Genomic DNA, 70,732 nt, shown 5'->3' with positions numbered 1-70,732 from the left:
CCGTGCGCCTGCCCCTGGTGGAATGTGTGCAGATGGTGAGCTCGGGCCTGGTGTGGGCACGGGCGGGCGGGGACAGATGGCGTGTGTCTGCCGCGCAGTCCATGCACGCCTTTCTGAAGCCAGGATGAGCTGGCCTTTGCTTGCCGACAGAACTTTCTTGCCTGCTGTCACTGCCAACCATGTAAAGCCGATGTCATCGATGTCCTTGCTTTCCTGGCTTCCATCATGGGTAGTGACCTCTCCGATAGACAAGTCAAAGAGGATTTACCTAGGCCTCAGATACTGCACAACAGTGGTGCAGGGATTGTAATGTAGCCTTCATTCCACAGGGAGAAGGAGCGATGGCCTGGTTTTATTAGAAACTGTTAGTATCTTATAATTTTTCCAAAATGCATTTGTATCTGTGACTTTACCTGCTCTCTGTAATGGCCCTGCCGTGCATGCTGTTTGTAAGGGATAGGGAGAAGTGGAGAAGTAATTTAAGTCAATGGATTCGTTGAGAGTAACCTGTAGAAATCCCAGTTGCACCACACGTACCGAGTGAAGAATGTCTGCCTTGTGTGCTGTTTGTGTTGTATGCGTGTTTGTGTGTGTGTGTGTGTGTGTGTGTGTGTGTACGCGCACGCGCGCATGCGCTTGGGCCTGTGTCATGCATCCACATCTCTGTGTGTGTGTGTGTGTGTGTGTGTGTGTGTGTGTGTGTGGTCTCCTCAGGGACAGGAAGACAGGAAGCAAAGGAACTGTGTGAGAGGTGGCAGGGGCTCACAGTGCTGAACTGAGCGCAGTTCACTTATTTCAAGTCTGTTTCTCATGCCTGATTTCTCTCTCCACCCGGAGACGATTTAGGGTAGCTTGTTCTGCATGCAGCCCCTTCGAGGTTTCATTGCGAAAAGTCCACAGTGAGCTAATGATTGGTCACCTATAGTTCATCAGATGTTTTCCTAAAGATCTCACATCTTGAAGCTGGAAATTGGGGTATTTTCCTTTGCTTAGATTGGAGAGACAGGTCACTTGCCTGAGATCCTGAAGTTAGCTGGGGTTAACAAGGGCATGTTGGCCCCGAGCCCTTTGGTCTTGGGGTGGCTCCCTTCTTCTTCCTTCACCTTCTGGGAGCACCCAGAGAGGCAGTGGTCTGTGTTTGGTTAATTTTACCAGAGTTAGATTGAGAGCTTTTCACAAACCCTTCCCTGACAGACCCATTTCCCCTAGCTTTGCCTTTGTGGAGAAATCCTTATAATTTCATGGCCATGATTGGCAAGGACTCCTTCCTTTTCCTTGCAAGCAAGAACTGGGTGGAGCCTGGGACTCCAGCCTCACAGCTGGACTGTGATAGGCTGGCTGCCAACCAGCGTTCCGAGCAGAGGGCAGCCAGGGGTCTTCGTGCTATGCCGTGGGGCTCCACGCCAGCCAAGGGCCAGACCGTGAGGGAGGTCCGGCCACGGCCAGTCTGATGGGGTTTCCCATCCACGGTCCACCCGTGGACATAACAAGCCCTGATGCTTTCTTTGCTCTCTTGGTTTTATTTTAAAGACCCAGGACGTGCAGAAAGCAATGGATGAGAGAAGATTCAAAGATGCGGTGCAGCTCCGGGGGAGGTGAGTTCTTTGGAATCAAACAAAGAACAAACGTCTCTTCCTTGGGCCTGTGATGGCTGTGATTCTTCTTTTCTCTCTCAAGAGCCAAAACAGAAAAACTCAAGGAATAGGTCAAATAATATTTGTGCAGTGAGGCTGAAGGCTTAGGAGTTAGACAAGGAGAAATGGAGCTTTCTACTTCTCCCTTGATTTTTGCTGGATGAAGGAGGGCTGTTCAGAGCTTACTAAAATTAAGGTACAAGGTGACACACAGCCAACATTTAAAAAGAGACTTAAGAAGAGCAAGAAAATTCCATATTTCTTAAGTCTGATAACAGATTAGAAAGATACCAGTGAGGGCTCTTGGGATGTCTGTAATGGGAGGGTCTCTTCCACAGTAGCCAAAGGCTCCTTTAGCATCTGCAGAAACTGTTAGATCTGTCTCCTGCCCCCAGATGAAATGAGTTTTCTCCTGTGGCCCACTAGTTTAACATTGGACAACCCCCCCACCCCCTTTTCTTTAGGAGCTTTGAGGGCAACCTGAAAACTTACAAGCGACTGGCCATCAAGTTGCCAGATGACCAGATCACCAAGGTAAGTAGCCGGCATCCATGCCTCTGCCCACAGGGACCGAGGTTCTAGGCCCCCAACCTCTCTAACTGACCCTTTTCCATCTTGACCTCCATGCCAGTGTCAGATGAGGTCATGGTGCAGGCCACCGACAGGGCGTGCAGCAGGCAACGGTGGTGCATACCTGGTAACCCAAAGCCTCCCTACTTCCTGTTTTCAGAGCAATTGCAACGTGGCTATCATCAACGTCGGGGCGCCTGCAGCTGGGATGAATGCAGCCGTGCGCTCCGCGGTACGCGTGGGGATCTCAGACGGCCACAAGATGTTCGCCATCTACGATGGCTTTGATGGCTTTGCCAAAGGCCAGGTGAGGCTCCCAGGAGGGCGGGAACATCACCACACATGCTCAGGCCAGCCGCCCCATTCCTCTCAGTACTTCAGATTCACTCGTCTGTGTGATTGTGACCACAGCGGTTCAGGGCTAGCATCCTGCCCTCGGTTAGACTCTGAGCCTTGAAGGTGTCTGAGGTTTTTTTTTTTTTTTTAAGTTTTTCTAAGAAGGCACCAGCATACAGTGATGCGTGATGTCCTCAAGCCTCACGCACTGTGGTTATGCGTGAAGGGGACTTGCATGCAAAGTACAAAGCATCTGACAAATGCAAGACTCACTGGATTTAAAACCCTACTGTGCTTGTCTACCCTGCTCAAGGCCCTGAGTTCTGTCCATAGTACCACAAAAATGAGACAGTAACAACCGTTGTGTGCTTATTATATCTCATTACTCTGTGGAATTTACGTCTATTAACCTATTTATAGCTTACACTAGATGTAATATTATGTCCAAGTCCTTCCTTCCTTCCTTCCTCCTTCCTTCCTTCCTTCTGATTCCCTCCTTCCCTGCCTCCTTCCTTCCTTTTTTTTTTTTATTGTGTGTGCAACTTGAATTCATAGTTTGGGTGCTGCCTCTTACTGGTGCTCTGACTCTTAAGCCACAGCTCCCCTTCTAGCTTTTTTCTGGTTAATCAGAGATAAAGAGTCTGCAGACTTTGCTGCCAGGGCTTGCTTTGAATCCCGATTCTCAGATCTCAGTCTCTTGAATAGCTGGAATTACAAGCAAGAGCCACGAGCTCATGGTTTTATTCCCGGTTCTCTGATGAGACCCAGTGACATTAACTTGATCCTATTCACATGATGCACTGTCTGAAACAGAATTGTGGGGCTGTGAATCCTGTGCTTGACTGTGTTGAGCTACGAGATTCATTCATTCATCCATGCTCTCGTCCATTTAAATAGTCAGCAGCTAATTTATTTTGTGAAGTTCTTATGCCTGTCATTCGATGTGTGGGGCCTCGGTGAGATGTCAGTAGGAAGAGTAGGAGTGGGTCATGTAAGTTATTACACAGGCGAGTGGAGGAGAGACAGAGGAACTATGCTCATGCCCGAGGGACACAGGTCTCGGAGTACATGGCTCTTTGTGGACATGGGTGATATTAGTTCTGGGTAGAGGAAAGGCCACTGTAAAGGCCCTCAGGTAGGTATTGCTTATGGTCCAGAATGGTGAGGACTAGGCTACTGTGGTAGGGGAGGAAGAAAGAGGAAGGAAAGGAGGTGATAGAGGGGAAAGGTCGTCTGTAGTCAGCAGTAAGGAGTTTGGTCTTGAGCAGGGATGTGACACCTAGTCTGGCTTTTTGCAAGGACCTTCTGGTGTCCATCAGTGGCAGAACTTGGAGGGTGGCACTTGGTCAGCTCACCTGTCAGCTGAGACAGTTGGGGGGGGTCTTACAGGTAAAAGTAAAAGTAAGGACTACAGTGTTCATTCGCTAAATGGTCATAGGTATGAGTCAGGCGTCAGTCCCGGTCTAGCCTGAGTCAGTGGAGGGACTAGAATTACAAGTGCCAGATGTGGGAAAGGTGAGGCGCTGTGTTGAGGTTGTTTGTTGGATGTCTGAGGAAAGATGTTCCAGGCAGTTGGATACTGTAGCCTGGCCTCTTCAAGGAGGATCGGGAGAATCGTGGAGCTTGGGAAGCTCTTCAGAGGACTCCAGTGGAGACTGTAGAGAAAAAAGTGTCTGACTCTGAGCCCTCAGGGCTTCCTGTGAAGAATGGGACCCAGAAGAGGTGATTGCATCTAGACGGATGTACCGTACCTGTGGTCCCAAGCTACAGGGGAAGCATGCGTAGGGGCTGGGTATGATGGCACATGCCTGTCATCCAAGCCATGAGTGGAAGCACAAGCCGGAGGGTCATGGCCCAGGCTGGCCCCTGCATTAAGAGGTGACCACATCTGAAAAATAATCAATGCGAAGACAGGCTGGCAGAGTGACTCTAGTGGTAGATTACTTTCCTAAGCAGTGTGAGGCCTGGAGTTCACAAGCCAGTCCTGCCACAAAAAGTGTGTGGATGGATGAATAAATGAACACACTAACAAACAAAATGGCCAGAACCATGGTTCAGATGTTCTGGGCTCAATTCAAGGAAGGAAGGAAGGAAGGAAGGACTAAAAACAAAACACCCCAAAGTATAAACTTATTTTTTTCTTTCCCAGGGACAGAACTTGGCCAGCTGAAGTGTCTTTCTAGAACACCTGTCTGGTGGTAGGGTACAGAGGTCCCTGGACTGAGAGAGAATTGTTTTATTGAGGATTCTTACAAATAGCTTATCTCAGGAGTACATTCCATATCCCTACCCCATTCAACGTCGCTATGAATGAACAGTCCAGTAAAGTTTCCCAGATCTTAAGTGCTGACTGGGCCAGATGAAATCCAAAAATTTGGAACAATCAGTTTAGAGTTTTCTAATTCTCCTTTCTCCCTCATTTGAGCTATTTCTCGGTGTGTTTCCACATTAGATAAAAAAAATCGGCTGGTCAGATGTCGGAGGTTGGACTGGCCAAGGAGGGTCCATTCTCGGGACAAAACGGTAATTTCAAAAGTCTTCTAATTCTTTGACCTAACTTACGGAAGGACAAAAGGCTATATTCTAGAAGAGAGTAGCCAAGGGTAGATGCCTTCTGTAATCCAGAAGGAATTGCTAAAGGAAGAGGTGAATAGACACAGACCTATCGTCACCCCAGAACCCCAGCCATGTTTTAGGACATTAAGGATAATTCCTAGAGCTTTTTTTGCCAAGAGAAGACCCTTTTCTCCAATAATTCCTCAGTGTATTTGAAAGCAAAACAGTGTGCATAAAGCTTCTGTCTTGTTTTGGTCTAAAGATGAGTGGTGCTTTCTGGACCCTAGTTACCGTGTTACGCACAGAAGCACACGGACGGAGCTTGAAGTTGGTGAGAGCACCAGCAGCTAGCGTACACGTATTGGGTGTGTCCCTCGAGTAGTCGGGGGGGGGGGGAAGACTTGACAACCTTGGACGCATTCTGAAGCCAAGCAGGGTGTTGCACACCTATAAACTCAGCACTCCAGATATGGAGGCAGGATGGTTCTGAGGTCTTGGGCAGTCTGTCCCGTATAGCAAGAGGCTGTCTCAAAACCAGCCCTCCTTAAAGACAAAATTATGCTGTTAGAAATATCCTCTTGTTTGATCCGATTAGCTATATGATTGAGCATTTTTCTCCTGTAACTACTTACTAATCTTATCAGGAGTGAAAGTACCATTTTCTCCTGTTTAGGCAAACAAAAAGTGAAGGGTGGCTGTTGGATGGAATTTTGAGAAAGGACACAAGCACATCCCATTCACTTCCGGTAGTGCTGGTTGACCTAGTCATTTGAAACACTGGAGAGACAGCACTGGAGAGAGCTAGCCAATTTGGGTTTTCAATGAAGTTGATTTGAATAATGCAAATGAGCTGGAACACTTCTAGCTACTACTTACTTTTGAAAAATGTCTTCTTTTGAGCTGTGGCTCCTGGCCGCTCCAGGGTGCTCTCTGCTCACTACGAAGGCACTGCCCACCGCTCCTACATGCCACTGAGTTTGGCCGTGGACAGGAGGTAGAAGAGGAGGCCTGGGAGCAGCGGGGGTCTCCTAAGGGGTTTGCTTAGGAGGTGGGGTGATGGTTCCTGGAACTTGAAAAGCTCGTCCCTGTCTGACTTGGTTTCTTGGTCTGTCTTGTTTCCAGTATCCTGCCCGGAAAGTATTTGGAACAGATCGCCAAACAGATGAAGAACCACAATATCAACGCCCTCCTGGTCATTGGGGGGTTTGAGGTACATTGTCGATTCTCTATTTAATGTGTTTATTTAGTCTTGAGCCACAAGTGGCAACTCGTGCTAGCTTCACACGAGCCGAGTAGCTGTTGGCTACTCTTCAGGAGCTGGGATTTTAGATTTTCCAGTCCCAAGGCCCTGGCTCATTGTAATGCAGAACAGCACAGGGTGGCAAGAGATGGCTAAAACTGACCCAGTTCTGATTAAGTAAATGACTAGGGAAGCGACCACTGGAGTCCTTAGGTGAGACTCAACTCTTGACAGCCCTGATTCGTTTCTACACCCACAGAAATAATTCCATCTCTTGGGTTCTTGAAATTAGGTACTTAGATTTTCTTTTTAGATGTAAAACAAAATCAGATGTTGGACTGTCGTTCTTTATTATGCCCTCTTTAGTATTTTATATCTAATAATAAACATCTTACATTTCATAAATACCAGTCCTATGAATACCTCTCATCATTCTGAAAGCTGTAAGGACCTCCAGGAGCTAGCTTCTGGCCCTGAAAAGAACACAGTCTTCCTTCTTCTAAATGATCATGCCCCATACTATTTTCTCCTTTGTCTTAAGGAACTGCTTCTCCTTGTCTGTGGTCTTAATGCATCTCTGTGTTGATTTTTTTAGTGGTCCCCGGTTCCCACTGTTTACCCCGTGCGCTGTGGTACAAGTGGCACCCCGAGGCCCTCCTGTGCACCCTCACTCCCAGCGACACCTCTCCGTGCCCCTCCTGCCCCCTCCCCGGCCCACAATCACACACACTTATCTGACAGGCCTACCTGGGACTCCTAGAGCTGGCAGCTGCCCGGGAGCACTACGAGGAGTTCTGTGTCCCTATGGTCATGGTTCCTGCTACTGTCTCCAACAATGTGCCGGGTTCTGATTTCAGCATCGGGGCAGACACGGCCCTGAACACTATCACAGACGTAAGTGCGCGTGCGCCAGCAAAGCAAGCGCGACCCACGCTAACCTGACGCCCGGCCCCTTTTATCTACCAGTGTGCTAGAAAGAGGTCTCTGCCAGCCGCTCGCAAATACGTACATGACATCCTTATATTCATTCTCTCTTTTATTGTTCTTCTTGTTGTTGTTTCTCATTCCCCCCACCTAAGAAAAGTATATTAAAAAGACCTCCAGTCTCAGGAGACCTTTCATTTAGTCCCCCCCCCCAATATTTTTCCCCATCTCTTTCCTGTGATGTGTCACACTGCCAAGACCTGAGAAGTGGCAGTGGCTTCCATAGCTCCAACAGAATGACATCATGCGTTTGTTTGTTTGTTTAGTCAGCCTTTGGCTGCATCTGTTTATTGCAGTCTTAGCCTGGGTCCAAGTTTCTCCACTTAATGTTTTAGGGTAGAATTTAAAGTCAGTATTTTGTAGTTTCACTTGTTAATCCAAATCCACTGTGCACATTAATTACAGTTTTGGCAATGGCCGCTAATATTATTTCTCCCTTTGTATTTGGTGATACTGATTACATCTAAAAATATTGAAGATTGTGGGTTTGTGTGTGTGTGTATGCACCAATACTTGGGCTTAAATCTAGGGCCTCTTGGCTTGGCAGTTTGGTTTTTTTTTTTTTTTGCTCATGGCTGATACTTTACTACTTTGTTAACTGGAGATAAGAGACTCAGATTTATCAACCCAGGCTGGCTCTCAATCCTCAGATCTCAGCCTCCTGAGTAGCTAGGGTTATAGGTGTGACCTGGCAGGTTTCCATTCTGTGTTGGTGTTTGCCAAAAGGCAATAACATAACGTAGACATGTAGTAACACTTTATAGATTACACTTGCTAATTTCTATGAGAGTTTGGACACCGGTATCTAAGACTGCATTCCACTGTTACTTCAAAAATGTTCAAGTCATTTTCCCCTGGACACCTAGTACTTGCATTTTCTCTAAGATTTTTGTTTCCCCTGAACTGTTGGCACCTCAAGTTTCTTTCTCGCACTGGTAAATAAAAGCCCAAACGCTTTCTCACAGTAAAACACGAATGGTAAGTAAAGCTTTGCACTGACTCACGGCTTTTCCAGGCTGCTTACGCTTCCTCCAGTTTCTCTAGCAAAGTCACACGCTGTTCGCTGTCGCTCTCACGCACATCTTCCTCTTGCATGGAGACTGCTGTTGCTGCCTTGGCTGCTGCTGGGGACTCTTTCAGGCACTTGATGGGTTTTCGTTTTGTGGACTTAAACATCAGAGCCTACTTCAAGATAGCTTACAATGTTTGTTTTCTTCCTCTTACCTGCCTCAGCAATCAGAGCTTGTGTTTGATTCACTGTCAGTAATTAGAACACACGTTTAGGGAAAGAAAGGTGGGCGGGAAAGGCCTGGAACTCATTTCCAGTTCGTGGAAGCTTTTGCAGGAGCTAGCCAAAGGGTGGTGCTTACTGGTGGATAATTTCCATGGTCATAGAGGAAAGAGTCTTCTGTGTTACAATTCCAAGCTCATCTGCTATAAAGGATGATTGTCTTTCAAGTTTTAAGTTCATAAATACCTGCATACATATATAATGTGTGTATATATATCATATAGAGTATATATGATATATAAATTAAATATATGTAAGTATATATGCATATATACATTGATGCCTACATGTACATACATATGTATGTGTGTATATATACAGGTATATAGTTACATATGTGTATATAAATATATATATATATATGTGTGTGTGTGTGTGTGTGTGTGTATGTGTTTGTGTAGTTGAAGATTTGAAGACCAAAATAGGAGAGGACCCAAGCTGTCAATCCCCTCTCCCCTTTAACTTCTCTTCCCAGGATCTTGTGAGTTCTCTTAAATCTGGTCTGTTACTCATTTGAGTTTCAAAGAGTGGTCGTGCAGTGGTGGTGTGGAGCAGGCGGCCTGCCGCTCCCACAGGCAGTGGGCACACTGGTACGAGGTACGTGCAGGTGTGCACGTGCCCTCCCCTACCACACTGCGCTCCCGAGGCTCTCTGAGAAGCGGGTCTCCTTTGCCTCTGCCGTCTCAAGGTGGGTAAGGAAGCTCAGCCCACGGCCTAGCCTCAGTGAATGCTGCGATTTCTCTGCATATGTGTCCTGAACATAACAGGACCAAATGATGACTAAGGTATATCCATTGTGTCCATGGTTCTCTTTTATCTCAAGCGATGCATGCGAAGTGATGTCTCTTTAGTAGTTTGAGCTTGTGTCTGAACGAAGCTGGCATGGACTGGAGGAGATGAGGCATGAGGCAACTCTGCAGGCCAGGCTGGATCGCCTGTGTTGTCCTGGAGGTCACCAAAGCCTTCTGAGTGACGCTGGCAGGGCGGTGGTATCGGTCGCTTAGAGCAGTCCTGAGCCGGTCACCCGCGCCCTGCCTGCTCTCATGGCCAGATGCTCTGGGTGTGGTGATGGGCAGCTCCCTGCATGGTCCTGGATAGAATCTGTTACATTTACAGCCCCTGGGCTTCTTGCAGTACCCAGTGGCTTCTTTGATGCTTCTTAACGGGGGGCAATTGTACGACTAAGGCACATTGACAATGTTGAGGGACATTTTTTGGGGTGCTCCTGGCATTGCGTAGGATGCAGATCCATGGCCTGCCACATACCAGGTCTGTTTCCACCATGAGGAATTCCTCTGGCTCAGAATATCAACACTGTTGAGGTTGAGAAACCTTGAACTAGTCTAACCAGTCATCAGCATTTGCCTGTTTATTCATTGTCTGCACTACCCATTTTCTTCTTGCCAGGTGCACCCTTCTGACAGGTGCACCCCCAAAGTTGGCCCCAATAGAAGCACAGTATAGAGGAAGTGAGTCAGATGAAAACCAATACCGTTTCTCTGAGCTGGAGTTTAGTAAAGTCTTGTGATGTACCTGTAGGACTTTGGCTTCTTTTGGCAACAGTACTTGATTCTAGCCAAAACCATAACCAAGGCGCGCTGAGTAGGATGAGCTGCCAGTGAAATCCACATTCACCAGAATGATCTGAGCTCTGAATTAGCTGCCATTATCTCTCTAATAGCCTGTGCCATTGCTTTTCTCAGCGTGGACAGCAACGAGTGCCCAGGTAACTTAGTGGTGCGTGCATTCGATGTCCACCACAGGAGCCAAGAGCAGGTCAAGTGATTGTCCCCCTGCAGGACTTGAGGCAGGATGTGTGGAGTCTTCATCATTGTCTTCCCCCTTTCCTGGGCAGTGCTCATCACCCAGACTTTCCTTCCTATTTGCTTAGAAATGGAAGGAAACGAAAGAGAAACATCCAGAAGGTAGACAGTTCTTGCAGCAAAGCAACTTTCACCAGAGATGTCAGAGTAGAGTTAGGGCACTAACCATCCCTCCCGACTTCCACCTGCCCTCCTCCACGTGCCCCCTCCATGCTCCAACCGGCAAAGGCAGCACCCTCTGGTCCCCACGGCTCATCTCCTGTGCCCCCAAACTCCCAGCAGGAGCTCCGCCAAAGACAGCCGATTTCCAGAGAGGTATCTGTCACAGTGCTGAGCTCAGCCTTTCCCTTGAGAGTAGCCAGTGCTGAGACGCCCAGAGAACGGTGTAGATTCATTCCCAGCCTGGGATTTGGCCTTTGGAAGAAAGATCTTCAAGAAAAGCCACAATCTGAGTTCACAAGGCAGAACCGGATGACCCCAGCCAAGGGGCCGGGTGCCAAGCTCATGTGGAGTCAGGGAGCTGGCTGCGGTGCGTGTGGGGGGGATACCCCATGACAGTGCACCTTACCATCACCCAGTGCTGACTGCCTTTTCTGACCTGACTAACCCCACCCCAGCACCCATGGACTAACTCCCACAAGTCCACGATCTACTGTCCCCGCCCGTGCGACTCCTGTCCACCGGGCGGCGCTAATGTTTCCATTGAGAGAAGCTGATGCATAGGTCATTGGGCCACCACGCTCTGTGGTTACCTGCGTGGATTCAGGAATGGTGGATGAGTGGACCTGTGTAGCCTATCACTAACCCGGCTAACACCCGAGGTGGTTCAAAACCTCTCGCCTCTTTTGGACGGCGGAGCCCAAGTCATGTTCATTGGAGCCCCAAAGCAATCGGCCTGGTTCTTGGCGATCTTTCGCATGAGCATTGCCAAGTGCCCGGAGAGGGCAGCAGGTTCTCTTTCTGGGGACCTGAGAGACATGGAAGTCACGAGTCCTCGGGACGAGTGGGCCTGCGGGTAACGTATTTGCATGCCTCCTTCCATACCTGTCCTGGGCAGCCGTGTGGTCCTGCCCGCAGGCAGCCCTGCCCAGTACTGGTGATGCCAGTCATGGGATGCCGTCTTTACGGCCGTGTGCTCTCCCCACCCCTCCTGCAGAACGTACAGGTGTGGCAGGGCACTTAAACTTCCCAACCGAATTGGCTATGCCTACCCTCCCCCTCCGAGATGCCAAGAAATGAGCACCTGTTCCTCCTGATGACTAATGCATTCATACCGCCTCTGTCCCTTCTGCCTGACGCCTGCTTCACAGCCTGCTTCGTACCCACTGCTTGTGGCTTCCTCCTGAGGGACCAGGATGAGGGGGACAAGGGCTTCCCATTATGCATTAGGCTGGCACATGAGACAGCTGCCCACTGGAGGAGACTCAGTTCCCTCCCTGTCCGGCCCCCCCACCCTTCATAGCCACAGCCCACACAGGCCCAGTGACGGGCAGGTGGTATGCCTGTAACCCCCTCACTGCCGTGGCCCTGCTGACACTTGAGGCAGCCACAAGGAGGTTTGCACCCCGGTCTGCATCCTGCCTGCCTCTATTAGCAACAATGTCCCAGGCACAGAGCTAAGTATTGGTTGTGATACTTCCACCAATGTGATTGCTGAGGTAAGAGAAATGTGTCTTACGCTCGCTTGGTTTTGTTTTCCGATCTGCTGGTTCTACCCCCAACAGCTGCGTGCTGGCATGACAGCCTCTCTCCTGGCCTCTGGATCCTGTACCTGGCCAATGCCAAGTAGAACTCAAAATGGGCAGTCCACTCAGTCTTTGAGATTGAGTGAGCCACATCCCCTCCCCCGCCCCTTTCTTATTTCCTGTTAGCTTAACTTTGTCCCATGCTTGGGAAAACAGGATAATGTGTCCTAGTTTTCTCCTGGGAGAGCCTGTCCTTACTGACTGAAAATAAAGTCTTGTATACAGATGTCTGCCTACTATTTCCACACCACTGGGGCAAGGTGAGCTGTGGGCGTGACCTCTGTCAGACCTGCTGCAGCAGTCCCAGGTAGAATAGCCAAAGGTAGGAAGTTAGGTCGAGGAGCCAGTCTTGGGCATTACCAGGATTGAGATGCCTGGTGAGTATGGACACCTCCAAGAGCAGTACCCATCTGTTCCATGTGAAGAGCCTGGGGCCTGTGCTTGGAAGTGCATCCTTCCTGAGAGATGAGAGACAAGGACGGAGGCAAGGAGGACTCAGGAACTTGAGCCAAGCTCCTCAGGCTCGGGCCCTGCGCCCTGAGCCAGGGTCGGGCCTTGGCAGGCTGAGAACCCCACATCCTCTGGATAGAGGCTGTGCAGCGGTCGTGGGCCAAGTCATCAATACAGGAAAGGTGATAAGACGGTGGTGGAGTAGATGGGGTGATGTCTCACTACACCCAGCACCCCCTAGAGGGGCAGCCACTGGTCTCTTTAGTCCTTCATGTGTGGGGTGCCACCAGTGTTTGTGATGGAAACTCATACCTGATGGAGCTTTCTTGTTTCATGCTGGCACAGAGCCTCAGAAAGTAAGCAGGTTCTTTCTTTTGAGTTGAATTTCTAAGGCAGGAAAAAGAGAACAGAGGGTCTCCAATTAGGCCCAGCATCTTACCTCTCCATTAGACTCTCAGCATGTGACACATATACCTCTCTATTAGATTCTCAGCATGTGACGCGTAACCCGATGCACAGGTGCCCCGGTGATCTTGCAGTTCATATGTTAAATGAGACCCACTGAGGAGCCTGAGCAACAGCTCCCAGCCCCCTGCAGGCTGGCTGTTTGTATGTAGATCCTTTCCTTGGCCCTCCTCTCTTCTGTCACTTCCTAGATGCACCTGCTTGCTTGAATGTCCCATAGGACAGTCTCACTGTCCCTGACCAGGGCAAAGGTTCCCTCGGGTTCCCCTGGAAGACCCTGTTAAGCAACTGCTTGCCTACTGCCCCAGGTCCTGCTCCATCTGGTCACCTGAATTCTGCAGTCGTTGATGGAACAAGAGTCAGGAAAATCCCACCCTCCTGAACCGTTCAGGTTCGTTGGTATTGTTTGTTCATATCAGTTATGGGGCTTGAACTCAGGGCCTGGGTGTGTCTCTGAGTTTTTCTACTCAAGACCAATGCTCTACCTCTGAGCCACAGCTCCACTTCCAATTTTCTGGTGGTTCATTGGAGATAAGAGTCTCTCAAAGTTTGCTGCCCACACTGGCATCGAATCTCGATCCTCATCTCTCAGCCTCCTACGTAACTAGGATTATTAGAGATGTGAGCCACCCAGTGCCCAGCTTTTTTGTTTCTCTTAATACCATTTTACTGATTCCACGTTTGAGTTTGGTTTTGACCAGGCGAAGTGGTTCCTTCAGTGTGAGTCTTCCAAGAATCTTTGGGGATGATCAGCCTGCTAAAGGGCACCACCGCCCAACGAGCAGGGAGAGTGGGTGGCTTTGGGCACCGGGCCCAGCTCATGGCTCCTCTTCTCTCCATACTGCACAGGAGTCAATGTCCCCGCAGGATTCTTCCTCCCACTCAGTCAGGGAGGCCCTGTGTGCATCCACAGTGCCGATCCTTCCCTCCTCATTACTTAGGTTAATAACGGCCCAGAACGTGGCTAGTACAGCCTGCTAATTTTAGAAGAAACTAATTGAAGCCTTTCAGATACGATCTAGGTAATGAGGAAGGCCGTGTGCCAGCTTCAGGCAAAGACAGATGGTTTCCAGCCCAGCCGACATTGTTTCTGTAACCAGCGGCACACAGAAAATCTAGGCCTTTGCTCAGTTGTCAGGTTTAGTCAGTAGGGGTTTATTTTTATTTTATTTTTTTCCTCCACTACTGGAGATTGAACTAGTTCAATCTAGGCAAGAGCTCTACCACCCGAGCTATGTACAACCCAGTCCTTTTTGATTTTAGTTAGTTAGTTTGTTTTTTTCCAGCCAGGGTCTCATGATTTTTGCCTTGGCTGGCCTTAGACTGCAATCCTACCTCTGCCATTTCAAGTAGGTGCAATTGCAGGCATATGCCACCCAGCATATGTATAGTTTCCTTCATATTTTTACTGAAGCTTGTCTAGATCAGAATTTACCAATTGGCTTTACCATTGAGCTGCTTTTCCAGCAGTGATTTCATCTCTGAAGACTTGCTGGTGTTCTTTGAATCTGTGATAATAATTCTCTTTGGAGTGGTGTGTAGGGTTTACACTTCTGGGAACTTGGTGTATCTACATGCCCCGCCCCCAGCACAGCCAAATCTGCTCTTCAGTCTCCTAGACAGGCTAGGAGCAAGACCTTACATCCTCAAATGTACAATAGAGATAACCACTATGAATATAGTTCCAGAACCCTTTTCTTTGCAGCTTTTAGAGGGCAGAGCTGCCCACTCATGAAAGTACATAATGAATCTTGAACTGATAACCTAATAGATCTTGAAGCTGCCTACTCAAGAAATAATGAATGTTGACTAGTAACCTAATTATTTTGGGTAGATTAGCTCCTACCAAAATCTACCCAGATTAGAATCACATTGGAATGATTTTAATAGAACCTGTCTTTGTTAATCAAAGTGATTTTTTTAAATCCCCAAAGGATTATTGAAATAAGAGTATAGAATGAAATTATAGCACAAATTTCGAAGTACAAACCAGTTCTTAGGGAAACATGTTTTAATGTTCCCTGTCCATCCTTAATAGCTAGCAGGTTTTAGAACTAGACAAATTTAGCATAATAATTAAACATCAAACTATGTTCAGACCATGCGGATATTATAAGAAAATATATACTTTGTCATTAAAATGATGGTAGTAGGGTCTGGGAAGGTGGCTCAGTGGTAGAGCACTTGCCTTGCATGCATGAGGCCCTGGGTTCGATTCCTCAGCACCACATAAAAAAAAGCCGGAAGTGACACTGTGGCTCAAGCGGTAGAGCGCTAGCCTTGAGCTGAAGAGCTGAGGGACAGCGCCCAGGTCCAGAGTTCAGGCCCCACGACCGGACCCCCCAAAAAAATGATGGTAGTATTCATGATGAGATGACTAAGAATTAAAATAATCTTGCTGTATTTTTTGGTACTTTGGCCTTGAAGTAACATACAGTTCTCTCATGGTAAGCCTGTACTTTATTATAATAGGTCTGTAAGATATCAATATTTATTATTTTTATATACAGTATGTTAAATTTGTAGTAGCATGAAAAAAATAGAAGTGGGCCCCTTGCATACTCTCTTTTAGTATGCATAAAGGCTGTTTTCTATAGAAATAATATTAATTCTGGACATCAGTTTTGAATTTTTTTAACTTTTTTTTTAAAGAATTCACCATATTGGAAAATATGGACCAATTAGAAAGTGTCATCCAATCCTTAATTGAAGCAAACATCTCATGCACAGGACACTGTATTAATTGCTTTTATAATATGTCTTGTCTGCTTATTTGTTTTTTTTTTTTTGGTTAGGATGTTTCACTTAGCAGTTTCACAATTGGTCTGTTAAGTCCAAGTGATAAAAAAAACTTTATCCAAAGTACACAGTGAAAATGTCCAGTTGTTAACTTTGGGGCACAGATTCGTGGCATGTCTTCCAAGGATTCATGACTTTCGTTCTTAAGCCTAGGCCTGCATCTGCCTCCATATTGTGACTGCACTCAGCACCTCCAAGACTAGGTGGTCCTGTGGACCAGCTGCTCAGGCAGGGCTGACAGGTACTGAGTGCCTCCAGTGTGGGAGGTACAGGTGGCTGCTGAGCAGCCCAGGGCTTCCCACCCCAGAGGGATTTGCATCCAGGACAGGACCTACCCAAAACCACTACACAGTCATTGTCCAGTGTGTATGTGCTGAGATGAAGAAAGGATGTACAGAGCCAGGACCCCTCTTGGAAGTTGCCCTAGCCAGCAGGTGGTTTTCCTGAGGAAATGACCTTTAACGGAGTCACAGCTGAGCAGGCAGGAAGGAGCCTGTGTGTTTCCCTGTGGCCCTAACAAGGGAACACAAACTCGGTGACTTATTCTCCACCAACCCTGAAAGGGCAGAAGTTGGGGAGCTAAGGTCCAGAGGAGAGGCATTTGTTGTCCTAGAGCTGGATTTCTTGCAGGCTCCCCGGCCTCTCTTCCATCCTGAGGGCTGGCACACAGCATCTTGCTCTTGTGCCTAGTCACCTGCCTGATGCCTTGCCTTCCAGTGATGGCATTCAGGTCCTACATGGACAATCTAGGATACCCCTCTCCTACCTACGATCATTAAATGTATCGCCATATAAAAGAATTCACAGGTTGTGTATTAGCTGTCCTGCAGCCCTCCAAGGATTCCATGTACAGGCTTTGTGGGTACTCAGAGTAGCTAGTGGAAGGTTTTGAGCCTAGGCAGGCACTTTTTTCCCCCTGATATCAGGGTTTGAACTGATGACCTCATACTTGATAGGCAGATGCTCTTGCCCCTGAGCCCCACCTGCTCTCGATCATTATTGATTGAGACTTGTCTCCGCCTGCGGCATGTATCTCCTTGGGTGCCATTTGCCTGTGTTCAGCTTCCCATTGTCGCTAGGAGAGCAGGATTGCTCAACCGTGTGCAGCTTGCCGTTGTGGAGAGAGTGAAGGATCCCTTAACTTTTCTGTGCATGCTGGCTTTGAACTTTGATCCTCTTGTTCTCAGCCTTCCTTCCATGTAGCCAGAATTACAAGCATGAGCCACTGGTGCCCAGCCAGCTTTGCTTCTTACTGACCGATCTGTTCTGTGTGGATTGAGTAGATGCTAAGAGCTGAGCTCGAGGCCTCTGCAGAGTCCTGAGGAGACGAACGGGGCCCAGGGTGGACCCATGAGTGGTAAGGTGGTAGGTAGATTTCTCTGTTGGCTTGCCTACCTCAGTCCAGGCCCTCATGGAGGACGGACAGGACATTGATGAGGTGTGGTACCTGCGGGTCAGCCAGGTTCGTCCTGATGCGTTCGTTGAAGAAGCTCCTGTTGGTCTGATAGAGGTACCCCGCTCAGGATGAAAACATCCATGGATAAATTGAAGATGAGTAAACTCTTGGTGGCATCAGAAAAGCAGAAAGCTCTTTATAAGAAGTCAACATTGCCCTAGGATCTAAGTTTGCACTGGCCCAATGTTATTCCCCGGGGACTGTGCCTAAGTTTCAGTGAGGACAGGGGACCGTGGGCTGCCCTGTGTGACCGCCCACCTTTATGATCACCATGGGGGTGCCTAGGAGAAGGGCAGCGGGCCCCATGGCGGGTAATTGTAGCAGTCATGGGGCCATTCCAATTCTCAGCAGCGTCCTGGCAGGCCTGCCCACTGCTCTCTGTTCATGCTCTGTGCACTCAGGCTTGGTGGCAGGACTCGCTGCAGCCTGTGGAGGGGGGGTGGCGGAGGGGTTGGGTGGGGGAGTGGAGGGGAGGCTCTGGGCCAGTGCCTGGCCAGCATAGGTCAGATTCCAGGGCCTGGTTGGAATGCTTATCTCCTTATCTATGAGCAGACATGTGACCGGATCAAACAGTCGGCCAGCGGGACCAAGCGCCGTGTGTTCATCATCGAGACCATGGGGGGCTTCTGCGGCTACCTGGCCAACATGGGGGGCCTGGCAGCTGGAGCTGACGCCGCCTACATCTACGAGGAACCCTTCGACATCCGAGACCTGCAGGTGTGTCACGGGGTTGGTCCCTGCTCGCCTTGGACTCTGTTCAACCTGGCCAAATGAGTAATGGTATTTTATGTCAGCCTGGTATTATTAAACCCTGCAAGTTGAAGCCAGGTGCTGGTGGCTTACCTGTAGTCCTAGCAACTCAGGGGTCTGACGTCTGAGGAATGCACTTTGAAGCCAAGCCCGGGCTGGAAAGTCTATGAGACTTTTAACTTCAGTTAACTACAGACCAGAAGTGGTACTGTGGCTCAAAGTGGTAGAGCATTAGCCTTGAGCAAAAGAGGCTCAGGGACAGCACCCAGGGGCTGAGTTTGAAGCCTCGGGAGTGGCACAATGCAAGTTGAGTGCTCTTTAGGCAGCACCTTGTTCAACTCGAGTGCCTGAGTATCAGGAGCTCTTTGGTGGGTGACTGAGTGGCTAGGTGTGTGAAAACAGATTGCACATAAATGATTGCCTCTATTCAATGGATCAGAAGGCGTCTGGTGGTGGTACTTATTTTGTGGGATCTGATACTTTAAGTATCCATCTTCTGTCAGGTCTTTTCAAATATGACTGACCGCTGTCTGTAACCTCTGCAGTCCTGGTGGATCGGAGGGTGGGCAGTTTTGTCAGGGCTGAGGGAATGTTGTTTCCCAGGCCTGTGGCCTCCTCACAAGAAGCCCTCTGTTGTCCACTGCGAGAGACTAAATTGTGTTAGGCAAAGCTTTAAAGTGCCCACTGGGGTGGCTAGGATGGAGGCCATAGATGGCAAACTCTGTCTGAGATTGTATAGAAAGTCAGGAAGCAGATATATCTGAGAGCTTTAAGAAAATATGTTATGAAATAGACAATGTGCAAGATTTGGACAAACATGGAATAACAGAAACATCCAATTTATTCTAGGAAGTTTTTTTGGGGGGAAGTTGAGTTCCATTGACAATAGTCCCATGTATTACAACAGTTTCCTATTGTTATGTTTGCATTTAGCGTCATCTGATAGTGTGTCTTGTCCTCTCAGAGTAAGGTATACAAGTGGCTGGCTTTCCCTAGTGCTCGCAGCCTCACAGTTTGTGGCACACAGTAGGTACGGCACATAGTAGGTCCTTATGAGTTTATGTTTCATCAGTTAACACGACATTTCTTTTTCTAGTCCAACGTGGAGCACCTGACAGAGAAAATGAAGACCACTATCCAGAGGGGTCTTGTGCTCAGGTACAGGAAATACTTCCAGTCTTCCATTTTAAACCTAGGTTCTTGACCTAATCTATCATTTCTATCCAGAAGGAGCCAGCAAAGTTCCTTTGTTACTGGCTTTTAGTCTGGATACTGGGGAATCTGGTGCCTGGCATACTACTTGTTTAATTACGCCCCTTCTTTATGAGGGATCATAGGACAGAAACTGAATTGTTAAAAACACACCTGCATTTAAATAAAAGATATATATGTATACACACATACACATATATTATTGCTTTGTAGTCTGTTTTTACCACCAGGATGTCTACATTTTTGTTCCGTTTTTGCTTTTGGTGCTGGTACTTGAGGCTTGAACTCAGGCCCAAATGGCTTTTTCACTCAATACTGGCATTCGGCCTTTGACTTTTTGCTGGTTAGTTGGAGATAAGAGTCTTGTGGACATTCTTGCCCTGACTGGCTTCAAACTTCAGTCCTCAGACTTCAGCCTCCTGAGTAACTAGGATTGTGAGCTCTGGTGCCTGGCATACTACTTGTTTAATTACGCCCCTTCTTTATGGAGAGAGGAGAAAATTATGAATAGGGTTGTGTAGAAATTAAGGGTCCACCAGGCCAGCCAGAGGTGTGGCTGTGCACTCCGGGGCCCTCCACAGGCGGTTCAAGGTACAGCATGACCCCACACAGCTCCACGCCCATCACTTGGTGACTAAGGCCAGCTGTGCTGCATTTGTTTCAGAAACGAAAGCTGCAATGTAAATTATACCACGGACTTCATCTACCAGCTGTACTCAGAAGAAGGCAAAGGAGTGTTCGACTGCAGGAAGAATGTGCTGGGTCACATGCAGCAGGTGGGGCCCATCTCCAGACCCCTCTTACACGGCTGTACTTTGAGCCGTCTTGGGAGGGGAAGAGCACCCATCTCTAGTTAATTAAGAACATCGGAGTTTTAAATCACGCTAGCTTTTAGGACAAAAGAAGCTTTAGGATTCTTTCAGTTGTGTTGGGTGAATGGTGATTGTTCAGGTAAAAGCCTACCAACTTGCATTTAACTGGGAGACTGTTTCATTAGAAATGGCTACTCAAATGAAATACTCTGTTCAAGTACAGATGGAGCTTTCTTAAGATTTAATGTGGAGTCTCAGACCACTGGTACTTACACATAATGAGAATGGCTTGGAATTGCCTTTTGTGACTGTAAGTTCGTTCCAAATGATGCAGCTGCAGCTCAGGTATATAGTAGGACAAGCCAGTTAGTTACATACTCCCAAACCATGCATTGTGCTTCAGTGAGCTTAAAACAAGGGTCTGTCCATTTATTTTCGATTCACAAATGCCTTAAAGTTATATGATCGAATTAGTAGTCGGCATATGTACACTTTCAGGGTTCAGCTTATCACATGCTTCTAGGAAATGGCGAAACATTCCATCTCAGAACAAGTTGCACAAACTTCATTTGTTTATTAAACTTGCAAATCTCTCAACAATGAAGCCGACTTGTCCCACTCACAGAAATCTTCATCTTAGAAGAGATGTGACCCGCCCCCCTTTTTTTCCTTGGTCCTAACATTATAGAAGCTAGGAATGTACAAAACCAAATCATGTTTTCATCTCTTAAAAAAAGTCCAAGGATCTTGTAAGATGGTGGATGTAAGGTCCATTCCTGGATGGCAAGCAGACTCCACCCTCCTCACAGCAAAGTCTCTACCCAGTACCTGCAGTACCTAGGCAACTGGGACACCTGGAAGAGGTCACATCTGCATCTGCTGGGGTCTGAATTTGATGTGGCCACACCTTTCTCCGCCTATACCCTAGATAAGGCCTAGCCCAGTCCCAGACGCCCTCTCTCTGCTCTCTCTCTGCTCTCTCTGCTCTTTTCTAGCTCTCAGCTTTTTCCTTCTCTTCTCTTGCCCAGCTCCCTTCTCTTTTCTAGCTCTCTCTCTGCTCTTTTCTAGCTCTCTCTGCTCTTGTCTAGCTCTTTTCTAGTTCTTTCCTCTCTCTTTCCTCTCTTTCCCAGCTCTCTCTCTTCCCCAGGCCTTTCCCAGCCGCGTAGAGGGCCAACCTTGCCTGGTCCCAGCAGGTCTACTGAATAAACCTACCCCTTACCTGAATACCACGTGCGTGCTGCTGTTCTTACTCGGCTACCTCTTTTTAAAAACCTAACAGTGGAATTTTTTATTTGCTCAATAAAATGCAGAAAGTTGTGTAACTAATAGTTCCTGTCACTTCACCAACAGGGCGGATCGCCTTCTCCATTTGATAGAAACTTTGGAACCAAAATCTCTGCCAGAGCAATGGAGTGGATCACTGTGAAATTGAAGGAGTCCGCGGGCAAAGGTGAGCAAACAGAGGAGCAGCACCAAGGCTCAGGCTGCTACCTTGGAAGGATCGTTGGTGATGGGAAGGAAGTAGGCCCTTTTCCCGTTCCATCTTCCCATTAAACTGCCTGTGGTAAATCATATTCCTGCTAGTCCCCTGAGTATAGCAATATAATTAGGTTTAATGAACGAAATAGGATGTTTTATTCCTGCTTTTAGTGGTGGTGGTCATATAGTTTAGTAGCATTCTGATGGGACAGATGGCTGGACTCTGTTAGCAGCACCATAAAGCATGAGGTTTATGGAACAACTGACTTTTATTTAAGCTGTTTTAAGACTTACCTGTTGATTCATATTTTTTTTGAGATGGGGGAGAGAGAAAGCAAGGGACAGCAGGGGACCCCAACATAAATGAACTAGGAAACAAGAGTTTTCCTTCTTTTCAAAACCCAAATTTGTTCTCCATTATTGTACACCCTCCCCACCAGAAGTAACCTCAGAATTTTGAGATAATCTTTACCTTGAGTTCTTTCAGAATTGTATTATGCTGGAATATGTCTTCAAAACCAGTGAGGGGACTTAGCTTGACTTTATATACAATATTGAACTTTCTAATTCATGAATGCATGTTGCCTCTCTCTCCATGGAGTTAAGTCCTTGGTTGCCTATGTCAAAGCATTGTTTTTCTCCATAAAAAAAATCACTTTTATTTTGGTGGGTTTGTTCCTATTTTAAAGGTATATTAAGTAATATTTAATATTTTTATAGCTAGTGTATAGAAATACAAAAATGATATTTTAGCCATCAACAACTTTTGTATATTCTGAAGGCTAATTATTATTTATGGGTTTATGTTTGCATATGAATCTTTGTGTGTTATCACCAGCTATTCACTCCAATAAACTGAATATAGGCCATGGCAGCATTCTTGCCCTTATCTCAATCAATGCTCAGTGTTAACAGGTCAAGAATTCTTTTTTTTTGTCTTGTTTTTTATTTTTTTGGCCAGTCATGGGGCTTGAACTTTGGGTTTGGGCGCTATCCCTCAGCGTTTCAGCTCAAGGCTAGTGCTCTACTGCTTGAGCCACAGCACCACTTCTGGTTTTCTAGTGGTTTATTGGAGATAAGAGTCTCACGGACTTTTCCTGCCTGGGCTGGTTTTGGACTGTGATCCTCAGATCTCAGCCTCCTGAATAGCTAGGATGACAGGTGTGAGCCACCGGCACCGAGCCAGGCCAAGAATTCATAATCGTAATGAAGTATCTCTGTAACTCAACATTTGTTGTCAATATGATTCATCACTTGCTAAATAGATTTTCCATTATTAAAAGTTAGTGTACTTTATAAAGTTCTTATACCAAACCATATAATCAGTTAATAAGCTAAATAACTGAAGCAATATATTTATATTTCTATGCTATTGTTAATATGTTGGCATGTTGATATGCTAATTACTGACTTTCAGTGTTAAGAACAACCTTTAATTTCATGGTTACAGTATATTCTTTATTTACTGCTGGATTAAATTTGTAGCTGTTTTCTATAGTCACTGTGTTTTAATGATTGTGAATATTTGCCAGCATCTTCCCTCTAGTTCGGTCGCTGTCAGGCAGTTGGTTAGTTTGATATTGGGGGCTCTGGGTAGGCTTTCTGTGTTTTTTGCCTTTTAAAAACAAATTTGGCCGCATCTCCTGGTGAAGTTGCCCATCAGACCTTTCAGTTTTCTTTGTGGGAAGATTTGTTTACTAAGTAGATTTGTATCACGTTTATAAAGTTACACTTTGTAGGAAACTGAACTCATTGAAATATTCATAACCCCTGACGTAAAACCTTTCATAGTCTTGTTAGAAAGCCTGGTACATTTCTGGTTGCTGTTCACTCCATTATTGGCTGTTTATACCTGCTTTTGTATCTCATGTCCTCCTTTTTTTAGATTTCTTTTCAGTCTATGAATGCTTATCTTTGAGTGTTGGCCATTTCCTTGCTAGAGGGTTCAGGAAGCCTGAATTCCCCACCACTGTTAAGAAAGCTGCTTTCCAGGAATCGCATCCTTGCGGTGGCCTTTGTACTGAGGTGCTAGGTGACTGGCTCCTCTCCAGGAGTGTGAAAGAGGCCCATCCCTTTATGGGCCTCTCTCCTCCCAGTCCTGGAGGGTCTACGAGGATGCTCTGTGGAGCCAGCAGAGCTGTGCTAGGGAGACTAGGAAGGACCATGGTCACAGTACAGTGTGTGTCCCCAGTGGCTATAGAGCTGTCTCCAGTGTAAACCATGCCAACGCTTCTGAGCTCCACCCTGAGCGCTGAGGACTCTCAATTCTTACCTCACCCTGTCACTTTGCACCCTGAAGTCAGCATACTTCTCTTTCTCTCGTGGTTCCTTACTTCCTAGACCATTTCATCTGCCCACTCAATGGAAGACTTCATGGTTCTTAGGACTTTCTTTTGTTCCTGTTTTGCAGGAAAGAAATTCACTAGTGACGATTCCATTTGTGTGCTGGGAATATGTAAAAGAAACCTTGTCTTCCAGCCTGTGGCCGAGCTGCGGCAGAAGACAGATTTTGAGTAAGTCCATGAGATGCTGCACGTGCAAATCTCATTGCCATTAAAGGGAAAGAATGCTAGGAGTTGTGGGTTCAGTTACTGTAGGTAGTACTGTAGTCACCTGTTTTTAGGAATATATTAACTTTTTTCTTTTTTTTCTTTTTTTTTTTAAAAGGCTGAATTTGGAGTTGTTGTTTTTTTTTGAGTGTTTTGTTTCATTGAATCATGGAAAGTCTAGAGACTAGGTTTATTAATTAGAAATGAAAACACTCAGGATATATATCCAAAGGGATATATAAATACCAGGAACAGCTAACATGTAACTGACAATGTAAGTGTATTCTTTTTTTTTTAATTCACTACAATTTTTTAAAATTATCTTTAAGTAGTTGTACAAAGAAGCTCCCATTCTACATACATTTTTTTTCAAGTGAGGATAAAAAATAGTACGCTTTTACACTTTGGAGATGTGGGGTGGATTTTTTTTTTCTGTTTTTTGGTGGTACGTGTGCCGAGGTTGGAATTCGGGACCACATTCCTGTAGCTAGGAGCTATACCACTTGAGTCATGCCCCAGCCCTTTCCCCTCTTATTTTTCAGGAAAAGCCTCTCATTTCTTCCTGGGCCCAGCCAGACGGTGATGCTCCCATCTCCTCTTCCCATGTCACTAGCATTTCAGAGGTGCACCGTCGTGGCCAGCACTTTTAACATAAGGGCTTGCTAAGTTTTTGCTGGGTCTGGCCATGTGTGGTTGGAATTATAGTCATGCACCATCATATCCAACCTTTTGGGTTTTCAGATGTTAAAAAAAAAAATAACAGTTTCACTTGACTAAAAATGAACTGCCTTATTATCCAGGCAGCTTCACAAGTAAGAAGTCTGTTGTTCCCGGGACACTCGGAATCAACGTTTATAAGTGGCCCGTGTGGTCATTACTGCCGTCTTCTCTCCCTGCCAGGCACAGAATCCCCAAAGAGCAGTGGTGGCTGAAACTGCGGCCCGTCATGAAGATCCTGGCCAAGTATGAGGCGAGCTATGACGTGTCTGACTCAGGCAAGCTCGAGCCCCTGCGTCCCCGGAGCGGCCACGGCCACGGGGAGCCTGCGGCCATCTGAGTGTCACGTGCGCCAACCTCTGGACCCGCACACGCATCGCATCTGGGCGGCCTGCAACGTTCCAGGGACCATTCCTGTTTTGTAATGTTTAAGTTATTTATCAGCACTTTATGCAAGTATCGTTGACCAAGTACCGTCGGCAGTAATACCTAACCAGAAAGCACCGGTCACCAGTCCCATCACCAATGTCACTCTGACACACCCTGCCACAGCCCCGTGAGGAAACCTCATCCTTCACGCACTCGATCCAGAGTCGGTCGTCTACCATGTACTGTCTCGTGCTTTATAATGTGTGTATCTAGTGGAATTAAACATTTGCCTAAAACTCCCACGCTACCTGGGTTTTTGTTTTAAGGGAATGTGATTCTTCCAAGGCTGCTTCTCGGTGGTCACTGAAAGACCTTTCACCAGTTTCGTGGGCAGAGGTCAGCAAAACATCAAAGTGTGCTAGTACAAATTCATAAAAGGAGGAAAAAAGACAATGGCTGGATAAAATAGCAACTGTAGCAGGCAGACAGTAGGCAGACATGGACTCCAGCCTGGCCTGGTAAGAGCTGAGGAGGAGGAGACTTGCCCTGGGTCAGGTCATGAGACACTGTTGATGATGCAGGTGGCTGAGCTTATGGGACTGCAGGCTCACACTCTCCATTTATTTATTTGTTATTATGCAGGTGATGTGCAGGGGTGGGGGATGTCACAGTTATACAAGTCAGGTAAGGAGTACATTTCTTTTTGAATAGTGGCACTCTTCCCTCACTTTCTCCCAGTTTTCCCCTCCTAGTTCATCCCCCCCTCCCCCGCCCCAGTTCATTTTCAGTGAATACCTAAAATGTCACTGCTGCATTTGTTCACCCTTTGTCCCACCATTTCTGTGTTCCCCCTTATCCTCCCCCAAACAGATAAGCTCACAAGCAAGACAAAAGGTACAGTAAACAAAAACCACAACAAAGGAAGGAAAAGAAACAGCAACAAAATCCCTCATCCCATTTTTTGGAGCTCATTTTGGTAAATATTTTATATGATCATACGCACATAGTTATTGATCACAAAGGCTCCATACTCTGCTTCTAAAAGTGAGACAGGGCGTACAATTCAATCGTGAAAAAAGTGTGAGCCAGGTACCAGCGGCTCACACCTGTCCTCCTGGCTACTTGGGAGGGTTGAGGCTTTAGGCTGGCTTGGGCAGAAGAATTACAAGACCCTTTCTTAACCCATAGCTGAGTACAGTGGTGCATTCTCCCCATCTGAACTAATGGGGAGCCAAGCTTGGGAGGGCTTGCAGGCCAGGCCAGTGTGAGAAGAAAGTCAGACTTTCCACGGGAGGGAAGCCATTCACGTCCCAGTTAACTGAGGCTGAAGTAGGATAACTGTGGCTCAGGTGTGCACCCAGGTGGAAAACAAGACCTATCACAAAACAGGCTCGAGGCATGGCACAGGTGGTAGAACACTTAACCCAGCAAGTGCAGGTCTCTATATTCGAACCTCAAGTACCACAAAAGTAGGCATCTTATACTCCCTTGATTCCAGTCCTATTTCACATTAAAAACCATCAAGGAGTTTTTAAGAACTTGCTACCAGCCGGGTGCTGGTGCTTCACTCACGCCTGTAACCCTAATTAGGCTGAGCTCTGAGGATCACAGTTCAAAGCCAGCCAGCCTAGTCAGGAAAATCCATGAAACTCATCTCCAATTATCCACCTGAAAACTGGAAGTGGCGCTAATGGGTCAAGTGGTAGAGCGCTCACCTTGAGCTGAAGAGCTCAGGGACAGCGCCCAGGCCCAGAGTTCAAGCCTCAGGACCAACCCTCCCTTCTCCACTCCCCCCTCCCCCCAATATCACTTCTTTAGTAAAACATAGTGACTGAAGCACAGGTACAGCAGTTGTCTTTTATTTTTAAAATAAATGTTCTAAGATTATAAAGTTTTAAATTGATAATTTATTCATATTTGGCATTTAAGACGTGATCATGTCAGTTAATTTCTTCAGCGTCATGATACTGCCTTTGTTAAAAGTTCTTGTCTAACTTGCCAGTCCACAGATACCTTTGGCCACATTTTAAGAATGACATCGTGCTGCAAGTTATGTTTTCTCCCTTTGAAATGGAGACCTGTCAAGCGCAGAGGCTTCATTCTGAAGAGCCACCCCCTTCCCCCACCACCGTGTTATGTCCTGAGTTTGAGTCCAGCCTGAGTGGTCTGCTATCAGCCATGATGGGTCACAAATACTTGTGGCCGCTATCTTATTAGCCATGATGGATCCTTGGAAATTTTCGCATTCTCTGGTCCAAGAATGGCCAGCCCATGTGTGCTCTTCCCAACACCAAGGTACCTGAAAGGGAAATGGCAAATTAGACTGTTCCCCCATGAAGCTTTTTTGTTTCTTTTCATTCCCCTCCCAATACTGGGGCTGGAACTCGGTGTCTGAGGCTAGCTTTTGCTCATTGGTTGGCACTATGACCTGAGCCACACCCCCAACCCCAAGCATTTTGAAAAGCTCCACAGGAAGTCCTCCCATTTCTGAATTCTATCCTCCTGACTGAACACAGGAAGTCACCCACACACTCACTTCTGGCTCACGGCTGTGAGTTGGTTGTGGCTCACGGCAAAGAGCTGTTCCCTGTGTGCCTGCTTCATCTCATCAGAGAGACCAAACAAGAAGTGATTCATTCCTAAAAGATAAAGCACAGGTGCACAGTAGATGGTGGGGAGATGCTCTGGGTTCTGTGCTCATACACAGTGGGGACATGGTTGGTATGGTACATTTCAGCCAGAGCATTCTTATGGTCTAGAGATACAACACCAATCTAACACCTAGCACCGGGCTCTGTGGACCTCTGCCCCAGACTGCCAAGAATAGTAGGTAAGGGTCACATAAGGCTAACAGTGTTGGGGACAGGGGCACTGTCCTGGTATGTCACAAAGCTCTTCATCTCTACCCTGCGAGTACATTATTGTGGGCCACTGCCTGGCCCACTGCTTTGCTGGGAATTATATTATTCAGGTTCTGACATAAAAGGATTTAATTCCTTTATTAGGCAAACACTGGGAGACATTTTTGTTTTTGTGTGGGTACCTGGGCTTGAACTCAGAGCCTGGGTGCTATTCCTTTTTTTTTTGCTCAAAGCTAGCCCTCTACTACTTGAGCTATGGCTCCACTTCCAGCCTTTTGTTAGTTGATAAAAGTCACACGGACTTTTCCCTTTCTGGGCTGGCTTTAAATCATGATCCTTGCATCTCAGCCTCCTGAGAAGCTAGGATTACAGACATGAGCCACTGGTGCCCAGCAAGAGGCTCTTGATTGCATGTCAAGAAGCATGTTTTTAAGGCCCGAGCTGAGGCTGTCAAATGTGACAGTTTTATCAAGAAGGACACAGATGGGAGAAAGTGGCCAACTTGCTATCTGTGGTCTATAGAAGCCAGGAACCAAGCGACTCAGAAAGCTGTGGGGGAGCTGTTTGTGAACACCATGTACTGAGCTTTTCGTGGCTCATGATACCTTTGTTAGAAGGAGCAACAGGCCCATCCACCACGGAGAACACAGACAGTTTGGCTTCGTCAATGTCCTGCTGTGTGAACTTTCCAGATTTAGCCCAGTCCACAGCCTTCCCAAAAGACTGGAGTGTTTCTATTGAGTTTGGATCCCTAGGAAATCCAAGGAAATGGTGAAACATTTTTTTTTGGTAACCAACTGAAGGAGTTATAACATTGACGTGTTGACTTAACTCTGCAACATATTCTGTTTGTTAGAAGCTCTAAAGTGAACGCTCCAAACTGCCTGCAGACAGAAGCAATCGCTCTGCAGAAATTGCATCACAAACCACAGAAACCTCAGGATTCACTGTCTACACTTGGGAAGAAGTGTGTCTACAGTGCTGGCCCCAACTGCCAGACACCATACATGACTCGCGCCCTGATTTCCTCAGGGGTGGAAGCCCCATGGGTAGAGGAGAGTCAGGAGTTGGCAAGGATGTTAGCAAAGACTCTTCATTCTTATAGGACATACTCAGAATAGGCAGGAAATTTCCCAGCCTCTCAGGCCCTTCCCTTGCGTCCATGCGAAGACCCAGCTCTGTGTGCCTGCTGTGCCTATGCTGCTCCTGCCAGTGCGAGGAGGACCTGTGGTCTCCTTGGTCCTCCTCGTCGAAGGCACAGCCAGGGTGGTGAATGGGTATGACAGAACAGGAAGCACTTGGGACAAGGAGAACTCCTTCAGTGGCAAGCTCTCGCACTAGAGCATCAGCTAGATGCATGTATGTGAAGCAGAAGAGTCTCAACCAATTAAAGATTCACTCCAGTGCTGGGGTGCAGATCAAAGGGCAGAGTGCTAAGGGCAAGGGCTCTGAGTTCAACCCCTGGTACCACAATAATAAATAAATATTCACCCTACAGTGAATGGTAACCATCTTAGGCCTATGAAACGGCAACAAAGCAGTGGCCTGTTGAGACCCCTCTCTGTGTGTACCAAACCAGCTGGGACTGAGAACAAGTAATAGTCCTGAACACGATGGTGCTGTCCTGACGGGTGGAGGGGGGGGGGTAGCTAGGGGCTCAAGTGAAACCAGCAAGCAGGAGAAATGTTTCCTCTTTTCCTCACGTCACCCCCCACCCCACTCACAGGAAATGGCCCTGTGATAATTAATACAGCCAGCGACGGTGAGATGCTGTGTGTTCCCACAGGTGAGAGAGTGAAGAGACAACTTGCCTGTAGGAGTAGAGAGTAAAAATCCCATTGTAGCTGAGTTTGGCACCTCCACCGTAAGCGCCCCCTTTTTCTCGAATTTCTGTGTGCAAGAACTTTGAAGTCATCAACCTCGCAAGGATCTTAAGACTGAAATTAAGGGTTAAAAAAAAAAAGAAGTCAAAAACAACATGGCTGATAAGAAAGCACTGCAAATCACATCATCCCAAGAAACATGTGAATAGAATGAAATGAAAACGAAAATAAAATCGACATGGAACATATTAATACTAAATATACCCTAACAAACATCATAATCAATCACAAATCAGAAATATTTGATCGCAAGCCATTCACAAATTGAAAATATTGTTAAACGCACCGGTATGAACATGTATGAACTTTTCTTTGCTGAAACATCATGCTGTCACAGTGTAAGGACTATGCAAATAGTTGTAATTGTAAGTAGCGTAGAGATGAATGGGGCATGTGTATAGGTTCTGTAAATATACTATGACACTGTACATAAGGAATTTAGTATTTGCAGATTTGGTATTTTCAGGAGTCTCTAAAAAGCATCCCCAGGGATACTGGATGATGACTGTATCTCAGTCAGTTTTTCTTTCTCTTTTTTTTGGTAATAAAAACCAAAATAGCCAAGAAAAGAATGTGAGAAAGTATAGTTTTCCAATAGCTGACTTACACCACAGGGGCTTGTACAACTGAGTGTTGATTTAAATGCTCCACATCAGAATGTGGCAAAAGAAATACGGAAACTCTGAACTGACCTTTCTCTTAGAAAATACTAGTACTCCAAAGCAAGCAAATTCACATCTATAAAGTGTCATTTTCTGGGTTCCTAGGGTCTGTGTGACTCACAGGACTGTATGAGGGTTAGAAAGTAGCTATTCCTGGGCTGGGATGTAGCTGAGTGACAAAGCTCTTGTCTAGCAAGTGCAACGTCCTATGTTTGATCTCCAGTACCAGAATAGGAAAAAAATATATAAAAATAATACAGTTAAGTTGTGCGCTAGTGGCTCACGCCTGTAATCCTAGCTACTGAGGAGGCTTAGGCATGAGGATTGCAGTTCAGAGCCAGATGGGGAAGGAAAGTCCATGAAACTCTTATCTGCAATTAGCCACTGAAAAATTGGAAGTGGTGCTGTGGCTCACAGTGGTTGAGCACTAGCCTTGAGCAGAAGATCTTAGGGACAGCACACAGGTCCCGAGTTCAAGCTCCAGAACCGGAAAAAAAAAATACAGTTAAACACCAAGTAGCTCGGCATAGTGGAGGGCTTTCTCTGCTCACAAAGGGTAGCTTTCTGCAACTATCCAGGGTGTGTGCTTTGAGCATTTCCACGTGAGTCTGGCTGGTGGGGTACAGTCTGGGTAGAGGAAGACCTCTGCCGGTGAAGGTGGCATTGAGTGGCACAGCACAGAACCTTTCTGGGTTGCACAGCCTGCTTTTTACTTTGTAGCATGCTAGATCAACTTTATTTTTTATTGAGGCAGAGAGCTGAGAGGTTGCTGGCCACCCCTCCTACCTTGCGTGATCTGGGTCTGTGTAGGGGACGGTCCTGACACATTCGGCGACATAATTCACGGGGAAGGGTAGCTGGAAGTGCGTCTTCATCTGGCACGGCTTGAACGTGGGGTCCTGAGGCATGGAAGGGCATGGGTCACACCAGGCTGCATGAACCAGACTCGGCTTCCAGGTGCTAGAACTAGTGGGTGCTCCCCGCGGGCCTCTCCCCTGTGGGTCACTAGCTGGGGACTCCTCACTAACGGCTGGATATGAGTTCAACACCTTCCCAGCATAAAGGTTCGTGAGGCTCCATCTCAACTAATGTCTGGGCACGGTGAAGTGTGCCTGCTACCCCAGCGATGGCAGAAACGCGGTGTCTGGGGGCAGTGACAAGCATCCATCATCCTCGGTGACACAGGAAAGCCCAAGCAGGACAGCAGCCTGAGCATGAGGCGGGACCCTCCCTCAAAGATAACCAAAGCAGAGCTGGGAAGGTGGCTCAGTGGTAGAGTGCTTGCCTAGCATGCATGAGGCCCTGAGTTTGATTCTTTAATACCACACAAACAGAAAAGGCTGTGGCTCAAGTGGTAAAGTGCTAGCCTTGAGCAAAAGAAGCTCAGGGACAGTGCCCAGACCCTGAGTTCAAGCCCCAGGACTGGCCAAAATGAAAAAATAACCAAAGCAAACATGGGCAAGGAGGCATGGCTCAAAAGATAAGAGTACCTGCCTAACAAGTATAGGCTCTGAGATTCTCCCTTTTCTCCTCCCCTCTCCCCAGAATTAATCCCACTGCTTAATTCAAGGTGATCTGAGGAGACCTGACTCAATTAAGATGAGACTCAACTGCAAGCTGGTGAGGCTACAGAGAGTGACAAATGTCCTAATCATCAGAGCAGGGTGCTTACTCAGCACCATCTCAAAAGGACTCAGGGTACATTGCAAGATACAACTACCCCACCTTAGACAAGGGTTAGGCTCCCTTTCCCTCTTCTGCACTGCCCAGTCATAAACTGCATCTAGATGAATCGGTCACGGAATGTGAGAATCAAGTGCTGTAGTGAGTTGGCCGTGCTCCAGGCAGCAGGAGGCAGAGCCAGCAATCTACCCACACGGGAGCAGGCAGGAAGCCACCTCGCACACAAAGGGAGCGGCAGGTCCCCGTGCCCGTGTTACTCACCGTGACCAGCTTCCTTATCATGGGGGAGCTGTTTTCTCGAGAACTTCCAACAGAGCCACCTGGCACAGGCTTCTGAAAGCAAAATTGCCAGCACACATGAGGAAAACACCCAAAGCCCCAACCCACACCTCTAAATCGCCAGCAAGGTATGGATTATGGATTTTATGAAAACTTCAGCTCAAATATTATTAGGGAAGATTTGCTTCACTGTTTAAAATGAATGCTTTGGTGCTTTAAAGAAGTGAAAATTTTTAGTAGATTTTCTGATAGCCAAACAAGAGCTTGTAGTACAACATAAAGAAAAATACTTCAAGCTTTACTTCTTGGGTACTTTCTGATCTTAAAACCGTATCAAGCCAGGGTGCTGATGTGCACACAGACACACAGACAGACAGCAGACACACACACACACATACTGCATCCAGAACAGGAGATGATGTAACAACTCTAGTCAGAGGGCAGAAGGCCACCTTCATACGTTTCTGACTCACAGGGGAAGTAAGGAGATGAAGAGATAGCTGGGAGTCTAGGAGACCACGCCAGCAATGAGGCAAGGGCAAGAAAATGTCAGTAGGGAAGACAAAGATTTCCCCAGATCAGCAATCTGTCAGCATTCTCCAGTGAGAGGGAAGTAGAGAGTGAGACTGTGGGTCAATCAGACTAAAACTAATATCCTAAGTCAATCCACTCGATCCAATTTGCATTCACTCCTGAGGATAACTAGTGTCTCAAGTTAATCAAATGGATCCACCTACGATATTACTCTAGCGTAGAATCCATGCATTGGTGAGTCACAGCAAAAAGATTTTACCACTTCGTGTCTCCCAAAGCCTCAAAGAACAAGAAATGGATCTCCTTGGATCATCATTTCAAACTGGAAAACAATCTGAATGTAACATGTGCCACATCCCAAATCAAAGTCTGTTTCCTTATCAAGAAACTAATCATTTTGAAGGAAAAACAACAAAAATCTGAAGCCGAAAGGGGGTCTGAATTCTCTTCCACACAGGTTAGTGACTCTAACAAAGGGGTTCCCCATCTCTAACAACGGGGTGATTACTGCTGCACCACTGGGGGTTTTGATGCCTTTGGAGAGAGAACCAGAGCTGGTTTTGGCAGGGCTCAGCCACCAGCCCTGCATCTGGTTATTACCTCGACCACGTGGGGGCGCACAGGCCTCCGTTCCTTCTTACTTCGCCCCACGTTTTGGAGGAAGTTTTCCAGCTCCTTCGCTGCCTGAGCCATCTGTTGAGGGGCGGCATTCACGGAACATCTGCATGAAGGAGGCCATCGTGAGTGAAAATAAAACTCATAGCAATCCCACTATCAATGGTATCAATGACACAAAACTTAGAAGTGAATATAGCAGTGTTTCTGTATAAACTAATCCTCTGAGATGTTCAGAAGAAACAGTGAACAGGTGTGGGAATCAGTGCTTTCCAATGCTCCTGATAATTCCATGTCATAGCTGGTCAACACTGAAAACACAGCCAGCACGGGAAGATGGCGTGTTTGTCTACATGCTGTGGCTTCCCAGGCGCAAAGGGAATGAGAGGATTACCAGGGACTGCCAGCAATCCCTTCAGATTCCTAACACTCGAAGACTGAAAATTAAAGGCAAAACCAAACAATAATAGCAGTGGCAAAAATGCTGCCCAGAGATCAACAAGATAAAAATGTCAACTGCTCTCTAAGGTCGAAAATTATATTAGAGGATGTCAAAACTTACCCTGCTCACTTTTATATAACTAGTACTACTACCTAGTACTAGAATATAAAATTATTTCAACTGTAATTACTGACAGTGTATCTCCCCCACCCTGTTCCTAAATCCTGACTTTAACAGGAGATGCAATTAAGCTAATACTAACTATACTTTAGGCCCTGTACTCACTGCTTTGCATTTTGTGAGGGAGGCAGAAGGTCCCTGGAGTTAAGTTACCCAGGATGCTCTGGGTACAGAGGTAGGTACTGGATCAAGCCAGGCCTGCCAGACTCTCGGATGGAGCACTGACGTATTCTCGCCACCCAGACTGTGCTGTGGTATCTGCCACTGATTCTTCATTACCAGCCTTCTCTTTGCAAAACCTACCAGCAGATGCTAGTCTAGTGCTACTAGTAATAAGATTTTTTATAAATAAGATGATTAATCATTTTTAAAAAATGTAAATGCACAAATCTGAGGTGGTAAAGCCAAGTTTATGTATATGATTGAACTGCTTTATTATATCATTTATCATTTTTTTTGTGCCAGTACCAAGGCTTGAATACAGGGCCTTGCACTCCCGTGAGGCTTTCTTGTTCACTGCTGGTGCTCTACCACTTGAGCCACAACTCAAGTCCAGCACTTTGCTGGTTAATTGGAGAGAAGAGTTTCCCAGACTTTCCTGTCCTTGGGTTTCAAACTGCAGTCCTCAGATCTCAGTCTCTTGAGTAGCTGGGATTATAGCATGAGCCATAGCTCTGGCCGTTATATAATTTCAACTTTTTGTCTGACTTTGTCCATGCTTATGAAACGTTCATTTTGGAAGCGATATCTCCATGTTAACCCTGTGTTCTAAATCTACTTCACAGTTCTAGGATTGCATTAGTTTGCTTTCCTCCTCACCTCCCACCACTGTTATTGAACACTGCCAAGCCTAGAATCAATTCCTCATTTACATCCACAAGATACATTTCCATAAGTTTACTGTCACATGAAACAGTTGTAAACACTGCAAGTGGCAGGAATGAATGGCACAACTTCTATGTGGACACAAAGCCTGAACCCACCTCATATGATCACAAGTCAGCAGATGCTTCTTGATCCGTGGCAGCTTTCTCAGGACCGGCTTGATATCTGACATCTCTGCGATTCTCTTCATCAGCTTCACCTGAACCAGAGGAATCCACACACTGAGAAGGAGATCACACATCCACCCTCCTGCTACGAAATCAAGCATCCTGGACTCCAGAGTCCTGCCTGAGCAACGGGACGTGTGCCCAGCTTGTGCCTGTGTGCCCTCACAGCCTGGGGAAGGGTTTGGCACAAGGGGAAAGGCAAGTTGCACAATTTCCCCCTTAACATCTGGAAATTAGAGGGCTGATTAGAAAGCTCTGTTTTCTCACACTTAAGATGCACATTACCAGAGAACACTGCCAGCTCTGGAGGTTCTTGCAAAACCAGAACCAGCAGCCTTTCCTCCTGCCCCCCACCTGATCCATCCCGCTGAAGGTCTCCTCTAAGTCCCCGGCAGGCGTGAGTGTCCTGCTGGCTCGGACGGATGCATACTGATGGCCCGAGTCCGGGATTCCATTGGAGAGCTCCTGCGCTGCCATCTTAACTAACACTTTGAAGTGTTCTTCTTCTTCGAAGTTCGGGCTAAGGTAAAAGAAAAACACGATAAATTCCTGGAGACGAAACGTGCCTCCTCTACTATCCCGGACATCTCATCACATCTAAGGTTTCTGAGTATTTTTACCATCATCAGAAATGTTAGGAGTCTATAAGAATTACAAGTAAAATCAGGCTAGGATGTGAACACGTGACAAATAAATCTAAACTCTTCTACTTCAAACATGTCAGGACGGTTAGAGCTCAGTCTCTGGCAGGTGCCAAGGATGCACATCTTTTTCTAAAGAGTTACTTGTTAAATATTTCACTCCACAGATGCATCATGTCCGGTAGGTTTCGATCCAGGCAGAGAGATGAAAAGAGAACACCCTGAATCATGAAAAAAATAATACAAAAGAAGAAATTAATTACGGTTTAACCTAAACCAAAGGCACTGTGGAAACAGTGTGACGGTAAGCGTGCTGTAGAAAAGACAGGACTGGCTACCTGCTCATAGGCGTCCAGGTGTGAGTCGTCACAGAGCACCTGGGGAGACACGGTCATGCCTCCGGTCTTCAGTTCTATTTGCTGAGCTTGCTTTCTGTAGTCAAGAATGCCACAGCCCAGCCTGATATGGGAAAAAACAAAAAACACAACTCCTGAATTACCAGATGGTGTGTAAAACTGTGCATCTTGAATGATGAGAGACTGTCAGCTCTAGCCTTACAAACCTCCCCTATACTTGAAAGGCTACAGAGCCCAAAGGTATTTAGGCAGCAACAGTGTCTCCTCTCCAGCGAACTCACTTCCAGTGTCTAGGCCACTAGACACTTAGACACCCAACAACTAGCAATAAATAAAGGCCTTTGCTTACAAATGCTTTCTTTCCTTCTTTGAAAATATTCTGACACTAACTACATTTTGCTCAAATGTGTGTTGGTCATGAAGGGGGAAAAATAAGACTTTGTAAGTCTCTTTTAAGTGAGGCAAATACTCTCTTGGTATTCATGCTCTGGGAGAAACATCACTGATGCTTCTGACAGAAGAAATGACTTGAGCCAAGGGGGTGATGGGAGTGTTCTCTAAAACTGCTATGAAAGGACAAGCAGTGGAAGCTATGTAATTTTTAAAGAAGAAGGAAAATGGGAAGGAAAGCAGGAAGGGAGGGAGGGAGGGAGGGAGGGAGGGAGGGAGGGAGGAAGCTTCCCAAAAGCAAACACCATTTTGCATGTGACTCAATGCTCAGCCAGGGTGTAGACCCCACTCCGCCAGTGCCCAGTGTGGATGGACTTCAACTCCACAAGGAGCACTTTAGATTGGGCCCAGGTCTTGCCCAGTGTGTTCCATGGTGTGGGTTCCCTCAATTTCTCTAGAAAAAGGAAGGCTGTAGCCCTGTCTACTGCATATCCTGCTACCTCAGCTGCTGACAAGGAACAGAGAGAGGAGATACACTGTGTGCGCACTCGTGCGTGTGCTCCGAATGTGTGCAGACATGTCTCTGTGGAGGACAGCTGCCGTTAGCTCGGCAGGGAAGCAGAGGAAGAAAGGAGTGGGTTCACCGGATCGCTGAGACCCGAGTCTGGCACAAATAGGTTTACACTTCCTGATCAAACACAACTATTCCTTTCCAAAAGGTTCATGGATTGATATCCTTTAGACGTGCACAGCTACACGTTATTACCTCGTTCTCCAGATTCGTGAATATTGTAACACAAAAAGCCGGTTCTAAATAAATACATTGTGCACTGGATACTTGTTATCTTCTAACACTAAGGTTTTAAGGCTGAAACGGTTGATTGAATGGTGACTACTGTTCATGTGCTAAAACAACACAGTTACGTACCCAGAACCTTCTATTCATAACCCGAATGGCATGGATGCATCTGTGGCAAACCTGAGACTCACTTGGTGAGCACGCTGCAGAAGAGAGGCACGTACGGCCGCAGCTCCTCGGGAAGTGTGTTCAGGCTGGAGAAAGCCCGGAAGTACACTATGCCGTTGGTGGGCTGGGCGCAGTACTGCACGGGGACCTCTCCAGCTAGAACACAAAAGGGGTGGATTGACATGAAAATTCAACCAGCAAAAAAGCGTAATCATGTTTAATATGCAAGACATAATGTGATTGTTCTTCAAGGCTAGAACTTTACAACTTGCATGAGCAAAAGCCAGGACTCGTGGGTGAATAGCTGTACCTAAATGCCCCAATGCGACGCTCATTATGAGAGACAATGGAAAGAGTCTTCAACACGAAAGTAATAGTTGCTTTGCTGAAGAATTAGGTTAGAAGAACAGTGGTGTTCTTCTGGTTTCAGAAATATATCAGCATTCCAGCCGGTCCTGCCTCATCTCTACTTTGAGTTGAAGCCCTCACTTTACTGGCTGTGGGCCTGACCAGGTCATTCTACAGCATCCATTCTAATTGCTTCCAATGCCACTCCTCAACCAGAGTCCCGCCCCCTCCACAGGTGCGCAGGGCTTACTGCTGTGGGCCCAGGGGTATCCCAGTAGCCTCAAACAAGATGCTCTGGAACGTGCTTGGGACTTTGAGTCTCTCCAGGGCAGGCACGACGACTCTGTTGCATAACACCCCACACCAGGACTAACGCACGTGCTGATAATAAATTTAGCTGAACTAATTATTTTAATAAATTTAGTTATCAATTAATTTTAGTTAATTATTTTAATGGGACTCGCAGATTAAGTAAAACCTATAAGGAATTACACGATCACTGGGACATGATCCTTAATTTCTAGAAGGAAGAAATCCTCTTGTTCCCCATCTATCAGTCTCTCTTGTCACTCACTCACTCACAGAGGTCTATAGAATCAAATCTGCAGGAGTAAGCTGGGCACCAGTGACTCACGCCTGTAATCCTAGCTTCTCAGCAGGCTGAGATCTGAACATCTCAGTTCAAAGCCAGCCCCCGGCAGAAAAGTCCCCGTGAGATTCTTATCTTCAACTAACCACTCAAAAAACCACAAGTGGTGCTGTGGCTCAAGTGGGAGAGTGCTGGTCTTGAGCACAAATTGGCTCATGGACAGCATCCAGGCCCTGAGCTCAAGCCCCAAAATTGACACACACACACAAAAAGTAATTAATTAATTAAAATCTGCAGGAATAAATAAGTACTGTTAAAACATAAAACCAAGGATAGTGATGCTCAGCGTCTAGATTGTATTCAAGGCTGTCATTGGATTCTGAAATCAAATCAAACCAAATCGACCCCTGTTCTCAGAAAATCCTAGGGTCAGATCCATGACTGCAGTCACCAATGTTTAAGGTCACCCACTTCTGTGTCACCATACTCCAGAGTCAAGCAGGTCTCTTTTGCTATCCCCGCAAAAGTCAACGGGAAAAGAAGCAACTGTGAGAAGTCAAGCACAGCACTGGGGCACAGAGCCAAACACAACAGACACTGGGTGAAGAACAGCCTTCCACCTCTCTCCATTATCCAGAACTCATCGACACCTGAGCTTTGTGAAGTCCCATTTATCCCTCCACACAAGAAAATAAACACAAGTGCTTACAGAGCAAACAAGTCTAAGTGCTAATATATCACTTGTAGGATTCATGATATCCCAGAACACCATAATGGAAACAGATGGAATGGGATCTTAAAACAAAGGATTAAAAAACAGAATTTCCTTTAGTCCATCCTTCATCTCATTAAGAATACGACTCTAGTGGAAGATGTAAAAAAATGTAAATTTTCTAAAACAGTTTCATTTACTAGAAAGACATTGAAAATTGCTATTCAAAGAAGCTGAAATAGTTTTACTGGTTAAATAATAGTACAGTAAATTCTTGATTATATATTATAGAATATATATTATTTATACATATATATGTATATTTTAATGAAAGAAACCTAGGGCTGACCAAGTGTTGAAGTGCAGACATTTCTTCACCAAAAGCACAGGAGTAATGGTGTCTGCTGAGAGGAAACTCAGGAACACATGAGAGGTGAAAATAGGTGGACAACACATTCAGACTGAAGAAACCAGAGTTTCTACAGCTTTGTAGAACCAAGATGAAGGGAAGAAAGAAACCCTGGTCCCAATTCTAGATTTCTATCATCTGGTACAGACTGAATATTTACCCAACAGGCTTTCTTGGTCCTTGGGGTCTAATAGAGCTGACTGGAAAAATGATGAAACAAATTTGCAAGGCTATGGAGATGTGTGAACTTTTTTGAGAAATATCCCAAACATGACCCCATGTGTATGAAGCTGGCATTTTTAAGTCATTCAGGAAACCAAAGCACCCACAAAATGAGAGAGACAGTGACCTGCGGTGGCCACCTCCAGCTCAGTGAACGGCATGGTGGGCTCGATGTCAGTGACTTTCAAGGCCGGGAGGCAGGAGGTGTCTGTAGGGTTACTCTGCTGATTGAGCAACTCTAAACCTGGAGAGGAAAGAAGGAGAACACACTTCATCTCTTCTGTCCTTTGTCTGAGATTCAAAATTAACCAGGTGTGGCCAGGTGTCACTGATGGGTGGAAGGAGCTGCCAACTTCTAAGCATCCTGAAATCACTCTGCCACCCTCATTGCTCCTTCCCTAACTTAATCATGGTCACCACTGAACATATCCAAAGTCTTCTTTTCTCTTTTCCCAAATCACAAGTTACTAGCAGTAAGGACAATATTCCTTCCCAGACACACAGAAGACAAAAATTTGGAGGATTCAAAATATTCTCTCATTTGCCTTTTTTTTCCTCTTGATATTCACCTTCTGATTGTACTCTCGTTCACTGTGACTTCTCACACTCAAGTCCACATTTTGAGAGTTACTAACCAGAAGTAACCACTCCATGCACTAGCCTGTGTCATACTTATTGTTACCACCAACCATTAATGCAACAAAAGTTCACCAAGACTGGCTGAGCACTGTGAATTACTAAGTATCCAGAGCAGTACCTGACCTTTCTCATAGATCTTTTTTTTGTCTTCCTGGGAGAGAGATTTGACCTTCTGCTGGAGTTTTTCTGTTTCCATTTGTGTCTGTTTCTCATAATACTTCTCATCTGGCTTCATTGACAAAGTCAGTTTATGCTGATTATTCTGCAACCACCACAACAAGAAGTTGAGACAATTAAATGTTAACATATTATATCAGCCTACAGTGGTGTGTTCTTGGTGCTAGTGCATTGTTTTTATCAACTTTTAAAAATAATAAAACAAAACAAAACCTTATTTCTCAGGTCCTGGTTTGCAGATTAAAGTCCTCAAGCCATACAAAATCCTTACAGCCACACCCACTGAGTCATAAGTATAAGCTCACATTGAAGTTCTTATCTCTCTTATAAATTTACGAGTATTCAGGATTTTCTTTATATAATGTTGTAAAATACCACTTTTTAATATTAACAATTCTGTTTTGTGTGTGCTGCTTCTGGGGCTTGAACTCAGGGTCTGGATGCTGTCCCTGGATGCTCTCTACCACTTCGAGCCACAGCTCTACTTCCAGCTTTTGTTAGTTAATTGGAGATAAGAGTCTCAAGGCTTTTCCTGCCTAGGCTGGCTTAGAACTTCAATCCTCAGATCTTAGCCTCCTGAGTAACTAGAAATATAGGCATGAGCCACCAGCGACTGGCTCTAATATTATCAATTTTTGATATGAGTTTAAAATCAAACTCATTTTCATTACCTATTAAATATTTACAGGCTGAAACTAAGTTTGTGATTGACCACTTTATAATTACTTGGACAAAACGGATGTTGATCTAGTGTAAAACTAAATGTTAGGGGCTTTACCTACTTCTCTTATCATTTTGACTGTTAAGCCATGCACAAAATGCTCACTTGTAATAGTATCAAGAGAGTTCGGAGTCTGAGGGGTATACGAAAGCTTATAACAGAGAAACTGTGAATCACACAGAATTAAACCATGGCCAACATTTGATCTAGCAGCACACATGAACAGAGTTGTCCTTTAAAACAGGCAACAGTGATTTGGCAGGAACATTTTTCAAAATGCTCCACCGCACTAATGAAGAAAAAGCAGGAGCCATGCAACCCCTCAGACGCCTGGGATTCTGGCAAAGCGAATGAGCAAGCATCAAGCGTGTTCTGTCCAATCAAAGACAACCACCTCGATTATATTGTGGAAAACAGAGTTCGACACTAAAAACAAAATGCTCATCCATTCATGAACAGAAATGGACTTACAGGTACAGGTTAGGAGCTGGAGGTTGTGTGTGATATTTGGAAATGCAATCTTTGAAGGTGCAGACATACATACATGCTGCAACTTCCTTACCTGAAAATACTGCTTCATTTTTTCTTGCAAATATCTGGGATTTTCCTTGAGACACTGTCTGAACTTAGACAGCTGATTGCCCATCTGCAGGAGCTCCACGGGGTCTCCGTCATGGTTCCAGCATGCTGCTATGTACTGGGATGAGGAAATTGAAACCCAGTTGCAGACCACATCACACACCACGGCACACACAAACACTCGGTTACCCCAGCAATCACCAAAGCCATGGCACTCTACTAAGACCCTAATTTCTGCATTAGGAACAAAATTCATCAATTGGTTGAAAAATCTCATCTTAAACTACTATGCTCTATTTTTTTAAAGTATAGTTAAAAGTATCTTCAGAAAATATAACAATTACCAATAGCATACTGGTTACTGTATATTACTAACCATTTAGCCGGCACCAATGACTCATGCCCATAATCCTAGCTACTCAGGAGGCTAAGACCTAAGGATTACGGTTTAAAGCCAGCCTGGAAAGACTCTTATTTTCAATTAAGTCACAGAAAAAGACAGAAGTGGAGCTGTGGCTCAAGTGGTAGAGCACTAGACTTGAGCAAAAAGAGCTCAGGGACAGCACCCAGGCCCTGAGTTCAAGCCTCAGGACCAGAAAAAAAAAAAAAAGGAAAAGAAAAACAAAAATACAGAAACCCACTATCAATTTAAAGTATGCTGTGTAAATCTAGCTCACACAATAGTACATCTAAAAGCCAATTAAGTAAGCTAGGGAAAAATAAAATTATGAGTGCACTTAGATAAAAGCTCCGAAACATTGAGCTTTCAGGGCCCAAACGAAAAGCACTGCCAATATTAATCTACATTTTCAGCATCAGGAGTGACTAACTCCAAAAATAAACCACATACTGATGTCAGGTCGAGACCGAAGCGGGTAGACTGGTGCTTCATTTGTATTTCCAATTTATGAAGCAAAGCTTCAATGCAGTCATCTTCAAATCCTTTCCTAAAGAATACAATGAATAATTGCAATGTGGAGAAGAAATAGAAGTTCTCTGAAGCAACACAAAGTAGCTGAGGTAACATGTAAGCCGCAAAAGTGAACTAGACACACTTTTGCTACACACAGAAGGCCCAGGGTGGAGGAGGCCCCGCCCCTGTGACCCCCACAGACCATTCAGGTGGAAGGAAGCATGTCTTTACCACAGGCCACACTTACTCCACTACTTCATCAATGGTTTTGTCCACAAGGTCTCTGACTGTCCGAATGTCTTTCTCCTCAATTCCTTGGAGGCCGATGCTGAAGTAGGCATCCTTTGTGTAGCCATTATAACTAGAATACAACCACAAACACACACACAATGCATTAAAATCCACCCACTCTCACCATTCATCTGTAAGGTGCTTTATTTCAAGATCGGGACTAAGAACTTCCAATCCCAGCTCCTACTAAAGAAAGCTCACTGAAAGCATTCCCAGACACTGCCTTCTCATTTCTACATGGTCAGAGGCACAGCATGTCTTTTTACATACATGTGTTACTAAAAGTCAGTACACATCCAGCTTCTGTTACAGTAAAAGTATTCTAGACATAGGGAACTGCTGGGTTTTTACCACATCTCTAAACCTTAAAGAATACTTCAGGAAGTGATTTTTAAAACAGGAAAGCAAGCAGAATGACATCCTAAGATCTTAGAAAAGTGAATTTACTTATTCACTTATCTTTGCCCAAAGTCTGACTTCAGAAGACATAAATAGCTGGAACCATAATCTAACTCAGAGCTGCCCGGTACACTGTGAGATGCTAACAGCTCTTCTCCATGGATCAACCAAAAGTGTCCCAGACACTGTCCAGTGTCATTAAAGGGACGGGGGATACCCACAGGACCAAGCCACCCCCACTGAGAGCTACTGATCTAAACGGACAATAAAACGTACCCAACATCGGGGGAAAAGTCTGTGCCCAATCCAGACTCAATTAAAGCTTTGTAGAAGGGGGAATTGGGCCCAGAAATCAAGAGGGAAGACAGGAAACTCAACGTGAAGGCTTCAGAGGTATCAGTGATCCTTCAATGGAGAAGAAAGGGGAAGGCAAATGGGAACATAATTGTTAGTTATAAATCATTTTAAATCATCACACTTTTATCTCCAAACCACCAAAAGTTCTTCTAGAAATTCTTGCATTTGACATGTATTTTAATAATTCTGGTGCAAAAGATTGTTTTATTCCCTATAGACTAGGATTTTTTTTTGGAAGGGGGGCACAAAATCATAAAATATCATTATGTAGCAAATGCTGTCACATGATGGAGAGTCATTTCACATATATGATTCTAGCATGGCTACAGGATCATGTCAACACCATAAAGTTGGTGAGAAAGAAATGGCAGCTGAGGTGCACAGCTTCAAGTCACAGCCAGTTCCTGGGTGGGGTGGGTGGAGCCTGGGTCCCCCTTTCTGTACCACGCTGTCCAGCCCATCTCTAGAATGACAAGGTTTCCTGTGCGGCAGATTCCTCTGAAACCAGTATTCATGGCATTCGCCTCACACACAAAGGACCTCGACTCTTAACATCTGCTCTTCTACAAAGTCCTTTCTACAGAGACATGGAAATTTTAAGTATACTAAACAAATGATTTTCCTTGTGGAGGACTACAAAGAATGATTTTCCTCCCACATCCATTTTTGGTGTGTTGAAAATTCTGACATTTTTGTTCTCTGTGCCTAAAACCTGCTTGATCTCTGCAGCCTAGCAGTATATTCATTATTTCAACCACCTAAGTGGGATATTTTCCTGCTGTCTTCAGCTAGCCAGAACTTGAATGCCAAATACTCACTCGGGTAGGAGGAAGCTGACGCTGACTGTTGTTTGCTTAGCGGCATTGGTGGCAAGGGAATCGGGGCCACATGTGACTTGGAACTCCCTCTGCAAAATGACCAGATACTTATGTAGGCGAAGAGTGTGACTGCCTGCAAGGGGTCATAGGTCACCCGGATCTACGAAATGGCCCAAGATATGGGTTTCCCTAAGTTAACTTTCTTTATGAGCGTTGTTTAATCTTTTTTTTTAATTTTAATTTTTTTGCTGTTGTTATTGTTGTTTTGGGGTCATGGGGCTCGAACTCAGGGCCTGGGTGCTGTCCCTGAGTTCCTTTTGCTCCTGGCTAGTGTTCTACCACCTTGAGCCACAGTCCTACCTCCAGCTTGTGGGTGATTAATAGGAGATAAGAGTCTCAAAGATTTTCCTGCCCAGGCTGGCTTTGAACTGTGATCCTCAGATCTTAGCCTCCTCAGTAGCTACAGGATCACAGGTATGAGTCACCGGTGCCCCACTGTTTTTTAATTTTTTATACATGACTTTAAGTAGTTGTACAAAGGACTTACCAAAGCATCTTGATCATTTCAACGTTTTCACCTGGCAGTGTTTAATCTTGATAAGCTCTCACTCACACTTGCCTAGGCCCAAAGGACACTTCCAACTACGACTGGCAGGACACAACCAACACCTCGGTTCAATCTAGTGCTCGAACAGGATGTTGCACTGGTAAGAACGGGACGAGGCACTCACCGGCTGATCCCAGCGCTTCTGGGCTGGCACTGTGGTGCTTGGCTCAATTTTCTGAAATCTACTCAGTGCCTCTTCATGAATTTGTTTCAGATGCTGTTCTAATGGGAAGCTGCCATAAGTGAAGAACCTAAAAATAGGAGGGAAAATATTAGACTATTTTGGCTTAAATAATCATGGCTTTTTAAACACAATGAGGCTGCGGTACCTGGCAGTGTCCACCAGACCACCCCCACGGGGAAGGAAGCTTTACAGAGTAACGGACTTGTTTGCACTTGCTTTAATGAAAAACACCAGAGAGAAGTGTTTGCCTTGTTAATGCGACAAGTGGTTTAAACCAACCACAAAGTATGCAGGGCTTTGTTAAACCCTAATTCAGTAAAAACCCATGAGCTATTTTAAAATCATTCTTTGCCATGAGTGACAGCAATACAATAATCCATCTAAAACTGGGAGGAAAAAAACAAATAAAGAATTTCATACAACTCAACCTTAGGCTACGAACTGCAGATTCGAGGTTTCAAAGATAACACGTATTCAACAAGAGGACAAAGGTTTCAGTGCCAGAGTTGAGCCTTTTCTCCACTATATTTAAAGTTGTGTGAGTGGTGGTTAGAATTTGGGGACCTAGATTTTTAAAGATCCATTTGAAATTTTCCATCAAGGGCCTGGAGATGAATGTGACACTGCACTGCTGTGGATAATACAACGGTATTCAATTTTCCCTAGTATCTAGCTTTGTGTACACAGGTACAGAACTCTATTGGGAAACAATCAACTAAATATCTGAGCCAGGCGAGGCTGGGGAAGAAGGAGCAGGGGGAGTGGAGGAGGGAAAACTGAAGTCCTTGAACACCAAGAAATGGCAGGTGAACTGCTGAGACAATGTGAGCGTAAATACCTTGGTTCCATTGTATCCTGTAGCTACAAATACATACTAATATGCATACTTTCCATGACATCATGCTGGAATTTTTTTTAAAAAAGCAAAGAAGGTAGGAAAGAGAGAGAAGAGAAAAAAATAACCCCCTCTATCATCACTGGATAAAAGTTTGTGCCACAATTCTCCTACTAAACTTGAGAAGACACTGGTCCCTGCTTTTTCCAGACTATATTTCAGAGTGACCCAAGGTCTTCCCCTTCCCTTACTCCACCAGAAGTCCAGCTAGTAAAGGTAGAAACAATCCCAGAATCAGATAACTTCACAAACTCAACGTACGATAACATTCATTATAGAAGTAAGCTCCATCAACATTTATCCCAAACAGCTGGCCTGAGGTTGCATAGACAAAGCTGGAAGCTGTCAGTGCCAAGGCCAGTGGTCCCCATCTGATCCTCTGACTCTAGTATGCCTACTGGTGCGTGGAGAGGTATCCCAGGGTCTGAGTGCATGTGGCGGGGAATACAGGGCATCACTGAGGACAGACTGAGTTAAAAATTAATTTTAATCTGTCTCTAACCAAGTCTCTGGATATACACAACAGTTCTGGAAAAACCAGGGACATTTCCATCAAGGCCACAAAGCAGTCAGACTGACTGGAAAGTGAAAGGGCTCAGAGGAGATCTGGCCTGTGGATCTTCCGTTGAGACTGTCCTCCAGGGGAAGGAACGCAGGATACATTGAATGACAAGGTGTCTGACAAATATCTGAGGGACAGATGCGGAACTTGAATGCAGAATAGAAACAGTTGTCTTTACATTATTAAGTCTGATAAATAGTATCTATATATGAAAATGTTCTTCATGGTTTAGGGTCACACAAAAACTAGAAGTGAGAAAGCTTGTCTGTAATTTACCTCCAAAACTGCCAGTACAGAATGATTTACTTGAAACAAAATACCAGCAAAGAAATGTGTACAGATCCAGGCCTGGTGACTTAAGTCTATAATCCTAGCTACTCAGGAGTCTGAGGTGGTTCAAAGCCAGCCCAGCAAGGAAAACCTGTGAGACTTTGATCTCCAATGATCTACTCTGAAAAAGATAAAAGCTGAGCTGTGGCTCAAATGGTAGAGATCTAGCCTTGAGCAAAATGAAGCTCAGGGCAAGCAGCTAGGCCCTGAGTTCAAGCCCGAGGATTGGCACAACAACAAAAGAAACGAGAAAGAAAAAAAATATGTGCACAAAAGTTAAGGATTCCATTCTACTTGTCTATATTCTCACACATTTTCATAGCTCAATTTAAAATGTGTTGTATTTAAGTCTTGAAAATGTGAATTCACACTGGGATTTTTTTCACATGTAATTATTTGTGTTTTATTATGAGTCATACAAAAACTAGCAGCTCATCAAGACCTCTCCAAGTTTCCTCTGTGGCATTGGTGAATGCCATTTATGGAGCATGTAGCTGTGCCACATGGACTCAAAGCCACAGGTGCCGTGTGAATTCGTCCCACAGATTGGGTGCCGTGGCTGGCCTTCCCGTTCCACATGATGCGGCTGTGGCACAGGCCGGGACGGGGACTGGACTGTCCAGCCTTACAGTCCCTCAACCTGTGTGCTATCAGCATACTGCACCAACTGTTACCACTGAGCATGTCTGAAGTGAATGTCAGGGGAAGTTAGAGAGGCAAACTAAAGCAGAGAATTTTAATCAAGAGAGGCTGGGTCCTTTTGGGTATGAATATAAGTAAGTGGGTCTTGATATGCCATGACACCTTTAACCCAAAGTATTACCTGGCGTTACTTGGGTGATAGTGAGTAGCATGGAACTGTTTCAGTTGTTCCCAAGAGAGCTCTGGGATGCACAGGGGATCGCCCCCGGAGATCACGGAGTATGTATGGTCAGGGAGGAGTTTGTTCTGAAGGTGCTGCGAGAATATCCTCTCATTATCTGTCTTAAATTTTGGAAGAGAAAGAAAGAGAGAGAGGAAGAGAGAAGGGGAAAGAAAGAAAAAATACATATAGTCATACACTAAAAAATATTACTGCCAATCACAGACTGTATATATGACACACAACGAAGGTCCCAGAATATAGGAACGTGATCTAGGTGTGTGGTGGCTAAACCATCTAGGTGTGTTGGCCTGTATGGTCAAGTGCACACAGGATGAGGCCTTGTACAGGCCTGGGCTGTCTACAAACACGGATAGCCACTTCTCATAGCACTGACCCTTGCTAATTCAAGGACTCAGTATACAATGAGACCTACGTGCCGTCTCTTTCCCACACGTGTCTCTATCCCACAGTTTGACACAGCTAATTTTAACACAAGGGCGGAAATACTTACAAATGCTCCCTTCATCTCATTAAAGACAACACCTTTGAAGGTCAGGGGTGTCTGGGGGTCACTCGGATTCTCGTGTTCTAGTCGCCATCCTTCCTGCCTACGTCATGATAAACAGATCAGTGAAGAAGATGGTCAAGCACATAACTAACGTCTAAACCAGTGAGCAGATCATTACATACCAGAAATCCAGTTCCCGCAAGCATGGAAAAAAGGTGGCATCCAAATACACGGAGAGGAGGTTCTGAAAATCCTTGGGGTTTTGGGTGGAGAATGGGTACATGGTATAGTCACTCGCTGCAGACAAATGAGAAGTGAGATTTTAAGTACTAGAGAGATTCCCATGGCAATGAACTACCTTCCCACCTTGATTCCCTCCCACAGTAAGGTTTAAACTATGAGTGGACCAGAGGTACCAATGACCACTGTTGCAGATCCACGATTCCTTGCCCATCTCTGCTCACTACCCCAGGCCTCAACCTTCCCGTAATGCAGAGCAGTTCTCACATGAACTCCACAGCCTGGGAGGAGAACCTTGGTCCTGTGAGCACTGGTCTCTACCCTGTTGTCTCTTTCCTCCCAACTGCTCGCTTCTCACCAGGAGCCTGCTCCCCATCCTCACATTTACCAGGAGTAAACTCACATCCAACACCCACTCGCGTGACAATGTGACAGATGCCTTGAGTGGCATGAGGCCCAAAAGAAAATCACTCTGAACTTTTTTGAGGGAAAAAAAGAGTCACAAAAAACCTTTTTTTATTCTAAATTTCAGTTTTTGTGACCTGGCTGTGATGTGACATTCATTTTTTTTTTTTTTTGGTTGGTTGTAGGGCTTGAACTCTGGGACTTGGCACTGTCCCTGAGCTCTTCAGCTCAAGGCTAGCACTCTACCACTTGTGCCATAGCACCACTTCTGGTTTTCTGGTGGTTTACTAGAGATAAGAGTCTTACAGACTTTCCTGCCTGGGCTGGCTTTGAACCATGATCCTCAGATCTCAACCTCTGAGTAGCTAGGATTACAGGAGTGAGCCACCAGCGCCTGGCTTTATGTGACATTCTTAAATGATTGAATTTCCAGCACCTGTCCACTAGGTGAGGGCTTGGTAAAGCCTTGTATCTCCTTCACTGATTCCTCTTTTTCCTTAGAAAATGAGAGTGCTGGTGGCTGGTGAGCCCCGCAGTGACTCGGTGGCGGACATCACTCTTACCTGTAAAGGCGTTCATGAATGTGGATAACGACCTATTCAGCATTTTGAAGAACGGGTCTCGACATGGATACCTCTCAGACCCACACAGGACCGTGTGCTCTAGAATGTGCGGGACACCGGTGCTGTCCATGGGCGTTGTTCGAAACTGTACACTGAGGCACAGGGGAGAAAGGGGAGACGATGAAGACTGTCCCACAGCTCCGGGCCCTTCGACCACCTGGGATTTCTCTAGGTTCTAATACCTGAAGCCGCTGATTCACACTATACCATGTTAACCTACTTATAGGAGTTGTAATATATTCAGGAGCTCTTTACTCAATCTTTTCGGGGCATTCCATCCATAAACATAACATATGAATGAGGCAGGCTAGATGTTCTGAATGGAAACCGTGCACCACGTACCTGAACAGGTTGTTGGTGTCTTCCCGTGCCAGGTGCAGGTATCTGGCTCCCGTGGTGTCATGGCTGAGTTTCACGGCAGTGAGGAAGAGCTCGGGAACAGAGGTGACCTTTGGCGAGAAGAAAACATAAGATAGTTTCCTTCAATGTAAGAGAGCTGGCTTTTCTGCCTGCCATCAGCCACCGCCTGGAAGCCAGCCCAACACAGCTGGAAGGCACAGGTCATCCTGCCCAAACCCTTGATCTTACAAGTCAGGAAATTAAGACCCAAACAAAGCTCTTGACAACACACTTTGGAAAATATACTCAATCTCATTTCTGGATGAAGAGAGCTGAGCCTCAAGGAGATGAAAAGAAAACTACTTGGATCCCAGAGCCAGGCCTCACCCTTTCTAGGACTCTGTGTCACACTTCAGTGTCACATTCCCTGCACACCTGCTGCATCTCTAGCTTTCACACAGCATTGAAGCTTGGGATAGCCCTGTAGGGAAGGCAAACCCAGGAAGGGGCTTTCGCCCTAGGAATCAACTTTGCTTCATTTCTTAAGCGGAGCAAGGGTTATTATAAGCTGTGCTAGCGGGAGGGTCACTGTATACACAGCCAGGGCCTCGCACACCTTGAAGGGCCAGGAAGATATAAATGGCCTCAATAAAGGTTGATGAAAGAGTGTCTGGGCATGGTGGTGCATGCCTATAATCTCAGCCCTCTGAAAACTGAGGCAGGAAGGAAGAGTGTGAATTTAAGGCCAATACAAATAAGACCCTGTCTTAACAACCCTCTGCTATACCCACACCCACCGCCCCCCCCCCCCCGCCACACACAGAATGAATCCTCACTTCCCTGGGAGGCAGACAAGAGAAAAGGGTGGGTGCTGTCTTCTCTTTAGTTTGATGAAAGCAGAGTCCTGTCTTCCAAGCACCCTAGCCAGCTTTCCTGCAACCTCTCAGCGTCATCCCCTTTGCTCAGGGACTGTGAGAGCAAGTTGGATATTTTCCCACTGGAAGTGACTGGCAGAGCTGTGATCACAGGAGTCTCAGCCTGATTTAGGGGCCTCTGACACACAAAGGACACACACCATACGCTGGAAAATGACCACCTTGCTTTCCAAGCAAACCATCCTTGACATACGTGATCAATACGTTTGAAATCAGTGGACCCCGTGAGAGATCTCTCTAATAATAGCCTTTTCATTGTCAATCAGTCTATCATTAATTTTTTTTTAATTTGTAAAGGGAAAGAATTCACCATTCTGAATTCTCATTAGCAGCAACTTGTGTATGTATCCAAACTATGTAGCATGGCCTGTGAAGACCTTTGCAAATGGCCTTGTTCTTGTGACTCATGCTTTCCAGACCTTGAGTACAATTCCTTCAAGTAATTGGCCTTGCTCTTATACTCATATTGAGAGATAATTATCTTTCCTTCTCTCTTTTTTCCTTCCTTCCTTCCCTCCCTCCATTCCTTCCTTCCTTCCTTCCTTCCCTCCATCCCTTCCTTCCTTCCCTCTGTCCCTCCCCTCCTTCCTTTTTCCTTCCCTCCCTCCATCCCTTCCTTCCTTCCTTCTTCCCTCCCTCCCTCCCTCCATCCCTCCTTCCCTCCCTCCCTCCCTTCCTTTCTTCTTTTCTTTCTTTCTTCCTCCCTTCCTCTCTCTCTTTCTTTCTTTCGTTGGTACCTGTCCTGGGGCTTGAACTCAAGGCCTGTGGGCTGTCCCTGAGCTTTTTTGCTCAAGACTAGCACTCTACTACCTGTGCTACAGCTCCACTTCTGGCTTTGGGGTGATTAAATGGAGATAAGAGTCCTACTGACTTTCCTGCTCAAGCTGGCTTTGAACTGCAGTCCTTAGATCTCAGCCTCCTGAATAAGATTAAGTATGTGAGCCACTGGCATCCAGACAGGTGGCTTTCTTTCTCTCTTTTTTTTAAAGCAGTCATGGGGCTTGAATTCAGGGCCTGGGTGCTATCTCTGAGCTCTTTTGCTCAAGGCTAGTGGTCTACCATTTTGAGCCACAGATGCACGTCCAGGTTTTTGGTGGTTAACTGGTTAATTAAGAGTCCCACCTGAGCTGGCTTTGAACTGTGATGCTCAGATCTCAACTGCCTGGCTAGATAAGATTACAGGCATGAACCACCAGTGCACTCCAGATGGCTTTCTTAAATGCCACCTTCACTTCCTCTTCTACTACCAGCTGCAACAACCGGCCCTCCTCTCTTCCTCTCCTTCCTTGCCTGCAGCATCTGAAGGCTGCTCATAGCAGGCTGTCTAGAAGGGCAACTTTGTGACGATGCATTTGTTACTAACATCAAGCACAGCACAGAGCAGAAAAGTGGATACTTTCCAGTTATCACAGTAAATTAAAAGCAAGGTGTTAAGGTTTAAGCAAAGACAGAATTATAACAACCCCTCTTTACCGCCCCCCCCAAAAAAAACCCCAAACTAAGAACTAACAAAAATCCATTTTCATATAAACCAAGTAAAAACTAGTCTGTAATCTTTTACCTATAATTCTGAAAACCAAATTGCTCAGGGAGGTAAATACACACACATACCCCTACATAAATTTATAGCCAACTATTTGACAATAAAATAGGGACTTCACCAGGGAACTGAGATATTACTGATCATATTTAAGAGTAAGCCACAGTTTAGGCTGCCAGAACATAAGTGTATTTGATTACAAAAATGAAGCTGAGATCTGCAAAGGGCCTGGGGATCATTTTATTTGCAAACTCTGCTCAGGTGAGCATCAACTATGAGTCAGGACTATGCCAGGGCTTGGGGATACAGAACTGTAGCCTGGCTTTAAAGGGACCTCTGATGTCAATAGAAGGCCCCTGTGTTACCTACCTTGAGTTACAAAGCGCACACCACGACAGCCCCTACCTGGTTTACGGTGAACCCGTGGATCTTTTCCCCCACTTTATATTGCAGCGCTTTCTCACAAGCGTTGACGCTCTTCTCCCTCCATATTCTGGGTTGTGCACTGCTGTATTTAAGAAAAGTCATTAAAGTGAGTTGATTTTCAGGTGGGGTCATGGAATTATTGCTGTGTGAAGAGATGATTGGAGGGAAAAAGTTTGTATTTTTTGAAAACTGTGGACATTACAGAAATAAGCCCCAGTAAAATTTCCATTTCAACCTTTTAAGGGGCCTACAATTATATTATGTAAGATGTGGGTTTTCTGGGCATCAATGGTTTAAGACTATAATCTGAAATCTCAGGAGGCTGAGATCTACAAGATCAAAGTCAGCCCAGGCAGAAAAGTCCATGAGACTCAGTCTCTAAAACAACTAGTAAAAACAGCCAGGTGATGCTCAAGGGGTAGTGAGCAGCCAAAGAAGCAAGCTATAGGGATGTAAGGCTCTGAGTTCAAACTCAGACACCAGCAAAGTAAAACAAAAAATGTGGGCCACTTAATGTTGAGTAACAACAAAAGACAATGTTTTACTTTTTACAGTATTATTCTGCACAGATATAATTCAAATAGGTAACAATTGGTGATGGTGATTTAACTTTTTTTTTTCTTTTTGGTGCCAGTGCCGGGCCTTAGATTCAGGGCCCGGGCGCTGTCCCTGAGCTTTTGTGCTCCAAGGCTAGTGTTCTACCACTTATGTCACAGCTACCACTTTCAGTTTTTTTGTGTTTCAAATTGTAGATAATCTCACAGACCTTCCTGCCTGGATTGGCTTTGAACCAAAATCCATCCTCAGGTAAGCTATGACTTGCTGTTAAAATAATTATTCTTTCAAATTATAAGATTTTCTATAAAATTAACATTGTAATTCAGAAATATTTATTTTAATATTTTACATGTACAGGGAAAAATCCCCACAGATTTGGCTATTAGCAATTTAGCAAAGTATGCTAACATCCACCCACAATTCCTTACTGATTTAGCAACTTCTACGTTATGAACTACTCCAAATTCCGAAGTATTTATCATTAAGAGTACAAAATGTATGAAAACCCTGAGAAACATAGGTGTTTCTTTTTCCCCCTCCTACACACCTGAATAACATTCCCAATGCCAAATTCAAGCCCTCGATTAGGGACCCTCCCGCCTCTGACTAATACCCCACGCTTCTACACCTGTTGCGATTAGCTAAACTGCAGTATAAACGAGGATTTTGTGCATCAATATGAAAACCAAAGACTTCATGGTCTTTATTTTCCCATAACCAGAGTCACTTAAAAGAAGTTCAAGTTCAGGAGGCTCCGATTTAATGTAAACATAGTAGCCCGAAGTTATTAAGCAGCATCTGCGGAAGCCTGGGGCCTCTCGGCCACCCCTCAATAATGAAATTGGAGGCCCTCTATTAATGAGCGCCATAAACTCTAATTACTTTTATTACACATGTGAAAATCCACATCACTTCAAAAAGCCCTGACACCCCCACACAGGGATGCCCAGGGGAAAGTGGGTCAGGCCAGCTCCTCAGGCCTGGCTCCCCTTCAGATCACAGGGTTCCAGGGGCAGCACCCCAACCCTAGAAAGTGGGACATACCTCTCGGGGGTGGGGATCGCCCTGCCATCCCTCCCCGCAGGCCCTGAGATCTGAGGTTCTGGATTTTCATGGCGGGGGGGGGAGGGCGAAGGACGAGTTTGGGCTAGAAAAAGTCTCAGACAGCGGTGTCACGGTGCTGGATTCCCGACAGGGGCCCAGGGGATCCGGAGTCCCCAGCCCTGGTAGCTGTTCCCCCAGGCCCAGGGATGGGAGTCTCCGGCGGCTCCCCCCCGCGCCCCGCCACCCACCTACCCGGTCCCGGAGCCCCAGTCACTGCTAGCCTGTCTCACCCGCCGTTCAGCCGCCGTAGCACCCCAAGACTCTGTCTCCCGCCGCAGCGCCACATGGCTTGGTGGTCAGTGCTGGGCTACCCAGAGGTTCAGTCCTTAAAGCGACGCACGGCGCGGGGGCGGAGCACGACGGCCAGGGCTCTCATTGGTCAGCCGAAACAGAAGCTTGCTCTCCGATTGGCTGGCGATGAAAAGGGCGGGTTACCCTGCTGGAAGCTCAGCCTCGCGGGAGGGACAGGGCTTGAAGGGGCGGGACCGGAGGGCGGGGGGGCGGGACCCGGAGGGCGGGGGGCGGGGCCGGAGGGTGGGGCGACGGGGCCGGTGGGCGAGTGCTGGACCGCGGCAGGGCTCTGCGTGGAGCGGTCGCAGTGGTGGACGAAAGGCCTGTAGAGGAATACGGAGCGCGAGGCGAGAAGGTGAGGTGCGGTGAGAAGAGGGATCCCACAGGAAGGTGCAAGATGCATTTACAAGTGAGGGCATGGAAGGAGAAGGATCTGACTTGTGTGGGTAGGGGCGGAGCATCGCCAGGTGGGCGTGGCCGGTGTCGGCAAGGGGCGGGGCGTAGCAGCTGAGGGGCGGGGCGCGCTGTGCAGGAGGCCTGCAGCCCCGCCAGGTGATGATCAGGCCAGGCTGGGAGCCTGCAGTCTGCACCTGTGGCCTGCAAGACTTCCAGAGTAGCTCTGGGCCCCCTGCTGGAGGCTGGGGCGAGGCTCCGGGAGGCCCGAGAACCCCGGGCTGGGCCTGGAGGGACACAGGGATTGTCTTTCTGACTCAGTTTCTCCAGGCGTTCGTGCCTTCCCTGCCCGTTTCTGCTCTGTCTTCCTTCTGTGGGACAGGCCCACCCACGTGGCCCTCCTCCTCCTGCCGAATGATGGTTGCAATCCGTGTAAAGACTTGGGGCCATAGCCCAAGGAAGAGCCACCAAACGTCCCCACAGTGGAGTTGGATGTGTCGTTCACTGAGTTCCTTCTATGGATGGATCCAAATGAACCCGAAAGGCAGGCGATCGTGCGAAGCAAGGCGTACAAGCTCCGTGTCCGCAGTGCCCTTGTTCTAGAGAGGATTCGGAGTACACGCAAACGTCTCATCACATCTCTGTGATCTTGGGGAGACAGCTGGGTGTTATTAAACTTACTTTGAGCATGCAGGAAACCAAGCACTGGGGTGGGGGATGTCACGGTATTTCTCCCTCTCTCTGAAGAATAGATGATAGATGCCATATAAACCCAGTAATTACCCCTTACTGGTAGGTTCTCATAGCGTACAGTCTTACTGATGGTTAAACTAGACACACACAACAACAATTTATAAGTACCTTGAGTAGCACTTGACCTCGTTTTAAGGTTTATACATAATCTCAATGTGTGGTAACACAATTCAATTCAGCAGTGAAAACAGAAATAAGCTGATTGGCTATGTTCCGAGAGCAGATCCCTATGTGGTAATGAAAGAAATCACTGTTTTGGCAAGATTAGCACATCTCTCTCTCTCTTTTTTTAAACAGGTTAGATGGTATTTGGCCTTTACAGAGGTAATGAAATGACTATTGGGGTGTTAGGGCTTGGTATCTCCCCTAAAAGATTTTGGAGACTTGATTTCCCCTACTTCATAATGTAAATGCGTTTGGAGATTTTTTTACAGAAGTGATCAAGCTAACATGAGATCATCCAGGTGACTTCTACTCTAATATTAGGAGAATTTGGATGCAGAGTCAATTTGTTTTGAAGGCTGCCTCTCTCCCTCTCTTATCTTCCTTTCTCACCATGTGACCCCTTCTGTATGTGGCAATTTTCCTTCCTGTTTCCCCCATTGTGACATAGCCAATCAGTTTTTCACTAGAGCAGAGCAGAGGGGCCAGCTTATCTTGGGTTTTCAGCCTCTAGAACTGTGAGTGACACAAACCTCTTTTCTCCGTGAAGTTCATAGCCTTAGGTATATTGATGTAGCAACAGAAAACAGACTCATTCATAAAGCTATAGTAAACAAGAGAGGGGGATTGTTGTCACGGAAAGAGGCAAGCAGGCTAAAGGCACAATGGAGAAAGCCAGAAGTTGACATCCCCCAAAGTAAAGCCATACTTCTATGCAGAGGTGTGATATATGACAGAAAACATTCACAGAGAATAGATTCAATCCATATTGTAATTTATATGGGTAAAATCAAAGCTACTTCAAATTACCCTCTACCTACCTCAAGGCTACAGGATAGTGTTTTATTTTTTATCTAATAGAAGAAATTTACTCTTTTTTTCCCTCCTGATTTGATGTTTCAACTCAAGACCTTGTGCAGTGGGATTGGTGCTCTACCACTTGAACCACATCACTTGCAGTCCCACATTGTACTGGTTAATTGGAAACAGAGTCTCACAGTCTTTTCAATCTGGGTTTGCTTGGAACCACAATCCTCCAGGTCTCAACTTCCTGAGTAACTATTACAGGTGTGCGCCACTGGCACTGGGCAGTTTTACTGTTCTTGCTCATGCCTTAAATATACATAGTTTGAATGTTGTTTCTGCTTCTTTTTATAGAAAAAACAAACAAATATCCGTAAGATTTGAATGGCCTCTGAACAACTCATTACTTTGGACCCTCATCTTCAAGTAACCGTGTTCAGATGAAGTTTAAGCCTAGAAAAGCCTCTGGCCTTCTGTCATTATTCACATGTGTTTAACAATGCTTCTGCTACTTTAATAGGGGAATCATATTTTGAGGTCATCTGATCAGCAACTGTAATTTCACCTGCAACTTCATCATTGTTCCTTGTGGTACTGAAAATTGAGTGTACGGCCTTGCATGTGCCAGGAAAGTGTGTGAGCTCCACCACTGAGCTGCTGCCACAACCCTCTATCTGCAACCTTAACTTTTCATAGCTTCTTCTCATTACCTACTCACAAGTTTAAAGGATCAACACGCAGACATATTTGGGCACCTACTCTATGTCTACCACAATGTTAAAGTCATAAAAAATTTTAGAACAATCTTCAAAATCTAAAATATGTAATTGTACATATAACAAAATTAATATCTTACTAATCTACTGTTATCATAAACAAAGTGATCAGATTTACATTCCTCAAAAGATAGGCCATCTTTTGAGGTCCATTTATATACCATTTATATTTATTTTTTCTCTTTAGGTTATTCTTTCCAAACTTCTTCCTTCGATTACATTTAGTTCTCTATATCTTTACTGCATAGATTAAATGTGAAGTTTCTGTTGCAAATTATTGGTATCATCAGGAAGACATTCTACAACTTTCTACCTTACTTGTAGGAATGAGGAATGTTGATGTCCTTAACAAAGAAGGAAATGAACAGTATAATTGAGTTTTTTGACATTTTTTTGAGCTTTGAAACAGACATCTCCCTGTTATAGAAAGAATAAGTGGTAACAAATCAGAGAATGTTGGAAGGAAGGGAATACCCATGATAGCATTTATTCACTGTTTTTATGCATTATTATCTGTGCCAGTGAATAATACTCATCAGTAAAATGTCTTTTCGGTGGAAACAAGCCAGAGGCAGTAACATTTTAATAGAACAGAAAGCACAATGGGAATAATACCATTTTTGTTACTTCTCAATTTTTGTTACTTCTCCAGTATGGGAATTGAACCCAAGACCTAGCTACAAATGAGACAAATGCCCTACTATGTGAGTGGACATGAGTCACTCTCCCAGCTCTTCATTTCAGTCTTTTGTTTTTGTGTCAATAGTAGGTCTTGAACTCAGGGTTTGTCACAGTCTCTTAGCTGTTTTGCTCAAGGCTAGCTCTCTACCACTTGAGCCACAGCCCTACTTCTGGCTTTTGGATGGATAATTGGTGATAAGAGTCTCCTCATTGTTCCTGCCCCAGCTGGCTTTGAGCAATGATCCTCGGATCTCAGCCTCCTGAGAGATGGAAAATGACTTTTAAAAAACACTCCCTTTTCCCCATGACAGCCATATCTTAAGGCTGTTCTTGCTGTACCTCCCTGAATCATTTCCGCTTCCTCCTCCCCAAACATACCCTGCAACTGTAGGCTGTCAAAGAGATGACCTGTCAATTGAGAGCCAAACCTTTTGTTGACAAATTGGCTAAAAACAAATGCTGTAAATAACCCTTTCCCTATAACTCAAGTTAAGATTCCATCTTTGCACCAAAAGCCCCTTCCTCTGTTCCCATCCCATGCTCCCTCCCATGACAAACTACCCCAGACCACTGCCTGGCCTGTCTTCACTCTATTTGCCTAATAAAAGGAGACTTAAGTTATAAGAGAGCATGACATTGTCTCTCCATTCTGGCTGGAAGACTCTGACATCCCTTTCAAGCTTTTATCCTGAAATAAGAACTAGAAGTCTGTGGGGGCGTTGAGTTCTCTGACTCCACAGACTCAGTTTCCTCACACTGAGTAGCGAGAATTATGGGCATGAGCCACTGGCAGCCAGATTTCCACCTAGTTTTTAGGAGACATTTTGAGTATATGAGTCCTTAGAAAACTGTGCAAGGGAACTGTAAGTCTAACCTTAAGAGAAACATCAATGCCATCAGTAAACCTAGTGATGCTGTCTTGATTGTCATTGCAATTAATCTGGACCAACTAATTAGTGATCTGATTAATTTCCTCATTAGGGCCATGTTCCTCTGAATTAATCCAACAGGGTTCACTGGTTGTACAGTATGAAATTTAGCTTGCAGATGCATATACGGTGGATTTATAGATTCATTTACTTAATTAGAAAACCTGGTTTTTAGGATGCAGTTTCTTGTCCATGATCAATCATTCTGTGAGATGAGGCTGGGTTTCAACATTATGATTTATTCGATTTATTCTTACTCAATGGAGCTGGTCTGTGATGAGATACATAATGTAAATTAAAAAACAAGAGGACAGCTTCCCTCTGTGGGGACCAGCTGTACCTGTGTCATTGGACAGAGGTGTCTCACCTCTGGGCTGCATAGGACTGACTACATTTTCTGGTTTACCATAAGGAAAGGTCAGATGCTGAAATGCACTTCCTTAAATCACTGCACCTTAGACAAGTCAATTATGGTTTCTAGTGCATCAGCCTTCAATCCTTTCCCAAAATACAGACACCACAGTCTCTCCTGGCATGGCTAGTCTTCGTTAATAACTATATCCAACTTGGGACCATAGTCATTCTGGCTCAGAATGAGTTAGAAACAAGCTGCTGAACCACTGAAGTCTGTGATCTGGTTGAATCTCATAAGCTCTGCCCAGTGTGTGTGTGTGTGTGTGTGTGTGTGTGTGTGTGTGTGTGTGTGTGTGTGTGTGTGTGTGTGTGCTCTGGTTCTGGGGCTTGAACTCAGGGCTCAGGCACTGTCCCCGAGCTTTTTTCTGTGCTCAAGTCTATCACTCTACCACTTGAGCTGCAGTTCCCCTTCTGGCGTTTTGGTGGTTAATTGGAGATAAGAGTCTCATGGTCTTTCCTGGCAGTGCTGGCTTTGAACAGTGATCCTCAGATGGCTAGGATTTCAGATGTAAGCCACCAGTAACCAGTAGTGCAAATACTTTTTAACAAGTTCTTATTAGCTGAGCTAAGCAGAAACCTTCTCCAGTAATTTCTCTTCGACATCAAAGAAAGTCAGAGCTCAGGAAATGAGTAAATTTATACCAAAATATAGAGGAGTTGGGATCTGTTAATCATGGGGCCCTAGGATCTATCTTTCTGGTTGTCAGAGATAACTTAGCTATACCACTGTATACTAAATTTTCATAAAGGCTGGCTCTCCTATGATTTTGTAAAATGTTCCCAAGATTCAATCTCTTCCTTGCTTCACACATGTCTGATGATGGACCCTTTTGCCCCGACCTAGCTGAGTGGCTCTTCATTCTCTGCCGTCAGCGGGAGCAAATTGAACCAGCCAGCAAGGTTAGTGCCAACTCATGGTGGCCCAATCAACTTGGGTCATTCGTGTACTTAATGAAAAGTGTGGAAGGTTGTTCAAAACTAAGCTGTAAAAGTTACCAGTTTTATGATGAAATCTATGTATGCCAGTGATAACAAAAGATTGAATCGAATGCTTTTTTCTGTGCTTTTTGTGTGTATAGGTCCTGGGGCTTGAACTAAGGGTCTGGGCTCTGCCCTTGAGCTTTTGTACTCAAGGCTAGTGCTCTACCAGTTGAACCATAGTTCTACTTCTGGCCTTTTATTTTTTTGTCAGTTGTGGGGCCTGGGCACTGTCCCTCAGCTCTTTACCTCAAGGCAACTTGAGCCGCAGCTCCACTTCCAGTTTTCTGGTGGTTAATTGGAGAAAAGAGTTTCATGGCCTTTCCTGCCTGGGCTGGCTTTTAACTGAGATCCTCAGATCTCAGCCTCTTGAGTAGCTAGGATTACAGGTACAAGCCAGAGAGAAATTGTGATCACTCACTCACTTTCTCTCTCTGTCTCTCTCTGTCTTTGTCTCTCTGTCTCTCTCTCTCTTTCTCTTTCTCTCTCTTTGCTGGTCCTGGGGCTTGAAGTCAGGGCCTGGGCGCTGTCCCTGACCTTCTTTTGCTCAAGGCTAGCACTCTACCACTTGAGCCACAGCACCACTTCAGGGTTTTTCTGTGTATGTGGTACTGAGGAGTTGAACCTAGGGCTTCATGCATGCTAGGCAAGCACTCTACCACTAAGCCACATGCCCAGCATCCTGGGCTGATTTTGAACCTTGATCCTCAGCTGTCAGCCTCTAGGATGACAGGCGTGAGCCCTGGTAATCTAATACTTTAAAAAAACATAAATGCCAAGTCAACCTTGATATTGATCACATGATATATACTTCTGTATGTTCAGAATGATATTTTATTTCCCATAAAAAACTAGGTATGATAGGTTTGTTTTATCTCTTTTCTGAAGAGGTATTTTTTTGCCATAGTTCACTGGTGAATATTTGTATATATTATGTTATCGTTAATGACAGTTTATACAAAAATCTAATATAGACAGTCTAGATCTCTATGTGGAAATATTCATAAGGAAAACTAATCTGTTCATGTATTATACATGTCACCTATTTCCTAAAACATTTTCAGTTGATTATATAATTAAAATGTATTCACATGGCTGGATGGCCAACTAATAGTATTATTGGCTCATATGAATGTGAATTAAGCACATGCACACCTAGGTTTAGTGAAATGTGGCAGCAGGAAAATGTTTCTAATGACACAGGAGAAATCTCAGCTTCAGCCTGGAAGGGAGGAGCTGAGAAAATCCAAGCACTGTCTGTGTACTTATCCCATTGATGAATTTCCCGTGAGATCTTAGCTTTTTATTACAGGAGCAAGTATGTATATCCTTGAGTCATTTCCTGTCCTCTCACTGGGGGAAATAATTTTCCTTTAAGTGCAGTTGTATTTATTTTTAGCAGTGACACAAAAGGGTGGGACCACTGCATGGCTGCCTCTTGCTCTTTAGGATGTCTTTGGCAGGCATTCTGTGCCCTTTATGAAGCTGATTTATTTTTTCCCCAAATTGCTTTCATGACAGCTATTCAGACTTACAACCGTTTCAGACTGCTGGGCTGGCACTTTGAAAGGGATAAGTGAAACAAAGTAAATGTCGCTGTAAATAAATGGCAAGGAAAAGGTGGGTTTGTAAAAGACTGGGAGCATCTGCTGTGCTTCACTGCTTGCTCTCATCCCATAGGTAAATAAACCGCCCAGGGCCTGTGCTCCACAGTGGAAAAGTCCTGGATGTGGAGTCTGGGATGGACAGTCTTGGGTTTGCCTTGATGTCATTCATCGATTCTCCCTTTCCATTTCTTATGAGTGTGACCTCTTCCCACTCCCTCTCCCACACACCCCTCCAGTCATGGGGTTTAGTTAGACTTGCATTTTTCATACCTCTGGCTACATTAGTTGGTTAAGAAATAAATCCGACCATATCAATAGAAACTCATTTCTTAACTATTTTGGTGAATGGCCTATGATGGCTCCCGTTCCTTCATTTTCTCCCCTCCCTCGGAGAACCCCCTGCCAACGTGTGATTTATATTTCCATGTTTTTCTATGCAAATGATTATAACGGGATTCTTTCACTTAATATTTTGATCAGAGACCTGTTCTTCACATTGTACGTCCTGCTAGCATTTCTGCATTCTTCTACATCATGCATTTTAATGTGAGCAGTGCATTCTGTGTAGTAAAATCAAGCGTATTTGCTTCTCTTCCTGCCCTCTCTGTTTTCCAAGGATTTTGGCATCCATGGGATACTGAAATTCTTGTGACTACCCCAGAAAGGCTGACTTCCATTATCTCACTTTTTTTCTCCTAAAAGCACAATAGAATTATAATGTTGATGCATATTTATGAAATCACAATCCCTCTGTTGACTCCTACTGTGGTATTATTCTCAGCAGAATAGACTCTACCCAGCCAAAACAACTGAAACATTATCCAAATCCTATTTTAATTTCTATAGCTCTATGAACAACAGGGATGGTCTCCCAGAAATATTTCTCTAAAAGCTTCCCATGACAGAATTCTGCCGTCCACTGTATGCACATAGACTTCCCATGAGCCTGTGGTCTCCAAGCCAAGCCAAAATGAGCCTGCCTCTCCAGCCTCCTCTTGAACTCTTGTTGGTTCTTGCCTCTCATCTTTTCTTCTGGAATTTTTGTCCAAGTGCCATTCTAAATGGACAGAACTTTCTTAGAGTCTATAAATAGGAGCTAGAAGAGAGTAGGAAACTGGAGCGAAGCATTCTAAGTCCCCTTTGAATATACAAAAACAAAATAGACGGCTGGGAAGGTGGCTCAGTGGTAGAGCGCTTGCCTTGCATGCATAAGGCCCTGGGTTTGATTCCTCAGCACCACATAAGCAGAAAAAAAAAGCTGGAAGTGGCACTGTGGCTCAAGTGGTAGAGCACTAGCCTTGATCTGAAGAGCTGAGGGACACTACCAAGCCCAGATTTCAGGCCCATGACTGGACCTACCCCTCCCCCCAAAATAGATACCCAGAGCCTTTTATATTAAGATTTTAAAAAATAGTGTTGTATTCCCTCCTTGCTAATATTATTTGTTGTTGTTGTTGCTATTATGTTACTTTGTGTGCCAGAACCAAAGCTTTACTTTTGCTTATAGCTGGTCCTTCACTACTTGAATTAGGCCTCTACTTCCAGCTTTTTTGCTGGCTAATTGGTGATAGGAATCTCTTGGATTAATCTGCCCAGGCTAGCTCCCAACAATTCTCAGATCTCAGCCTTTGGTGAAGCAAGGATTATAGGTGTGAACTGCCAGAGCTCAGCTCCTAGCCAATGTTAATCCCCATAAAGAAATATTACAAATGTAAGTGAGCCACTCAGAGATTTCTACTATTTTGTCTCCTCTCATTTTGTTCTCCGTTTCTGGAAGTCCTACTGGATCAAGTGGGTGGGTGGGGAATACTTTTATATGTACAGAACCTTGGTGGGAAAGGAGTGCTTTCAGAGGTGGAAGTTTGAGTGTGTGAAACCTGAATAGCAGGACATGGGAAGCCAGGAGCAAGCAGACACTGAGTGTTCGCCTTTATTACAAGGCCACAGGACTCAGCCGATTTGGGGAGAGAACCAGCTTTGTAATCTGACCATGCATCAGCCTCTAGCACATTTCCACCCTGGCTTGTCTGATCCATGTCCAGAGCTGGAGAGCAATGCTGTACCAGTAGCCAAGTTTCCCTGGTGAGTGAAAAGCCAAAAGAAAGAGGAAGGAAAGAAGAAAGGAAGGAAGGAAGGAAGGAAGGAAGGAAGGAGGGAAGGAAGGAAAGAAGAAAGGAAGGAAGGAGGGAAGGAAGGAAAGAAGAAAGGAAGGAAGGAAGGAAGGAAAGAAGAAAGGAAGGAAGGAAGGAAGGAAGGAAAGAAGAAAGGAAGGAAGGAAGGAAGGAAGGAAGGAGGGAAGGAAGGAAAGAAGAAAGGAAGGAAGAAGGGAAAACAGAAAACAATGAAAAAAAGTCTTATTACTCATAGTGAACATGGTAGATTTTTCCAAACCAATGCTCTCTTGGAAATGGGGGAAGTTTACTAGGAGAGCCTATGGATATTCATAGAGGAAAACACGTTAGAGATGAGGACATTCCTGAGTATGCTCAGTTTGAGGTCAGAGTGAAAGAAGAAAAGGTGGCAGACATGGTTTTTTGGGGGGAGATGCTTAGTTCAAGATCCTGCACCCATGTTCAAAAAGGTAAAAAGGCCCCAGGAGAACTTTGGGCTGTGCTTTCTGGGATTACATCCTAAGGATGGTGGACGGGAATGCTCAGCTTTCTCCCACAAATTAGAAGGTGAATTCACATAGGCGTTTTCCCCTCCATGTGCTGGTCTTGTTCCACCTGCTGTCAACCCCCCCTCCCCACCGGAAGCGGGGTGCAGGCTGCATTGTTCCAGAGATCCCCCACTCCCAACTTCTGAAAGAGATCCTGCATGGTCAGATAATAGCCTTATCAATGGACCCACACGCAGACAGGACAGTTCATTATAGATTATCAGTGTGGCTTCTGGAGCCAAATGCCTGGGTTTTCTCACCAAAAGAGAGAAGAAAGGAAAAGAACCCTCTGAATAAGAAGGTTGCTTATTCCCAAGCAACACAAAATGTATCTTCATGAACCACCAACTCAGCCCTATGAGCTCTCCAAGGCCCCCATGCTTAAGGACGTGCCCTCTCTTGAAAGGGATTGTACCAGCCTTTGATAATCCCAAAGAGAAGTTAGGTAGACACAGCTCATCAGGCCATAATGCCAGCGGCTCTTAGTCAGTGGGATTTAAACACTCCAGAAGCACAGCGTAGCCTCTTTGAAGAGCCTGGAGTCTGCAGACTCCTTGTGGGCTAAGCCCACACTTCCGTGAGCTGAGGCCTGCGGGGTTGCGCTTTGGGATGGAAGGAAGCTGAATAAGCAGGAAAATAATCATCTGGATGGAGAAACAGTTATAGAAATGATTAAGAAAGAAATGCTTGGGTTATCGTAATAGTATCAGCCATCAGGATCTCACCTTGAGTTTCCTTTTTCCCTCCTCCACATCCAACACAACATCTGCACGTGACATGTCATATAAATATTTTCTAAAATCAAAACACAATGAATCTCTCCATAGATAACTAAATGAAAGCTAGTTAAACACAGCAGCAACAACAACGACAAACCCCACAGTGTGACCTAAAGAAGAAAAGATAGCAGAAAGGGAGAATAAACATCTTAATTTGAAAAAAGCGTTCCATGTGTCATTATCTATCTATCTATCTATACATACATACATATATATGATTGCTCATGTGTTTATTATCCTTATTATTTATTATTTCTAGTCACCATGATGAGTTTGTTGATCTATTTGTTGTTTCAAAACCATTTCACTGTATTCAGATCTTTAAGAGGAATTCAAAGAAAACTCATAAAAACATTCCAGTGTTTAAAATAATCCTTGTATTACAATTATCCTAAAGTAATACTTTTCTGCTAAGGATAAGATTGGTGGTTTTGTTTGTTTTAATTTTTATTTTGTGAATATTTTTTATTATCTTTAAGTAGTTGTACAGAGGAGTTGCCACTCACCAAAGTAGTTTATGCATACAGTGCATCTTGGTCAATGTTATCCCTTTCCACATTCTCACCCATCCCTCCCAACACATCCCTTCCCTCACTTTTCTTGATTTTCAAAAAGGTTATGTATTGACTTTTTGGCCGTTTAACAAAGCAGTTTACATATACCCTGCTTCCTGATCTGAGTGACCCCTTCAACATTTTCAACTGCCATCCACCCATCTTATTCCCAGTTATGTGGTATGTACCGTGAATTCTTCCTGCATCCTCTCCCCTTCCCCCTTCATTCTTCTATCCTTCCTCCCCTTGACTCTACCCTCCACACCCCCCTCCGAATATATCCATTTCCTGGTACTTATTTAGTTGGGCTTTAACTTAATCTTGCTGAAGAATTACACTATTTGCCCTCTCCAAAGAGTCTGCTACACTTGAGTGAATTCCTTTGTAACCCGCTTGCTCACTTCCCAATGTGTTTATGTATAGACTTCTAGGTGTATTCTAGCTCCCACAAATGAGGGAAACCATGCAGCCTGTGTGTCTGGGTCTGCCTTACTTCACTTCACTGTATTTTTTTAACTGATTTTTGGAAGCGCAAGGGTTGAACTCAGACACTTGCAACTGGGAGACATCTGTTCCTCTAGTCCTTGATGCCTTAAGGGTATTTCTTATCAAGGTCTGCTGTTTTCCCCTGGTCCTGTCTTGACTCAAAATCCCCCTGCCTATGCCTCCATAGGTAAGATGCAGTCACGTCCTGTCACATCTGGCCTGTTGTTAAGACCATGTCTTGTTAATTTTTGCCCAGGCTAGTCTCAATCTATGATGTTCTTAGTTTCTGCCTCCTGAGAGCTGGGATTATAGGCATGAGACATTGTGTCTGGGCTTTGTTAGACTCTTTAATCAAGCTAACAACATGTTTTTCTCTGAGTTAATAGTTGTTTGGACTCTATGAAATATTTTATTTCATGCTTTAAATGCTAAAACAATCCAGGGGAGCAGGGGAGGTTAGCGAGATTGATGGGGTTGAATATGACTGACAGACATGTATGAAAAATGTCATAATGAAACCCATTATTTTGTGAAATCATAAATGCTATTAAAATTTTTTAAAAATTATCTCTAATTTTTTGTCTACTTCAGCTCCATGACTACAACTTAGGGTAGAGTATCTGACTCCTAAGAAAGATTGATCTTTAATGTCTGAACTACTTTAATACTTACTTGTTGTTAATAATTTGATTTTCCCTTTTATTTGAATATTACACCAGATTCCAGGTTACAGATGTAAACTAGTGTTCACATCACAGAAGAGATCAATCAATAACAAGGTATTGGGCTGGGAAGGTGGCTTAGTGGTAGAGTGTTTGCCTTGCATGCATGAGGCCCTGAGTTTGATTTCTCAGCACCACATAAACAGAAAAATCTCGAAGTGGTGCTATGGCTCAAGTGGTAGAGTGCTAGCCTTGAGCTGAAGAGATGAGGGACAGTGTCCAGGCCCAGAGTTTAGGCCCCATGCCTGGCAAAAAAAAAAAGGTATTGTTTTGAATTCCAATTCCTTCCCCAAAAGTCTTCCTTTCCGATGTATCAACTCTTTAAAATAGATGAATCAAGAGGACTGATTTGAGAGCAGCCATAAACCAAATCTTATTTCTTAATTCACAACCAGAAAGGGAAATGGGGCTCCAATAGGAATTGTTCTACAACTCACCACTGGGGTGGTTTAGTATTTATCAAATTCTGCTAACTGTACTATATCTTTTTTTTTTGTCAGTCGTGGGGCTTGAACTCTGGGCCTGGGCACTGTCCTGTGCCACTTGTGGTTTTCTAGTGGTTTATTGGAAATAAGAGTCTCACAGACTTTCCTGCCCAAGCTGGCTTTGAACCGCAATCCTCAGATCTCAGCCTCCCGAGTAGCTATGATTACAGGCATGAGCCACCGTGCCTGGCTCTATAAGATATCTTGAAGACTCATTAGGCAGGGAACATTGGGGTCTTAGAATGCAGTATTTTAAATGACAGCACCCAGCTAGCATTGTCCACAAGGGAGCTTTCCATGAACCTCTTGCTGTAGGATCTGTGGGGAGAAGTGTTAGTCACGGTCCCACAGCTCCTTCAGTCTCTTCCTCTTCACGTTGTCAATCATCCCTGGTGAGTTGGAGCATGGGCTCTCTCCCACCTTTGAACCTGAGAAGAGTCCTGTGGTTTTCCTCATATTTTCTACCATCCCCGTAACAAACAGTTTGTGGTGAGAAGAATTCCCTGTCTTTTCTGTTTTCCTGACATGGCGTCTCCACAAACCATCCTATTTTTTTCAAACCAAACTTTTTGCTTAAACAATGACATGTTTTATCGCTTGTTCCCAAATTCCTAATTCAGCTCCTCCAACCTGGCAGCTGTGTGGGCTCCTTTTGTTTTAATATTTGGCCAGTTTTGATCATTTCTGCATGATGTTGTCGTGACTGGAGATGAATTGCTTTTGTACAATTTGGATAAAAAGAGTCAACCTGAAAATTTCCTTGTGGAGAAAGGACTTGTTCACATTTTGCCTGAGTTGATGCTGAACTGAGATTCTGTCTCCATGTTTTGAATAGTTGAAATTACAAGAATGAGATACTGCCCCAGGCGCTAACACATAAGTTTTGTTCTCATATCGTACCATATACATATATTACCCCTGTCTGATGCATAGCAACTATCAGCATGAATATGAGTTGCTTTGTTTTGGCAAAATGCTAGCCAAAATAAGAGCTCACCTAGTTGATTGGACTTAATCCCAAGCAAATATTCACTCTTGATTAGACCAACATTATAGGCAACTGATCAACCAGAAAATGCTCCTACCTATGTGGCAACTAAGAGTTATCAGTAAACAAAATGGACGCTGCATTTCCAATAGTCATTTCCAGTAGATGTCTTCCAAGGAGAGAGATGTGCATCTATTACTTGCAAGCCATCATGATTATCCCCATCTAATTCATCTGGTAAAAGAAATAAACAGTAAAGAGTTATGACACCTTTGTTAGAGAAGGTAAAACTGTCTAAGAGGTGCGGCAGTTTACTGAATAATGTGTAGGGGGAAGTGAAAGTCAACAAAAGTTTTGCAGAATGAAATACATGAGTAATAAGAGAAAGTGCCCCTAAGCTGTATTTAGGACCAGAGCAGCCACAGTCCTCAAGCTGCGAGGCCTCTAAGTGTCCTTGCTGAGTGAAATATCCTGGAGTCTGTGCCTTTCTTCATGATTTTTTTGGTTCAGTTCTTCCAACATCCCACCCATCAGAAACGAGCTTGGTGGTGTCTGCTGTGGAAAACTTGTCATAGCTGGCTTTAGCTGGCAAGGCAGGGAGAGTCCACTCCTGGTTGGCCTGCCACTGGTCTTCTCTCTCTTAAACTTCCTTACAGATGGACTAGGCTAAGAACAAATTTCCAGTTGGTTCTTCAAAAAAATGTGTTTCTCTGTCCATCTCTTCATCCCTTGGAGAAATAGGAGCAGGGCATTCAAAGCTCATTGTGTTATCTGTTATATTCAGTCTTTCTTGGGTGGTCTTCCAAGACCCATCTCAGCAAACAGGGCATTTTTGTCCAGTTAGGACCCAAAGAGGCACCAGAGACGCACGAGCCTTCTCAGGCCTGTGTGCAGTGCTGTGCCTTTGTTCTTCCAGGCAGAACTGGGGATCACAGGTAGATCTTAACTGCAGAATCCCAGGTGAGGAGCATGCCTGGGATATGGTACCTTGCTAGGTCACCCTGAACGCAAGACTAAGAACAAGGGTTCAGTAGCTCACATTCTCTACTAGTTTCATCCTGGTTTGTCCAAGATGAAAAATAGAATCACAGGTCAAGAGTGCATGGTTTTCTGCCCCTTAAATTCACAGGACATTGTCCAGGCCTTTCCCGAGCCGGAATCTAGTAATTCTCAGGATGCTTTGCCACCTGCAAT

The 70,732-nt window shown here is 45.2% G+C and overlaps 2 protein-coding genes across 2 annotated transcripts in view; one reads left to right on the top strand and one right to left on the bottom strand.

Annotated features, from left to right (window-relative positions):
• Nucleotides 1-25,533, top strand: part of Pfkp (phosphofructokinase, platelet) — a 60,942-nt gene extending 35,409 nt beyond the window's left edge. Inside the window, exons 10-22 of the mRNA XM_013009377.1 lie at nt 1-35; nt 1,531-1,595; nt 2,099-2,168; nt 2,365-2,511; nt 4,993-5,063; nt 6,219-6,306; nt 7,078-7,230; nt 17,902-18,066; nt 19,196-19,257; nt 19,976-20,087; nt 21,474-21,573; nt 24,013-24,115; nt 25,052-25,533. The exon at nt 1-35 is cut by the window's left edge and continues 91 nt beyond it. Of these exons, the coding sequence (XP_012864831.1) occupies nt 1-35; nt 1,531-1,595; nt 2,099-2,168; nt 2,365-2,511; nt 4,993-5,063; nt 6,219-6,306; nt 7,078-7,230; nt 17,902-18,066; nt 19,196-19,257; nt 19,976-20,087; nt 21,474-21,573; nt 24,013-24,115; nt 25,052-25,208 (1,328 nt within the window). The 3' untranslated portion in view covers nt 25,209-25,533. The remainder of the gene's footprint in view (nt 36-1,530; nt 1,596-2,098; nt 2,169-2,364; nt 2,512-4,992; nt 5,064-6,218; nt 6,307-7,077; nt 7,231-17,901; nt 18,067-19,195; nt 19,258-19,975; nt 20,088-21,473; nt 21,574-24,012; nt 24,116-25,051) is intronic.
• Nucleotides 25,534-27,074: 1,541 nt separating this feature from the next.
• Nucleotides 27,075-55,377, bottom strand: Pitrm1 (pitrilysin metallopeptidase 1). The gene is made up of 27 exons (XM_013009410.1): nt 55,308-55,377; nt 53,395-53,497; nt 50,518-50,624; nt 50,116-50,267; nt 49,090-49,204; nt 48,911-49,007; nt 48,358-48,518; nt 45,688-45,814; nt 44,957-45,045; nt 44,058-44,186; nt 43,339-43,452; nt 43,029-43,125; nt 42,162-42,296; nt 40,825-40,963; nt 40,190-40,306; nt 37,806-37,938; nt 36,408-36,528; nt 36,214-36,290; nt 35,783-35,948; nt 35,360-35,460; nt 33,740-33,860; nt 32,588-32,659; nt 31,430-31,542; nt 29,910-30,035; nt 28,704-28,849; nt 27,774-27,876; nt 27,075-27,536 (listed from the first exon to the last, which is right to left on the bottom strand). The coding sequence occupies exons 1-27, from the start codon at nt 55,361-55,363 to the stop codon at nt 27,443-27,445; spliced, it is 3,111 nt and encodes a 1,036-aa protein (XP_012864864.1). The 5' UTR covers nt 55,364-55,377; the 3' UTR covers nt 27,075-27,442.
• Nucleotides 55,378-70,732: the final 15,355 nt, after the last annotated feature.

Source organism: Dipodomys ordii, unplaced genomic scaffold (genome assembly GCF_000151885.1).
Source record: "Dipodomys ordii isolate 6190 unplaced genomic scaffold, Dord_2.0 Scaffold9, whole genome shotgun sequence".
NCBI lineage: Eukaryota > Metazoa > Chordata > Mammalia > Rodentia > Heteromyidae > Dipodomys > Dipodomys ordii.
Note: the sequence above shows the minus strand (reverse complement) of the source record. Positions and strands in the feature narration are given on the sequence as shown.

Bases quoted from the DNA above. Each gene is read 5' to 3' on its own strand.
- Pitrm1 (XM_013009410.1), bottom strand. From the start codon at position 55,363: ATGTGGCGCTGCGGCGGGAGACAGAGTCTTGGGGTGCTACGGCGGCTG. The intron at 37,939-40,189 runs GTCACTGTCTCT...TTTGTGTTCTAG, and splicing joins GCTGGAGGTGGCCACCGCAG to CTGGAGAGGTCCCCGTGCAG. The intron at 35,461-35,782 runs GTGGGGGGCAGG...CCTCTGGTTCAG, and splicing joins CCTTCAGCGGGATGGATCAG to GTGAAGCTGATGAAGAGAAT.